The 72,089-nt window shown below is 46.0% G+C and overlaps 1 protein-coding gene across 1 annotated transcript; it reads right to left on the minus strand.

The window, feature by feature from the left end:
* Window positions 1-3,788: 3,788 nt before the first annotated feature.
* Window positions 3,789-35,539, minus strand: aldh8a1 (aldehyde dehydrogenase 8 family, member A1). Its single transcript, XM_064991773.1, has 8 exons — window positions 35,238-35,539; window positions 34,999-35,152; window positions 20,344-20,491; window positions 18,700-18,855; window positions 17,572-17,721; window positions 16,597-16,853; window positions 15,224-15,385; window positions 3,789-5,155 (listed from the first exon to the last, which is right to left on the minus strand). Exons 2-8 carry the CDS (start codon window positions 35,143-35,145, stop codon window positions 4,703-4,705), a joined length of 1,473 nt encoding a protein of 490 aa, XP_064847845.1. The 5' UTR covers window positions 35,146-35,152; window positions 35,238-35,539; the 3' UTR covers window positions 3,789-4,702.
* Window positions 35,540-72,089: the final 36,550 nt, after the last annotated feature.

Genomic DNA, 72,089 nt, shown 5'->3' on the forward strand with positions numbered 1-72,089 from the left:
ATGCTAGGTAAAGCTCCGCCTTATCTCAGTTCACTGGTCACGATGGCAACACCCATCCGTAGCACGCGCTCCAGCAGGTTTATCTCACTGATCATCCCTAAAGCCAACACCTCATTTGGCCGCCTTTCGTTCCAATACTCTGCTGCCTGTGACTGGAACGAATTGCAAAAATCCCTGAAGTTGGAGACTTTTATCTCCCTCACCAACTTCAAACATGTGCTATCTGAGCAGCTAACCGATCGCTGCAGCTGTACATAGTCTATTGATAAATAGCCCACCCATTTTCACCTACCTCATCCCCATACTGTTTTTATTTATTTACTTTTCTGCTCTTTTGCACACCAGTATCTCTACCTGTACATGACCATCTGATCATTTATCACTCCAGTGTTAATCTGTAAAATTGTAATTATTCGCCTACCTCCTCATGCCTTTTGCCCACAATGTATATAGACTCTTTTTTCCTACTGTGTTATTGACTTGTTTATTGTTTACTCCATGTGTAACTCTGTTGTCTGTTCACACTGCTATGCTTTATCTTGGCCAGGTCGCAGTTGCAAATGAGAACTTGTTCTCAACTAGCCTACCTGGTTAAATAAAGGTGAAATAAAATATAAATAAAACCTACCTGTCTCCTTCTACATACCTGTCTCCCTCTACATACCTGTCTCCCTCTACCTACCTGTCTCCCTCTACATACCTGTCTCCCTCTACATACCTGTCTCCCTCTACCTACCTGTCTCCCTCTACCTACCTGTCTCCCTCTACCTACCTGTCTCCCTCTACATACCTGTCTCCCTCTACATACCTGTCTCCCTCTACATACCTGTCTCCCTCTACATACCTGTCTCCCTCTACATACCTGTCTCCCTCTACCTACCTGTCACCTTCTACATACCTGTCTCCCTCTACATACCTGTCTCCCTCTACCTACCTGTCTCCCTCTACCTACCTGTCTCCCTTCCTCTCTGTCTCCCTCTACCTACCTGTCTCCCTCTACCGACCTGTCTCACTCTGCCTACCTGTCTCCCTCTACATACCTGTCTCCCTCTACATACCTGTCTCCCTCTACCTACCTGTCTCCCTCTACCTACCTGTCTCCCTCTACCTACCCGTCTCCCTCTACGTACCTGTCTCCCCCTACATACCTGTCTCCCTCTACATACCTGTCTCCCTCTACCTACCTGTCTCCCTCTACCTGTCTCCTTCTACATACCTGTCTCCCTCTACATACCTGTCTCCCTCTACCGACCTGTCTCCCTCTACCTACCTGTCTCCCTCTACCTACCTGTCTCCCTCTACCTACCTGTCCCCTTCTACATACCTGTCTCCCTCTACCTACCCTTCTCCCTCTACATACCTGTCTCCCTCTACATACCTGTCTCCCTCTACCTACCTGTCTCATTCTACCTACCTGTCTCATTCTACCTACCTGTCTCCCTCTACCTACCTGTCTCCCTCTACCTACCTGTCTCCCTCTACATACCTGTCTCCCTCTACCTACCTGTCTCATTCTACCTACCTTTCTCCCTCTACATACCTGTCTCATTCTACCTACCTTTCTCCCTCTACATACCTGTCTCCCTCTACCTACCTGTCTCATTCTACCTACCTTTCTCCCTCTACATACCTGTCTCATTCTACCTACCTTTCTCCCTCTACCTACCTGTCTCCCTCTACCTACCTGTCTCCCTCTACCTACCTGTCTCCCTCTACCTACCTGTCTCCCTCTCACGCAGAACCAGAAAGAAAAAACAAGTCTAGGTATGATTGAAGATGAAAGTCATCCAGACAGAAAGCTTTATTGCCTCGAAGGGGATTTGTGAGGAATATGATCATAAAACAATTCATGTCATAAAACAAAACAGTCATTTGAGCGAGACACCTAACCTAAACCTCCAACCTCTGACCTCTAACCCTAACCCCTAACGTCTAACCTCTAACCCTAACTCCTAACTCCAACTCCTAACTCCTAACCCTAACCCCTAACCCTATCTCCTAACCCTAACTCCTAACCCTAACTCCTAACCCTAACTCCTAACTCCTAACCTTAACTCCTAACCCTAACTCCTAACTCCTAACCCTAACTCCTAACTCCTAACCCTAACCCCTAACCCAAACCCCTAACCCTAATGCCTAACCCTTACTCCTAACCCCTAACTCCTAACCCTAACCCCAAACTCCTAACCCCTAACTCCTAACCCTAACTCCTAACCCCTAATTCTAACTCCTAATCCTAGTGCCTAACCCTTACTCCTAACCCCTAACCCTTACTCCTAACCCCTAACCCTAACTCCTAACCCTAACCCCTAATCCTAACCTTAATTGTAACTCTAAGCCTAAACCGAACCCCTAACCCTAACTCCTAACCCCTAACCCTAACTCCTAACCCTAACCCTAACCCTAACCCTAACCCTAACCCCATCTCCTAACCCTAACTCCTAACCCTAACTCCTAACCCTAACTCCTAACCCTAACCCTAACTCCTAACCCTAACTCCTAACTCCTAACCCTAACTCCTAACCCTAACTCCTAACTCCTAACTCCTAACCCTAACTCCTAACCCTAACTCTAACTCCTAACCCTAATGCCTAACCCTTACTCCTAACCCCTAACTCCTAACCCTAACCCCAAACTCCTAACCCCTAACTCCTTTTAACTTTAACCCCTAACCCTAACTAACCCTAATCCTAATGCCTAACCCTTAACTCCTAACCCCTAACCTTACTCCTAATTTTAATTTTAACTCCTAATTTTAACCCTAATTTTAATTTTAACCTTAATTTTAACTTTAATTTTAATTTTTTAATTTTAATTTTAACTCCTTTTTTAATTTTAACTTTTAATTTTAATTTTAATTTTAATTTTAATTTTAATTTTAATCTTTAATTTTAATTTTAATTTTAACTTTTAATTTTAACTTTTAATTTTAACTTTTAATTTTAATTTTAACTTTTAACTTTTAATTTTAATTTTAATTTTTAATTTTAACTTTTAATTTTAATTTTAATTTTAATTTTAATTTTAACTTTAATTTAATTTTAACTTTTAACTTTTTAATTTTAATTTTAATTTTAATTTTAATTTTAACTTTTAATTTTAATTTTAATTTTAATTTTAATTTTTTTAACTTTTAATTTTAACTTTAATTTTAATTTTAATTTTAATTTTAATTTTAACTTTTTTTTAATTTTAACTTTTAATTTTAACTTTTAACTTTTAATTTTAACTTTTAATTTTAATTTTAATTTTAATTTTAATTTTAACTTTTAATTTTAATTTTAATTTTAATTTTAATTTTAATTTTAACTTTTAATTTTAATTTTAACTTTTAATTTTAATTTTAATTTTAATTTTAACTTTTAATTTTAACTTTTAATTTTAACTTTAATTTTAACTTTTAATTTTAACTTTTAATTTTAACTCCTAATTTTAATTTTAATCCTAATTTTAATTTTAATTTTACTTTTAACCCCTAATTTAATTTTAACCCCAAACTTTAATTTTAATTTTAATTTTAATTTTTAATTTTAATTTTAACTCCTAATCCTAATTAATTTTAATTTTAACTCCTAATTTTTAATTTTAATTTTAATTTTAATTTTAACTTTTAATTTTTTTAACCCTAATTTTAATTTTAATTTTAACTTTAATTGTTAATTTTTAATTTTAATTTTAACTTTTAATTTTAATTTTAACTCCTAACCCCTAATTTTAACTCCTAATTTTAACCCCATAATTTTAATTTTAACTTTTAACCCTAACTCCTAACCCTAACTCCTAACCCTAACTCCTAACTTCTAACCCTAACTCCTAACTCCTAACCCTAACCCCTAACCCCTAACCCTAACTCCTAACCCTAACTCCTAACCCTAACTCCTAACCCTAACTCCTAACTTCTAACCCTAACTCCTAACTCCTAACCCTAACCCCTAACTCCTAACCCTAACTCCTAACTCCTAACCCTAACCCCTAACTCCTAACCCCTAACTCCTAACCCTAACTCCTAATCCCTAACCCTAACTCCTAACCCCTAACCCTAACTCCTAACCCTAACTCCTAACTCCTAACCCTAACCCCTAACTCCTAACCCTAACTCCTAACTCCTAACCCTAACTCCTAATCCCTAACTCTAACTCCTAACCCCTAACCCTAACTCCTAATCCCTAACTCTAACTCCTAACCCCTAACCCTAACTCCTAACCCCTAACCCTAACTCCTAACCCCTAACCCTAACTCCTAATCCTTAACTCTAACTCCTAATCCCTAACTCTAACCCTAACCCTAACTCCTAATCCCTAACTCTAACTCCTAACCCCTAACCCTAACTCCTAACCCCTAACCCTAACTCCTAATCCCTAACTCTAACTCCTAATCCCTAACCCTAACTCCTAACCCTAACTCCTAATCCCTAACTCTAACTCCTAACCCCTAACCCTAACTCTTAACCCCTAACTCCTAAACCTAACCCCTAACTCCTAACCCTAACTCCTAATCCCTAACTCTAACTCCTAACCCTAACCCTAACCCCTAACCATAACCTTAATTGTAACTCTAACCCTAACTCCTAACTCTAACTCCTAACCCCTAAGCGTAAAATAGCCATTGTCCTCGTGGGGACGTGGCAAATGTTAATTTGGGGATCAAGAGGAAAGAACAACAAGACCACACACACCAACAGAAACATTGTTCCCTCCGTCTCTCAGTGTTTCACAGTGATGGTCTTCACCTCCGTAAAGAAGTGATAGCTATCCCTCCCTCCTTCCCTCCCCACCCCTGAGTTCTTCATGCCTCCGAACGGTAGGTTCAGGTCTCTGACCAGCCAACAGTTGGTCCAGACAAGCCCCGCCTCTAACCTCCTCGCCACCCGGTGCACCCGCCCGACGTCACGCGTCCACACAGTCGCCGCCAGGCCATAGCGTACCCCGTTGCCCTTAGCGACAGCATCGTCTTCACCGTCGAAAGGGTTGACGCAGACGACGGGGCCGAAAATCTCGTCCTGCATCACACGGGACGACTCAGCTACGCCGGCGATGACGGTGGGACTCATGAAGTAGCCGCTGGTGTTACGTTGGGGGAGCACCAGCGGGTCCTCGCCCTCCCCGCACAGCACCGTGGCACCCTCCGACCGAGCCAGGGTCACGAAGCTACGCACCTGGATGGGGGAGGGACAGGTTAGACAGGTGTATATGTTAATATAACCATAACACAGACCAGGGTCACGAAGCTACGCACCTGGATGGGGGAGGGACAGGTTAGACAGGTGTATATGTTAATATAACCATAACACAGACCAGGGTCACGAAGCTACGCACCTGGATGGGGGAGGGACAGGTTAGACAGGTGTATATGTTAATATAACCATAACACAGACCAGGGTCACGAAGCTACGCACCTGGATGGGGGAGGGACAGGTTAGACAGGTGTATATGTTAATATAACCATAACACAGACCAGGGTCAGGAAGCTACACACCTGGATGGGGGAGGGACAGGTTAGACAGGTGTATATGTTAATATAACCATAACACAGACCAGGGTCACGAAGCTACACACCTGGATGGGGGAGGGACAGGTTAGACAGGTGTATATGTTAATATAACCATAACACAGACCAGGGTCAGGAAGCTACACACCTGGATGGGGGAGGGACAGGTTAGACAGGTGTATATGTTAATATAACCATAACACAGACCAGGGTCAGGAAGCTACACACCTGGATGGGGGAGGGACAGGTTAGACAGGTGTATATGTTAATATAACCATAACACAGACCAGGGTCAGGAAGATACACACCTGGATGGGGGAGGGACAGGTTAGACAGGTGTATATGTTAATATAACCATAACACAGACCAGGGTCACGAAGCTACACACCTGGATGGGGGAGGGACAGGTTAGACAGGTGTATATGTTAATATAACCATAACACAGACCAGGGTCACGAAGCTACACACCTGGATGGGGGAGGGACAGGTTAGACAGGTGTATATGTTAATATAACCATAACACAGACCAGGGTCACGAAGCTACACACCTGGATGGGGGAGGGACAGGTTAGACAGGTGTATATGTTAATATAACCATAACACAGACCAGGGTCACGAAGCTACACACCTGCATGGGGGAGGGACAGGTTAGACAGGTGTATATGTTAATATAACCATAACACAGACCAGGGTCACGAAGCTACGCACCTGGATGGGGGAGGGACAGGTTAGACAGGTGTATATGTTAATATAACCATAACACAGACCAGGGTCAGGAAGCTACACACCTGGATGGGGGAGGGACAGGTTAGACAGGTGTATATGTTAATATAACCATAACACAGACCAGGGTCACGAAGCTACACACCTGGATGGGGGAGGGACAGGTTAGACAGGTGTATATGTTAATATAACCATAACACAGAACAGGGTCACGAAGCTACACACCTGGATGGGGGAGGGACAGGTTAGACAGGTGTATATGTTAATATAACCATAACACAGACCAGGGTCACGAAGCTACGCACCTGGATGGGGGAGGGACAGGTTAGACAGGTGTATATGTTAATATAACCATAACACAGACCAGGGTCATGAAGCTACGCACCTGGATGGGGGAGGGACAGGTTAGACAGGTGTATATGTTAATATAACCATAACACAGACCAGGGTCAGGAAGCTACACACCTGGATGGGGGAGGGACAGGTTAGACAGGTGTATATGTTAATATAACCATAACACAGACCAGGGTCACGAAGCTACGCACCTGGATGGGGGAGGGACAGGTTAGACAGGTGTATATGTTAATATAACCATAACACAGACCAGGGTCAGGAAGCTACACACCTGGATGGGGGAGGGACAGGTTAGACAGGTGTATATGTTAATATAACCATAACACAGACCAGGGTCACGAAGCTACACACCTGGATGGGGGAGGGACAGGTTAGACAGGTGTATATGTTAATATAACCATAACACAGACCAGGGTCACGAAGCTACACACCTGGATGGGGGAGGGACAGGTTAGACAGGTGTATATGTTAATATAACCATAACACAGACCAGGGTCAGGAAGCTACACACCTGGATGGGGGAGGGACAGGTTAGACAGGTGTATATGTTAATATAACCATAACACAGACCAGGGTCAGGAAGCTACACACCTGGATGGGGGAGGGACAGGTTAGACAGGTGTATATGTTAATATAACCATAACACAGACCAGGGTCACGAAGCTACACACCTGGATGGGGGAGGGACAGGTTAGACAGGTGTATATGTTAATATAACCATAACACAGACCAGGGTCACGAAGCTACACACCTGGATGGGGAGGGACAGGTTAGACAGGTGTATATGTTAATATAACCATAACACAGACCAGGGTCAGGAAGCTACACACCTGGATGGGGGAGGGACAGGTTAGACAGGTGTATATGTTAATATAACCATAACACAGACCAGGGTCACGAAGCTACACACCTGGATGGGGGAGGGACAGGTTAGACAGGTGTATATGTTAATATAACCATAACACAGACCAGGGTCAGGAAGCTACACACCTGGATGGGGGAGGGACAGGTTAGACAGGTGTATATGTTAATATAACCATAACACAGACCAGGGTCACGAAGCTACGCACCTGGATGGGGGAGGGACAGGTTAGACAGGTGTATATGTTAATATAACCATAACACAGACCAGGGTCAGGAAGCTACACACCTGGATGGGGGAGGGACAGGTTAGACAGGTGTATATGTTAATATAACCATAACACAGACCAGGGTCACGAAGCTACACACCTGGATGGGGGAGGGACAGGTTAGACAGGTGTATATGTTAATATAACCATAACACAGACCAGGGTCAGGAAGCTACACACCTGGATGGGGGAGGGACAGGTTAGACAGGTGTATATGTTAATATAACCATAACACAGACCAGGGTCAGGAAGCTACACACCTGGATGGGTGAGGGACAGGTTAGACAGGTGTATATGTTAATATAACCATAACACAGACCAGGGTCACGAAGCTACACACCTGGATGGGGGAGGGACAGGTTAGACAGGTGTATATGTTAATATAACCATAACACAGACCAGGGTCACGAAGCTACACACCTGGATGGGGGAGGGACAGGTTAGACAGGTGTATATGTTAATATAACCATAACACAGAACAGGGTCACGAAGCTACGCACCTGGATGGGGGAGGGACAGGTTAGACAGGTGTATATGTTAATATAACCATAACACAGACCAGGGTCAGGAAGCTACACACCTGGATGGGGGAGGGACAGGTTAGACAGGTGTATATGTTAATATAACCATAACACAGACCAGGGTCACGAAGCTACACACCTGGATGGGGGAGGGACAGGTTAGACAGGTGTATATGTTAATATAACCATAACACAGACCAGGGTCAGGAAGCTACACACCTGGATGGGGGAGGGACAGGTTAGACAGGTGTATATGTTAATATAACCATAACACAGACCAGGGTCACGAAGCTACACACCTGGATGGGGGAGGGACAGGTTAGACAGGTGTATATGTTAATATAACCATAACACAGACCAGGGTCACGAAGCTACACACCTGGATGGGGGAGGGACAGGTTAGACAGGTGTATATGTTAATATAACCATAACACAGACCAAGGTCAGGAAGCTACACACCTGGATGGGGGAGGGACAGGTTAGACAGGTGTATATGTTAATATAACCATAACACAGACCATGGTCAGGAAGCTACACACCTGGATGGGGGAGGGACAGGTTAGACAGGTGTATATGTTAATATAACCATAACACAGACCAGGGTCAGGAAGCTACACACCTGGATGGGGAGGGACAGGTTAGACAGGTGTATATGTTAATATAACCATAACACAGACCAGGGTCACGAAGCTACACACCTGGATGGGGGAGGGACAGGTTAGACAGGTGTATATGTTAATATAACCATAACACAGACCAGGGTCAGGAAGCTACACACCTGGATGGGGGAGGGACAGGTTAGACAGGTGTATATGTTAATATAACCATAACACAGACCAGGGTCAGGAAGCTACACACCTGGATGGGGGAGGGACAGGTTAGACAGGTGTATATGTTAATATAACCATAACACAGACCAGGGTCACGAAGCTACACACCTGGATGGGGGAGGACAGGTTAGACAGGTGTATATGTTAATATAACCATAACACAGACCAGGGTCACGAAGCTACACACCTGGATGGGGGAGGGACAGGTTAGACAGGTGTATATGTTAATATAACCATAACACAGACCAGGGTCACGAAGCTACACACCTGGATGGGGGAGGGACAGGTTAGACAGGTGTATATGTTAATATAACCATAACACAGACCAGGGTCAGGAAGCTACACACCTGGATGGGGGAGGGACAGGTTAGACAGGTGTATATGTTAATATAACCATAACACAGACCAGGGTCAGGAAGCTACACACCTGGATGGGTGAGGGACAGGTTAGACAGGTGTATATGTTAATATAACCATAACACAGACCAGGGTCACGAAGCTACACACCTGGATGGGGGAGGGACAGGTTAGACAGGTGTATATGTTAATATAACCATAACACAGACCAGGGTCAGGAAGCTACACACCTGGATGGGGAGGGACAGGTTAGACAGGTGTATATGTTAATATAACCATAACACAGAACAGGGTCACGAAGCTACGCACCTGGATGGGGGAGGGACAGGTTAGACAGGTGTATATGTTAATATAACCATAACACAGACCAGGGTCAGGAAGCTACACACCTGGATGGGGGAGGGACAGGTTAGACAGGTGTATATGTTAATATAACCATAACACAGACCAGGGTCACGAAGCTACACACCTGGATGGGGGAGGGACAGGTTAGACAGGTGTATATGTTAATATAACCATAACACAGACCAGGGTCAGGAAGCTACACACCTGGATGGGGAGGGACAGGTTAGACAGGTGTATATGTTAATATAACCATAACACAGACCAGGGTCACGAAGCTACACACCTGGATGGGGCAGGGACAGGTTAGACAGGTGTATATGTTAATATAACCATAACACAGACCAGGGTCACGAAGCTACACACCTGGATGGGGGAGGGACAGGTTAGACAGGTGTATATGTTAATATAACCATAACACAGACCAAGGTCAGGAAGCTACACACCTGGATGGGGGAGGGACAGGTTAGACAGGTGTATATGTTAATATAACCATAACACAGACCATGGTCAGGAAGCTACACACCTGGATGGGGGAGGGACAGGTTAGACAGGTGTATATGTTAATATAACCATAACACAGACCAGGGTCAGGAAGCTACACACCTGGATGGGGGAGGGACAGGTTAGACAGGTGTATATGTTAATATAACCATATCACAGACCAGGGTCACGAAGCTACACACCTGGATGGGGAGGGACAGGTTAGACAGGTGTATATGTTAATATAACCATAACACAGACCAGGGTCAGGAAGCTACACACCTGGATGGGGGAGGGACAGGTTAGACAGGTGTATATGTTAATATAACCATAACACAGACCAGGGTCAGGAAGCTACACACCTGGATGGGGGAGGGACAGGTTAGACAGGTGTATATGTTAATATAACCATAACACAGACCAGGGTCACGAAGCTACACACCTGGATGGGGGAGGGACAGGTTAGACAGGTGTATATGTTAATATAACCATAACACAGACCAGGGTCACGAAGCTACACACCTGGATGGGGGAGGGACAGGTTAGACAGGTGTATATGTTAATATAACCATAACACAGACCAGGGTCACGAAGCTACACACCTGGATGGGGGAGGGACAGATTAGACAGGTGTATATGTTAATATAACCATAACACAGACCAGGGTCACGAAGCTACACACCTGGATGGGGAGGGACAGGTTAGACAGGTGTATATGTTAATATAACCATAACACAGACCAGGGTCAGGAAGCTACACACCTGGATGGGGGAGGGACAGGTTAGACAGGTGTATATGTTAATATAACCATAACACAGACCAGGGTCACGAAGCTACACACCTGGATGGGGGAGGGACAGGTTAGACAGGTGTATATGTTAATATAACCATAACACAGACCAGGGTCACGAAGCTACGCACCTGGATGGGGGAGGGACAGGTTAGACAGGTGTATATGTTAATATAACCATAACACAGACCAGGGTCACGAAGCTACACACCTGGATGGGGGAGGGACAGGTTAGACAGGTGTATATGTTAATATAACCATAACACAGACCAGGGTCACGAAGCTACACACCTGGATGGGGGAGGGACAGGTTAGACAGGTGTATATGTTAATATAACCATAACACAGACCAGGGTCACGAAGCTACACACCTGGATGGGGGAGGGACAGGTTAGACAGGTGTATATGTTAATATAACCATAACACAGACCAGGGTCACGAAGCTACACACCTGGATGGGGAGGGACAGATTAGACAGGTGTATATGTTAATATAACCATAACACAGACCAGGGTCACGAAGCTACACACCTGGATGGGGGAGGGACAGGTTAGACAGGTGTATATGTTAATATAACCATAACACAGACCAGGGTCAGGAAGCTACACACCTGGATGGGGGAGGGACAGGTTAGACAGGTGTATATGTTAATATAACCATAACACAGACCAGGGTCACGAAGCTACACACCTGGATGGGGGAGGGACAGGTTAGACAGGTGTATATGTTAATATAACCATAACACAGACCAGGGTCACGAAGCTACGCACCTGGATGGGGGAGGGACAGGTTAGACAGGTGTATATGTTAATATAACCATAACACAGACCAGGGTCACGAAGCTACACACCTGGATGGGGGAGGGACAGGTTAGACAGGTGTATATGTTAATATAACCATAACACAGACCAGGGTCACGAAGCTACACACCTGGATGGGGGAGGGACAGGTTAGACAGGTGTATATGTTAATATAACCATAACACAGAACAGGGTCAGGAAGCTACACACCTGGATGGGGGAGGGACAGGTTAGACAGGTGTATATGTTAATATAACCATAACACAGACCAGGGTCACGAAGCTACACACCTGGATGGGGAGGGACAGGTTAGACAGGTGTATATGTTAATATAACCATAACACAGACCAGGGTCAGGAAGCTACACACCTGGATGGGGGAGGGACAGATTAGACAGGTGTATATGTTAATATAACCATAACACAGACCAGGGTCACGAAGCTACACACCTGGATGGGGGAGGGACAGGTTAGACAGGTGTATATGTTAATATAACCATAACACAGACCAGGGTCATGAAGCTACACACCTGGATGGGGGAGGGACAGGTTAGACAGGTGTATATGTTAATATAACCATAACACAGAACAGGGTCACGAAGCTACGCACCTGGATGGGGGAGGGACAGGTTAGACAGGTGTATATGTTAATATAACCATAACACAGACCAGGGTCACGAAGCTACACACCTGGATGGGGGAGGGACAGGTTAGACAGGTGTATATGTTAATATAACCATAACACAGACCAGGGTTACGAAGCTACACACCTGGATGGGGGAGGGACAGGTTAGACAGGTGTATATGTTAATATAACCATAACACAGACCAGGGTCACGAAGCTACACACCTGGATGGGGGAGGGACAGGTTAGACAGGTGTATATGTTAATATAACCATAACACAGACCAGGGTCACGAAGCTACACACCTGGATGGGGGAGGGACAGGTTAGACAGGTGTATATGTTAATATAAACATAACACAGACCAGGGTCAGGAAGCTACACACCTGGATGGGGGAGGGACAGATTAGACAGGTGTATATGTTAATATAACCATAACACAGACCAGGGTCACGAAGCTACACACCTGGATGGGGGAGGGACAGGTTAGACAGGTGTATATGTTAATATAACCATAACACAGAACAGGGTCAGGAAGCTACACACCTGGATGGGGGAGGGACAGGTTAGACAGGTGTATATGTTAATATAACCATAACACAGACCAGGGTCACGAAGCTACACACCTGGATGGGGGAGGGACAGGTTAGACAGGTGTATATGTTAATATAACCATATCACAGACCAGGGTCACGAAGCTACACACCTGGATGGGGGAGGGACAGGTTAGACAGGTGTATATGTTAATATAACCATAACACAGACCAGGGTCACGAAGCTACACACCTGGATGGGGGAGGGACAGGTTAGACAGGTGTATATGTTAATATAACCATAACACAGACCAGGGTCACGAAGCTACACACCTGGATGGGGGAGGGACAGGTTAGACAGGTGTATATGTTAATATAACCATAACACAGACCAGGGTCACGAAGCTACACACCTGGATGGGGGAGGGACAGGTTAGACAGGTGTATATGTTAATATAACCATAACACAGACCAGGGTCACGAAGCTACACACCTGGATGGGGGAGGGACAGGTTAGACAGGTGTATATGTTAATATAACCATAACACAGACCAGGGTCACGAAGCTACACACCTGGATGGGGGAGGGACAGGTTAGACAGGTGTATATGTTAATATAACCATAACACAGACCAGGGTCACGAAGCTACACACCTGGATGGGGGAGGGACAGGTTAGACAGGTGTATATGTTAATATAACCATAACACAGACCAGGGTCACGAAGCTACACACCTGGATGGGGGAGGGACAGGTTAGACAGGTGTATATGTTAATATAACCATAACACAGACCAGGGTCATGAAGCTACACACCTGGATGGGGGAGGGACAGGTTAGACAGGTGTATATGTTAATATAACCATAACACAGACCAGGGTCACGAAGCTACACACCTGGATGGGGAGGGACAGGTTAGACAGGTGTATATGTTAATATAACCATAACACAGACCAGGGTCACGAAGCTACACACCTGGATGGGGGAGGGACAGGTTAGACAGGTGTATATGTTAATATAACCATAACACAGACCAGGGTCACGAAGCTACACACCTGGATGGGGGAGGGACAGGTTAGACAGGTGTATATGTTAATATAACCATAACACAGACCAGGGTCACGAAGCTACACACCTGGATGGGGGAGGGACAGGTTAGACAGGTGTATATGTTAATATAACCATAACACAGACCAGGGTCACGAAGCTACACACCTGGATGGGGGAGGGACAGGTTAGACAGGTGTATATGTTAATATAACCATAACACAGACCAGGGTCACGAAGCTACACACCTGGATGGGGGAGGGACAGGTTAGACAGGTGTATATGTTAATATAACCATAACACAGACCAGGGTCACGAAGCTACACACCTGGATGGGGGAGGGACAGGTTAGACAGGTGTATATGTTAATATAACCATAACACAGACCAGGGTCATGAAGCTACACACCTGGATGGGGGAGGGACAGGTTAGACAGGTGTATATGTTAATATAACCATAACACAGACCAGGGTCACGAAGCTACACACCTGGATGGGGGAGGGACAGGTTAGACAGGTGTATATGTTAATATAACCATAACACAGACCAGACCAGTATGCACACATACTAATCATATGCATATACTATATTCCTGGCATGAGTAGCAGGACGTTGAAATGTTGAGCGATTTTTAACAGAATGTTGAAAAAAGTAGCCCGATCTCTAAGAGGTTTTAATTGAGTACCTTGCATGTGAGTTTTAATGAAAGTTTGAGTTGTATCGAGTACAATTAGTTGGCGTCCTGGAATTTCCGCTGATTTGGTTCCTGTACAGGTACTTAATCCTGAAGAAGCTTTAACAGAATATTCACTTTTAAAAGTTACTTTAAAACCACACATTTTCTCTCTGCCCAAGGGGGAAATGTGTGGAATTGCAGGAAATTAGTTTGAAATTAGTTTGAAATTAGTTTGAAATTAGTTTTAAAGTTCCAATGCAGCTGTTTTTTTCCCTTCTCAATGTCAAAACATTTCTGGGTAATAATGAACTACATTACTGTGATTGTTTTCAATTAAAATGGAACAAAGAACAAGGCTTCTGCCAGGACTGTAAACTTAGTGGGGAGAGGAAAAGTAGCTGCTACTGGCAGAGCGGTTTGGTCCTCCATCTTATTGGTGATGTCACGAGGCAGGCCAAAACTCCATCCCACCAGAAACTAAATCCTAGGGGAAACACTGTTAATACCCAGAATATTATGTGACGTCATACCTTCTCCAGGTGTTCCCTGCTGACCAGAGCTCCGTTGTTGTTGTCGGGGTCGGAGGGAGCACCAGTCTTCCATTCCCGCGCAGCCGCCACAAACCTCTTCAGGAACTCTGGGTAAATACTCCTCTCCACGTAGATCCTACTGGTGCACAGACAGATCTCACCCTGGTGAGGAGGAGGAGGGGGGGAGGAGGAGGAAGAAGAGGAAGAGGAGGAAGAGGGGGAGGAAGAGGGGGAGGAAGAGGAGGAGGAAGAGAAGGGAGAGGGGGAGGAAGAGGAGGAAGAGGAGGAGGTAGTAGGTCACCTTACTGTCAGCTAGCAAAAAATGTGAGAAATGTCACCACCATGTGGCCAACACATGAACTTGCAGCATCTGTTATAGAGGGTCATTCAGAAGGGTTTCATGTATAAAACGGTCATGAACACAGCCGATATGATTCCTCATTCTACATGATAGAGAACATGACACTTCTACCAATGCATTTATTTTATCTAAGCATTCTATAATGTTTCATCATCTCACTCAACTGCAAACTCAATGTTCCACTATTGGACAGACTACTATTTTTTTAACCTTTATTTAACTAGGCAAGTCAGTTTTAAGAACAAATTCTGATGATGCTCTCGTACTATTGGCCCATCCATCCTGAGTCCCCCTCTTACCCTATTGGCTCATCCTGAGTCCCCCTCTTACCCTATTGGCTCATCCTGAGTCCCCCTCTTACCCTATTGGCTCATCCTGAGTCCCCCTCTTACCCTATTGGCCCATCCTGAGTACCCCTCTTACCCCATTGGCCCATCCTAAGTACCCCTCTTACCCTATTGGCTCATCCTGAGTCCCCCTCTTACCCTATTGGCTCATCCTAAGTCCCCCTCTTACCCTATTGGCCCATCCTAAGTACCCCTCTTACCCTATTGGCTCATCCTGAGTACCCCTCTTACCCTATTGGCTCATCCTGAGTCCCTCTCTTACCCTATTGGCCCATCCTGAGTCCCTCTCTTACCCTATTGGCCCATCCTGAGTCCCTCTCTTACCCTATTGGCCCATCCTGAGTCCCCCTCATACCCTATTGGCTCATCCTGAGTCCCTCTCTTACCCTATTGGCCCATCCTGAGTCCCTCTCTTACCCTATTGGCTCATCCTGAGTACCCCTCTTACCCTATTGGCTCATCCTGAGTCCCTCTCTTACCCTATTGGCCCATCCTGAGTACCCCTCTTACCCTATTGGCTCATCCTGAGTCTCTCTCTTACCCTATTGGCCCATCCTGAGTAGCCCTCTTACCCTATTGGCTCATCCTGAGTCCCCCTCTTACCCTATTGGCCCATCCTGAGTAGCCCTCTTACCCTATTGGCCCATCCTGAGTCTTACTCTCACCTGATTGGAGAAGGAGGATCGTACGGTGGTGGTGACAGCTTGGTCTAGGTCAGCGTCTGAGAAGACGATGGCGGGGTTCTTCCCGCCCAGCTCCAGGCTCAGCTTCTTACAGAACGGAGCCGAGCGCTCTGTGATCCGCTGGGCCGTCGCCGTGGAGCCCGTGAAACTGACCAATGGGACGTCAGGGTGGCCCACGAGAGCATCGCCCGCCCGCGGGCCGGTGCCGAACACCATGTTGACCACACCCGGAGGAAACCCTGGGGAGAGAGGGAAGGGAGAAGAGGAGAAGAGGAGAAGAGGAGGAGAGGAGAGGAGAAGAGGAGAAGAGGAGAAGAGAAGAGAAGAGAAGAGAAGAGGAGAGGAGAGGAGAGGAGAGGAGAAGAGGTGAAGAGGAGAAGAGGAGAAGAGAAGAGGAAAGGAGAAGAGGAGAAGAGGAGAAGAGAAGAAGAGAAGAGAAGAGAAGAGGAGAGGAGAGGAGAGGAGAAGAGGAGAGGAGAGGAGAAGAGAAGAAGAGAGGAGAAGAGAAGAGGAGAAGAAGAGAGGAGAAGAGGAGAAGAAGAAGAGAAGAGGAGAAGAGGAGAGGAGAAGAGGAGAAGAGAAGAGGAGAAGAGGAGAGAAGAAGAGAGGAGAAGAAAAGAGAAGAGAAGAGAAGAGGAGAGGAGAAGAGGAGAAGAGGAGAAGAGGAGAGGAGGAGAGGAGGAGAGGAGAAGAGGAGAGGAGAAGAGGAGAAGAGGAGAGGAGGAGAGGAGAAGAAGAAGAGAGGAGAAGAGGAGAGGAGAGGAGAGGAGAAGAGGAGAGGAGAAGAGAAGAGGAGAAGAGGAGAAGAGGAGAAGAGGAGAGACGGGATGGAAAAGAGAGAGAGAAATGGGGAGAGAAAAAGGAGTTTGCTTTCACCAGTCTAGTTTTTCACCAGCGTCATTGCTGATTAGTTGTAATGAAGTGAGGTGTGTTGCATTGTGGGTGGCGTAGTCCTACCGGCCTCCTCCAGTAGTTTGCACATCATCCAGGCGGTTACCGAGGTCATCTCGCTGGGCTTAGCAACCACCGTGTTGCCCGTTGCAACAGCCGGAGCGATCTTCCAGGTGAGCAGGTATAGAGGCAGGTTCCAGGGACTGATCAGACCAGCTACACACACACACACACATACACAGACACAGACACAGACACACACACAGACACACACACACACACACACACACACACACACACACACACAGAGAGAATCAGAAAGAGTTGGTCAGTTATTAAAACCACCCCTATATAAACCTAGTAGTAGAGACCTTCACTCTCTCTGTGTCTCAAATGGTACCCTATTCCCTATATAGTGCACTACTGTTGACCAGGGCTCTATGGCACCCTATTCCCTATATAGTGCACTACTGTTGACCAGGGCTCTATGGTGCCCTATTCCCTATATAGTGCACTACTGTTGACCAGGGCTCTATGGTGCCCTATTCCCTATATAGTGCACTACTGTTGACAAGGGCTCTATGGCACCCTATTCCCTATATAGTGCACTACTGTTGACCAGGGCTCTATGGCACCCTATTCCCTATATAGTGCACTACTGTTGACCAGGGCTCTATGGCACCCTATTCCCTATATAGTGCACTACTGTTGACCAGGGCTCTATGGTGCCTGTTGTCTACTGATCGTGCAGCGAGATGACTGACACATTTATTGGCGTGATTCTACAAGTAAAATTGTTTTGCACTCGGTTCACTAAGTTCTCTCAGCAGTCAAACACTATTGGTGTGTCTGAGTGTCTGAGTCAAACACTATTGGTGTGTCTGAGTGTCTGAGTCAAACACTATTGGTGTGTCTGAGTCAAACACTATTGGTGTGTCTGAGTCAAATACTATTGGTGTATCTGAGTCAAACACTATTGGTGTGTCTGAGTCAAACACTATTGGTGTGTCTGAGTCAAACACTATTGGTGTATCTGAGTCAAACACTATTGGTGTGTCTGAGTCAAACACTATTGGTGTATCTGAGTCTGGAGACAACTTTATAACTTTAGTTCATCAAGGCCCGGTCTTACACCCCCCCCCCCACACACACAGAACTCCCCCCCCCCTCCCCCCACAGACAGCTAGGACTCACCCACTCCCACAGGACTACGGACAGTGTAGTTGACACAGCCCAGATGGTCCATGGTAGTACAGTCGGTGGTGTGGTGGAGAACAGAAGAGGCAAAGAACCTGAAGTTATTGACCGCCCGCGGGACATCCACCGTACGGGCGAACATTACGGTTTTACCTGGAACACAGACAGATACACAGGAGGTAACGGGTTTACCTGGAACACAGATACACAGGAGGTAACGGTTTAACCTGGAACACAGATACACAGGAGGTAACGGGTTTACCTGGAACACAGATAAACAGGAGGTAACGGTTTAACCTGGAACACAGATACACAGGAGGTAACGGTTTAACCTGGAACACAGATACACAGGAGGTAACGGGTTTTACCTGGAACACAGACAGATACACAGGAGGTAACGGGTTTACCTGGAACACAGACAGATACACAGGAGGTAACGGTTTAACCTGGAACACAGATACACAGGAGGTAACGGGTTTACCTGGAACACAGACAGATACACAGGAGGAAACGGTTTAACCTGGAACACAGACAGATACACAGGAGGTAACGGGTTTAACCTGGAACACAGATACACAGGAGGTAACGGTTTTACCTGGAACACAGACAGATACACAGGAGGTAATGGGTTTACCTGGAACACAGACAGATACACAGGAGGTAACGGGTTTACCTGGAACACAGACACACAGGAGGTAACGGGTTTACCTGGAACACAGTCAGATACACAGGAGGTAACGGGTTTACCTGGAACAGAGTCACACAGGAGGTAACGGTTTTACCTGGAACACAGTCAGATACACAGGAGGTAATGGGTTTACCTGGAACACAGACAGATACACAGGAGGTAATGGGTTTACCTGGAACACAGACACACAGGAGGTACCGGTTTTACCTGGAACACAGACAGATACACAGGAGGTAATGGGTTTACCTGGAACACAGACAGATACACAGGAGGTAACGGGTTTACCTGGAACACAGACACACAGGAGGTACCGGTTTAACCTGGAACACAGACAGATACACAGGAGGTAACTGTTTTACCTGGAACACAGTCAGACACACCAGGAGGTAACGGTTTTACCTGGAACACAGTAATACAGTCGCAGGAGAAATCTGTTTAACCTGGAACACAGTAATAGTCGCAGGAGGAAACTGTTTTACCTGGAACACAGTAATAGTCGCAGGAGGAAATTGTTTAACCTGGAACACAGTAATACAATCGCAGGAGGAAACTGTTTTACCTGGAACACGGGTAATAGTCGCAGGAGAAAATTGTTTAACCTGGAACACAGTAATACAATCGCAGGAGGAAACTGCTTTACCTGGAACACAGTAATAGTCGCAGGAGGAAACTGTTTTACCTGGAACACGGGTAATAGTCGCAGGAGAAAATTGTTTAACCTGGAACACAGTAATACAATCGCAGGAGGAAACTGCTTTACCTGGAACACAGTAATACAATCGCAGGACAAATCTGTTTAATTTCAGCAAGGTAACAATGTTGTAATGTCAAGCACAATCAAAGGTTATGGTGTCTTTAAGAGTCAGAACGTCTCAATGTATAATCAAATAGTCTTGTTGTGGTCCAAACTTCCCAGCCAAATTTCCATCAGATCAGGGGTTAGGGGTCAGCACCTTGGTCTCGTGACTCTGCCTGGGCCAACTCTTCCAGCTGAGCTTCCATCAGGTCAGCCAGTTTTTTCATCGCTTGACCTCTCTCAGCTGGGCTACGGGCTGACCAATCAGGGAATGCCTCTCTAGCGGCCTGCACCGCAGCCTCCACCTGCAACCAATCAGGACAGGGTTGGCGTGTGTGTCTGTCAAGCCAAACGTCATGTAACTGCAGTCCATAAACAGAGGTGGAAAAAGTAACCAATTGTCATACTTGAGTAAAAGTAATTATACCTTAATAGAAAATGACTCAAGTAAAAGTGAAGGTCACCCAGTAAAATACTACTTGAGTAAAAGTCTAAAAGTATTTGGTTTTAAATGTACTTGAGTATCAAAAGTATAAATATAAATAATTTAAAATGTCTTATATTAAGCAAAGCAGACAACACGATTTTCTTGTTTTTTAAATGTACAGATGGGCACAGTTCAACACTCAGACATAATTTACAAACGAAGCATGTGTGTTTAGTGAGTCCTCCAGATCAGAGGCAGTAGGGATGACCAGGGATGTTCTCTGTTTAGTGAGTCCTCCAGATCAGAGGCAGTAGGGATGACCAGGGATGTTCTCTGTTTAGTGAGTCCTCCAGATCAGAGGCAGTAGGGATGACCAGGGATGTTCTCTGTTTAGTGAGTCCACCAGATCAGAGGCAGTAGGGATGACCATGGATGTTCTCTGTTTAGTGAGTCCACCAGATCAGAGGCAGTAGGGATGACCAGGGATGTTCTCTGTTTAGTGAGTCCTCCAGATCAGAGGCAGTAGGGATGACCAGGGATGTTCTCTGTTTTGTGAGTCCTCCAGATCAGAGGCAGTAGGGATGACCAGGGATATTCTCTGTTTAGTGAGTCCTCCAGATCAGAGGCAGTAGGGATGACCAGGGATGTTCTCTGTTTAGTGAGTCCTCCAGATCAGAGGCAGTAGGGAGGACCAGGGATATTCTCTGTTTAGTGAGTCCTCCAGATCAGAGGCAGTAGGGATGACCAGCTATGTTCTCTGTTTAGTGAGTCCTCCAGATCAGAGGCAGTAGGGATGACCAGGGATGTTCTCTGTTTAGTGAGTCCTCCAGATCAGAGGCAGTAGGGATGACCAGGGATGTTCTCTGTTTAGTGGGTCTGCCAGATCAGAGGCAGTAGGGAGAAGCACCAGACACACCCAACCCAAACTAGACAGTACGAAACACCAGACACACCCATCCCAAACTAGACAGTACAAAACACCAGACACACCCATCCCAAACTAGACAGTATGAAACACCAGACACACCCAACCCAAACTAGACAGTATGAAACACCAGACACACCCATCCCAAACTAGACAGTATGAAACACCAGACACACCCAACCCAAACTAGACAGTATGAAACACCAGACACACCCAACCCAAACTAGACAGTATGAAACACCAGACACACCCAACCCAAACTAGACAGTATGAAACACCAGACACACCCAACCCAAACTAGACAGTACGAAACACCAGACACACCCATCCCAAACTAGACAGTACGAAACACCAGACACACCCATCCCAAACTAGACAGTACGAAACACCAGACACACCCATCCCAAACTAGACAGTACGAAACACCAGACACACCCAACCCAAACTAGACAGTATGAAACACCAGACACACCCAACCCAAACTAGACAGTACGAAACACCAGACACACCCAACCCAAACTAGACAGTACGAAACACCAGACACACCCATCCCAAACTAGACAGTACGAAACACCAGACACACCCATCCCAAACTAGACAGTACGAAACACCAGACACACCCATCCCAAACTAGACAGTACGAAACACCAGACACACCCAACCCAAACTAGACAGTATGAAACACCAAACACACCCAACCCAAACTAGACAGTACGAAACACCAGACACACCCATCCCAAACTAGACAGTACGAAACACCAGACACACCCATCCCAAACTAGACAGTATGAAACACCAGACACACCCATCCCAAACTAGACAGTACGAAACACCAGACACACCCAACCCAAACTAGACAGTACGAAACACCAGACACACCCAACCCAAACTAGACAGTACGAAACACCAGACACACCCATCCCAAACTAGACAGTACGAAACACCAGACACACCCATCCCAAACTAGACAGTACGAAACACCAGACACACCCAACCCAAACTACTATGTTGAGAAACACCAGACACACCCAACCCAAACTAGACAGTATGAAACACCAGACACACCCATCCCAAACTAGACAGTACGAAACACCAGACACACCCATCCCAAACTAGACAGTACGAAACACCAGACACACCCATCCCAAACTAGACAGTATGAAACACCAGACACACCCAACCCAAACTAGACAGTACGAAACACCAGACACACCCATCCCAAACTAGACAGTACGAAACACCAGACACACCCAACCCAAACTAGACAGTACGAAACACCAGACACACCCATCCCAAACTAGACAGTATGAAACACCAGACACACCCATCCCAAACTAGACAGTACGAAACACCAGACACACCCAACCCAAACTAGACAGTACGAAACACCAGACACACCCATCCCAAACTAGACAGTACGAAACACCAGACACACCCATCCCAAACTAGACAGTACGAAACACCAGACACACCCATCCCAAACTAGACAGTATGAAACACCAGACACACCCATCCCAAACTAGACAGTACGAAACACCAGACACACCCAACCCAAACTACTATGTTGAGAAGCACCAGACACACCCATCCCAAACTACTATGTTGAGAAGCACCAGACACACCCAACCCAAACTACTATGTTGAGAAGCACCAGACACACCCAACCCAAACTACTATGTTGAGAAGCACCAGACACACCCATCCCAAACTACTATGTTGAGAAACACCAGACACACCCAACCCAAACTACTATGTTGAGAAGCACCAGACACACCCAACCCAAACTACTATGTTGAGAAACACCAGACACACCCATCCCAAACTACTATGTTGAGAAACACCAGACACACCCAACCCAAACTAGACAGTACGAAACACCAGACACACCCAACCCAAACTAGACAGTACGAAACACCAGACACACCCAACCCAAACTAGACAGTACGAAACACCAGACACACCCAACCCAAACTACTATGTTGAGAAACACCAGACACACCCATCCCAAACTACTATGTTGAGAAGCACCAGACACACCCAACCCAAACTACTATGTTGAGAAGCACCAGACACACCCAACCCAAACTACTATGTTGAGAAGCACCAGACACACCCATCCCAAACTACTATGTTGAGAAACACCAGACACACCCAACCCAAACTACTATGTTGAGAAGCACCAGACACACCCAACCCAAACTACTATGTTGAGAAACACCAGACACACCCATCCCAAACTACTATGTTGAGAAACACCAGACACACCCAACCCAAACTAGACAGTACGAAACACCAGACACACCCAACCCAAACTAGACAGTACGAAACACCAGACACACCCAACCCAAACTAGACAGTACGAAACACCAGACACACCCAACCCAAACTAGACAGTATGAAACACCAGACACACCCATCCCAAACTAGACAGTACGAAGCACCAGACACACCCATCCCAAACTACTATGTTGAGAAACACCAGACACACCCATCCCAAACTAGACAGTATGAAACACCAGACACACCCATCCCAAACTAGACAGTACGAAACACCAGACACACCCATCCCAAACTAGACAGTACGAAACACCAGACACACCCATCCCAAACTAGACAGTATGAAACACCAGACACACCCATCCCAAACTAGACAGTACGAAACACCAGACACACCCAACCCAAACTAGACAGTACGAAACACCAGACACACCCATCCCAAACTAGACAGTATGAAACACCAGACACACCCATCCCAAACTAGACAGTACGAAACACCAGACACACCCAACCCAAACTAGACAGTATGAAACACCAGACACACCCATCCCAAACTAGACAGTACGAAACACCAGACACACCCGTCCCAAACTAGACAGTACGAAGCACCAGACACACCCAACCCAAACTAGACAGTACGAAACACCAGACACACCCATCCCAAACTAGACAGTACGAAGCACCAGACACACCCAACCCAAACTAGACAGTATGAAACACCAGACACACCCAACCCAAACTAGACAGTATGAAACACCAGACACACCCAACCCAAACTAGACAGTACGAAACACCAGACACACCCAACCCAAACTAGACAGTACGAAGCACCAGACACACCCAACCCAAACTACTATGTTGAGAAGCACCAGACACATCCAACCCAAACTAGACAGTACAAAACACCAGACACACCCAACCCAAACTAGACAGTACGAAACACCAGACACACCCAACCCAAACTAGACAGTACAAAACACCAGACACACCCAACCCAAACTAGACAGTATGAAACACCAGACACACCCAACCCAAACTAGACAGTATGAAACACCAGACACACCCATCCCAAACTAGACAGTATGAAACACCAGACACACCCATCCCAAACTAGACAGTATGAAACACCAGACACACCCATCCCAAACTAGACAGTACGAAACACCAGACACACCCAACCCAAACTAGACAGTATGAAACACCAGACACACCCATCCCAAACTAGACAGTATGAAACACCAGACACACCCAACCCAAACTAGACAGTATGAAACACCAGACACACCCAACCCAAACTAGACAGTATGAAACACCAGACACACCCATCCCAAACTAGACAGTATGAAACACCAGACACACCCATCCCAAACTAGACAGTATGAAACACCAGACACACCCATCCCAAACTAGACAGTATGAAACACCAGACACACCCAACCCAAACTAGACAGTATGAAACACCAGACACACCCATCCCAAACTAGACAGTATGAAACACCAGACACACCCATCCCAAACTAGACAGTACGAAACACCAGACACACCCATCCCAAACTAGACAGTATGAAACACCAGACACACCCATCCCAAACTAGACAGTATGAAACACCAGACACACCCATCCCAAACTAGACAGTACAAAACACCAGACACACCCATCCCAAACTAGACAGTATGAAACACCAGACACACCCATCCCAAACTAGACAGTATGAAACACCAGACACACCCATCCCAAACTAGACAGTACAAAACACCAGACACACCCATCCCAAACTAGACAGTATGAAACACCAGACACACCCAACCCAAACTAGACAGTACGAAACACCAGACACACCCATCCCAAACTAGACAGTACAAAACACAAGACACACCCATCCCAAACTAGACAGTACGAAACACCAGACACACCCATCCCAAACTAGACAGTATGAAACACCAGACACACCCAACCCAAACTAGACAGTATGAAACACCAGACACACCCAACCCAAACTAGACAGTACGAAACACCAGACACACCCAACCCAAACTAGACAGTACGAAACACCAGACACACCCATCCCAAACTAGACAGTATGAAACACCAGACACACCCATCCCAAACTAGACAGTATGAAACACCAGACACACCCAACCCAAACTAGACAGTATGAAACACCAGACACACCCAACCCAAACTAGACAGTATGAAACACAAGACACACCCATCCCAAACTAGACAGTATGAAACACCAGACACACCCAACCCAAACTAGACAGTACGAAACACCAGACACACCCATCCCAAACTAGACAGTATGAAACACCAGACACACCCAACCCAAACTAGACAGTATGAAACACCAGACACACCCAACCCAAACTAGACAGTACGAAACACCAGACACACCCATCCCAAACTAGACAGTATGAAACACCAGACACACCCAACCCAAACTAGACAGTACGAAACACCAGACACACCCATCCCAAACTAGACAGTACGAAACACCAGACACACCCATCCCAAACTAGACAGTATGAAACACCAGACACACCCAACCCAAACTACTACAGCGCCTTCGCAAAGTATTCAGACTCCTTGACTTTTTCCACATTTTGTTACATTCCATCCTTATTCTAAAATGGATTAAATTGTTATACAATCAAACACACATAATGACAAAGGAAAAACTGGTTTAATTAAATGTTATATGAAAAGAAAATGTAATATCATGTTTACATAAGTATTACATTGTCAGGTGAGATGCTGCTGGAGAGGAGAAGCAGGTATGGGGAGTCAAACATTGAATTATAACGGACAGAGACAGACAGGAACTGCATCAGAAATACATTCAAAAGACAAAAACAATCAATGCAGCAGCTGGGAACAGACAAATATAGTGGAGGAAATGAACAGGTGATGAGGGAGTCCAGGTGAGTCCAATAACGCTGATGCGAGTGACGAGGGAGGGCAGGTGTGTGATGGAGGGCAGGTGTGAGTGACGAGGGAGGGCAGGTGTGTGATGGAGGGCAGGTGTGAGTGACGAGGGAGGGCAGGTGTGTGATGGAGGGCATGTATGTGATTTAGGGCAGGTGTGAGTGACGAGGGAGGGCAGGTGTGTGATGGAGGGCAGGTGTGAGTGACGAGGGAGGGCAGGTGTGTGATGGAGGGCAGGTGTGAGTGACGAGGGAGGGCAGGTGTGTGATGGAGGGCAGGTGTGAGTGACGAGGGAGGGCAGGTGTGTGATGGAGGGCAGGTGTGAGTGACGAGGGAGGGCAGGTGTGTGATGGAGGGCAGGTGTGAGTGACGAGGGAGGGCAGGGGTGTGATGGAGGGCAGGTGTGAGTGACGAGGGAGGGCAGGTGTGTGATGGAGGGCAGGTGTGAGTGACGAAGGAGGGCAGGTGTGAGTGATGGAGGGCAGGTGTGAGTGATGGAGGGCAGGTGTGAGTGATGGAGGGCAGGTGTGAGTGACGAGGGAGGGCAGGTGTGAGTGACGAGGGAGGGCAGGTGTGTGATGGAGGGCAGGTGTGAGTGATGGAGGGCAGGTGTGTGATGGAGGGCAGGTGTGAGTGACGAGGGAGGGCAGGTGTGAGTGATGGAGGGCAGGTGTGAGTGATGGAGGGCAGGTGTGAGTGATGGAGGGCAGGTGTGAGTGATGGAGGGCAGGTGTGAGTGACGATGGAGGGCAGGTGTGAGTGACGAGGGAGGGCAGGTGTGAGTGACGAGGGAGGGCAGGTGTGAGTGACGAGGGAGGGCAGGTGTGAGTGACGGAGGGCAGGTGTGAGTGATGGAGGGCAGGTGTGAGTGATGGAGGGCAGGAGCGTGTGATGGAGGGCAGGTGTGAGTGACGAGGGAGGGCATGTGTGTGATGGAGGGCAGGTGTGAGTGACGAGGGAGGGCAGGTGTGTGATGGAGGGCAGGTGTGAGTGACGAGGGAGGGCAGGTGTGAGTGATGGAGGGCAGGTGTGAGTGATAGAGGGCAGGTGTGAGTGATGGAGGGCAGGTGTGAGTGATGGAGGGCAGGTGTGAGTGATGGAGGGCAGGTGTGTGTGACGATGGAGGGCAGGTGTGAGTGATGGAGGGCAGGTGTGAGTGACGAGGGAGGGCAGGTGTGAGTGACGAGGGAGGGCAGGTGTGAGTGACGAGGGAGGGCAGGTGTGAGTGACGAGGGAGGGCAGGAGCGTGTGATGCAGGGTAATCTGGCACCCTCTAGTGCCAGGGGAAGGGAAGAGCGGGAGCAGACGTGACATTACATAAGTAAGACCCTTTACTAAGTACTTTGTTGAAGCACCTTTGGCAGCGATTACAGCCTGGAGTCTTCTGGGTATTGACGCTACAAGCTTGGCACACCTGTATTTGGGGAGTTTCTCCCATTCTTCTCTGCAGATCCTCTCAAGCTCTGTCTGGTTGGATAAGGAGCATTGCTGCACAGCTATTTTCAGGTCTCTCCAGAGATGTTTGATCGGGTTCAAGTCCGGGCTCTGGCTGGGCCACTCAAGGACATTCAGAGACTTGTCCCGAAGCCACTCCTGCGTTGTCTAGGCTGTGTGCTTAGGGTTGTTGTCTTGTTGGAAGGTGAACCTTGGCCCCAGTCTGAGGGCCTGAGCTCTGGAGCAGATCAAGGATCTCTCTGTACTTTGCTGCATTTATTCATTTATTATTTTTATTTTATTTCACCTTTTTTTTAACCAGGTAGACTAGTTGAGAACAAGTTCTCATTTACAACTGAGACCTGGCCAAGATAAAGCAAAGCAGTTTAACACATACAACAACACAGAGTTACACATGGAGAAAAACAAACATACAGTCAATAATACAGTAGAAAATAGTATATATACAATGAGTGTAAATGAGGTAAGATAAGGGAGGTAAGGCAATAAATAGGCCATGGTGGTGATGTAATTACAATTTAGCAATTACACATTGGAATGGTAGATGTGCAGAAGATGAATGTACAAGTAGAGATACTGGGGTGCAAAGGAGCAAGATAAATAAATAAATACATTATGGGGATGAGGTAGTTGGATGGGCTGTTTACAGATGGGCTATGTGCAGGTGCAGTGATCTGTGAGCTGCTCTGACAGCTGGTGCTTAATACTAGTGAGGGAGATATGAGTCTCCAGCTTCAGAGATTTTTGCAGTTCGTTCCAGTCATTGGCAGCAGAGAACTGGAAGGAAAGGCGACAAAAGGAGGAATTGACTTTGGGGGTGACCAGTGAGATATACCTGCTGGAGCACGTGCTACAGGTGGGTGCTGCTATGGTGACCAGTGATCTGAGATAAGGTGGGACTTTACCTAGAAAATTCTTGTAGATGGCCTGGAGCCAGAGGGCCAGCCGACTAGAGCACACAGGTCACAGTGGTGGGTAGTATATGGGGCTTTGGTGACAAAACAGATGGCACTTTGATAGACTGCATCCAGTTTGTTGAGTAGAGTGTTGGATGCTATTTTGTAAATGACATCGCCGAAGTTGAGGATCGGTAGGATGGTCAGTTTTATGAGGCTATGTTTGGCAGCATGAGTGAAGGGTGCTTTGTTGCGTTCATATTTCCAGTCCCTGCTGCTGAAAAACATCCCCACAGCATGCTGCTGCCACCACCTGGTGCCAGGTTTCCTCCAGACGTGATGCTTGGCATTCAGGCCAAAGAGTTCAATCTTGGTTTCATCAGATCAGAGAATTTTGCTTCTCATGGTCTGAGTACTTTAAGTGCCTTCTGGCAAACTCCAAGCGGGCTGTCATGTGCCTTTTACTGAGGAGTGGCTTCCATCTGGCCACTCTACCATAAAGGCCTGCTTGGTGGAGTGCTGCAGAGATGAGAGAACCTTCCAGAAGGACAACCATCTCCACAGAGGAAGTCTGGAGCTCTGTCAGAGTGACCATCGGGTTCTTGGTCACCTCCCTGACCAAGGCCCTTCTCCCCCAATTGCTCAGTTAGTCTGTGCGGCCAGCTCAAGGAAGAGTCTTAGTTGTTCCAAACTTCTTCAATTTAAGAATGATGGAGGCCACTGTGTTCTTGGGGACCTTCAATGCTGCAGAAATGTTTTGGTACCCTTCCCCAGATCTGTGCCTCGACACAATCCTGTCTCGGAGCTCTATGGACAATTTCTTCAACCTCATGGCTTGGTTTTTGCTCTGACATGCACCTGTCAACTGTGGGACCTTATATAGACAGGTGTGTGCATTTCCAAATCATGTCCAATCAATTGACCACAGGTGGACTCCATCAAGTTGTAGAAACATCTCAAGGAAGATCAGTGGAAACAGGATGCACTGGAAATACATTTAGTCTCATAGCAAAGGGTCTGAATACTTATGTAAATAAGGTATTTCATTTTTTAAATGTTTTAATAAAACTGCAAACATTTCTAAAAACCTGTTTTCACTTTGTCATTATTGGGTATTGTGATGTCATTATGGGGTATTGTGATGTCATTATGGGGTATTGTGATGTCATTATGGGGTATTGTGATGTCATTATGTATTAGCTAAAGCTAACTCTCTCTCCTCTGCTCTCATCCTTCTAGACCTATCGGCTGCCTTCGATACTGTGAACCATCAGATCCTCCTCTCCACCCTCTCCGAGTTGGGCATCTCCGGCGCGGCCCACGCTTGGATTGCGTCCTACCTGACAGGTCGCTCCTACCAGGTGGCGTGGCGAGAATCTGTCTCCTCGCCACGCGCTCTCACCACTGGTGTCCCCCAGGGCTCTGTTCTAGGCCCTCTCCTATTCTCGCTATACACCAAGTCACTTGGCTCTGTCATAACCTCACATGGTCTCTCCTATCATTGCTATGCAGACGACACACAATTAATCTTCTCCTTTCCCCCTTCTGATGACCAGGTGGCGAATCGCATCTCTGCATGTCTGGCAGACATATCAGTGTGGATGACGGATCACCACCTCAAGCTGAACCTCGGCAAGACGGAGCTGCTCTTCCTCCCGGGAAGGACTGCCCGTTCCATGATCTCGCCATCACGGTTGACAACTCCAGTGTGTCCTCCTCCCAGAGCGCTAAGAACCTTGGCGTGATCCTGGACAACACCCTGTCGTTCTCAACCAACATCATGGCGGTGGCCCGTTCCTGTAGGTTCATGCTCTACAACATCCGCAGAGTACGACCCTGCCTCACCCAGGAAGCGGCGCAGGTCCTAATCCAGGCACTTGTCATCTCCCGTCTGGATTACTGCAACTCGCTGTTGGCTGGGCTCCCTGCCTGTGCCATTAAACCCCTACAACTCATCCAGAACGCCGCAGCCCGTCTGGTGTTCAACCTTCCCAAGTTCTCTCACGTCACCCCGCTCCTCCGCTCTCTCCACTGGCTTCCAGTTGAAGCTCGCATCCGCTACAAGACCATGGTGCTTGCCTACGGAGCTGTGAGGGGAACGGCACCGCAGTACCTCCAGGCTCTGATCAGGCCCTACACCCAAGCAAGGGCACTGCGTTCATCCTCCTCTGGCCTGCTCGCCTCCCTACCATTGAGGAAGTACAGTTCCCGCTCAGCCCAGTCAAAACTGTTCGCTGCTCTGGCCCCCAATGGTGGAACAAACTCCCTCACGACGCCAGGACAGCGGAGTCAATCACCACCTTCCGGAGACACCTGAAACCCCACCTCTTCAAGGAATACCTAGGATAGGATAAGTAATCCTTCTCACCCCCCCCCTTAATGACTTAGATGCACTATTGTAAAGTGGCTGTTCCACTGGATGTCAGAAGGTGAATTCACCAATTTGTAAGTCGCTCTGGATAAGAGCGTCTGCTAAATGACTTAAATGTAAATGTAAATTATGGGGTATTGTGATGTCCTTATGGGGTATTGTGATGTCATTATGGGGTATTGTGGTGTCCTTATGGGGTATTGTGATGTCATTATGGGGTATTGTGATGTCATTATTGGGTATTGTGATGTCATTATGGGGTATTGTGATGTCCTTATGGGGTATTGTGATGTCCTTATGGGGTATTGTGATGTCATTATGGGGTATTGTGGTGTCCTTATGGGGTATTGTGATGTCCTTATGGGGTATTGTGATGTCCTTATGGGGTATTGTGATGTCATTATGGGGTATTGTGGTGTCCTTATGGGGTATTGTGATGTCCTTATGGGGTATTGTGATGTCATTATGGGGTATTGTGGTGTCCTTATGGGGTATTGTGATGTCCTTATGGGGTATTGTGATGTCCTTATGGGGTACTGTGTGTAGATTGATGAAGAAACAAATATATTTGAACATTTTTAAAATAAGGCTGTAACGTAACAAAATGTGGAAAAAGTCAGGGGGTCTGAATACTTTCTGAATGCACTGTGTGTTGAGAAACACCAGACACTCCAACCCAAACTAGACAGTACAAAACACCAGACACTCCAACCCAAACTAGACAGTACAAAACACCAGACACTCCAACCCAAACTAGACAGTACAAAGCACCAGACACTCCAACCCAAACTAGACAGTACAAAACACCAGACACTCCAACCCAAACTAGACAGTACAAAACACCAGACACTCCAACCCAAACTAGACAGTACAAAACACCAGACAGACACTCCAACCCAAACTAGACAGTACAAAACACCAGACACTCCAACCCAAACTAGACAGTACAAAACACCAGACACTCCAACCCAAACTAGACAGTGAGAAAACACCAGATACTCCAACCCAAACTAGACAGTACAAAACACCAGACACTCCAACCCAAACTAGACAGTGAGAAAACACCAGATACTCCAACCCAAACTAGACAGTACGAAACACCAGACACTCCAACCCAAACTAGACAGTACAAAACACCAGACACTCCAACCCAAACTAGACAGTACAAAACACCAGACACTCCAACCCAAACTAGACAGTGAGAAAACACAACCCAAACTAGACAGTGAAAAACAACAAAGGTATTTTAACTGCGTCTTGGCTTTCCAGCATTTAACCAACCTAATTTCTTACTTGAACATGTTGTGTGAGTTTAATAGAACGACTAGACCCGGGTCCATTGAACGAGCAGTTGTTTAATCATTAGCTGTCCGTCTGTTGACTTTGCACAGAGCAAAGGTACATCTCTGTGACTCAGCAGGAGGACATAGACAGAATCATTTAAGGTATACACTTGTCAGAATATCAGAATATCATGCATTACGTCAGCTCATATGAATCATTATGTCAGCTCATATCATACATTATGTCAGCTCATACCATACATTATGTCAGCTCATATCATGCATTATGTCAGCTCATACCATACATTATGTCAGCTCATACCATACATTACGTCAGCTCATACCATACATTATGTCAGCTCATACCATACATTACGTCAGCTCATACCATACATTATGTCAGCTCATACCATACATTATGTCAGCTCATACCATACATTATGTCAGCTCATACCATACATTATGTCAGCTCATATCATGCATTACGTCAGCTCATACCATACATTATGTCAGCTCATACCATACATTATGTCAGCTCATACCATACATTATGTCAGCTCATACCATACATTACGTCAGCTCATACCATACATTATGTCAGCTCATACCATACATTACGTCAGCTCATACCATACATTATGTCAGCTCATACCATACATTATGTCAGCTCATATCATGCATTACGTCAGCTCATACCATACATTATGTCAGCTCATACCATACATTATGTCAGCTCATACCATACATTATGTCAGCTCATATCATGCATTATGTCAGCTCATATCATGCATTATGTCAGCTCATACCATACATTATGTCAGCTCATATCATGCATTACGTCAGCTCATACCATACATTATGTCAGCTCATATCATGCATTATGTCAGCTCATACCATACATTATGTCAGCTCATATCATGCATTATGTCAGCTCATATCATGCATTACGTCAGCTCATACCATACATTATGTCAGCTCATATCATGCATTATGTCAGCTCATATCATGCATTACGTCAGCTCATACCATACATTATGTCAGCTCATATCATGCATTACGTCAGCTCATATCATGCATTACGTCAGCTCATATCATGCATTACGTCAGCTCATATCATGCATTATGTCAACTCATATCATGCATTATGTCAGCTCATATCATGCATTATGTCAACTCATATCATGCATTATGTCAGCTCATACCATGCATTACGTCAGCTCATACCATGCATTACATCAGCTCATATGAAGCATTATGTCAGCTCATACCATGCATTATGTCAGCTCATACCATGCATTATGTCAGCTCATATCATGCATTATGTCAGCTCATATCATGCATTATGTCAGCTCATACCATGCATTATGTCAGCTCATATGAAGCATTATGTCAGCTTATATCATGCATTACGTCAGCTCATACCATGCATTATGTCAGCTCATATCATGCATTATGTCAGCTCATACCATGCATTATGTCAGCTCATACCATGCATTATGTCAGCTCATACCATGCATTATGTCAACTCATACCATGCATTATGTCAACTCATATCATGCATTACGTCAGCTCATATCATGCATTACGTCAGCTCATACCATGCATTATGTCAGCTCATATCATGCATTATGTCAGCTCATATCATGCATTATGTCAGCTCATATCATGCATTACGTCAGCTCTTACCATGCATTATGTCAGCTCATATCATGCATTATGTCAGCTCATATCATGCATTATGTCAGCTCATATCATGCATTATGTCAGCTCATATCATACATTATGTCAGCTCATATCATGCATTACGTCAGCTCATACCATGCATTATGTCAGCTCATATCATGCATTACGTCAGCTCATATCATGCATTATGTCAGCTCATATCATACATTACGTCAGCTCATATCATGCTGTCTTGTACTTTCTCCAGTATGTATGGGGTTGCCTATAGGCCTTCAGTATTTAGTGTGTCAAATCACACAACGTGATAGATTGTCCCACTTCGTGTAAGTACATGATAGATACATTGTATCGTAATATCATTACTACTACACTACATTGTAGCGACACTTGAACACGTAGGCTATCGGGGTTAACTACTGCTAAATGACTTAAATGTAAATGTAAATGTACACGCCCAATACACAGCTAAGGGATAAATTAACATTTAATGTCTGTAGCAACGAAATGCAAAACGACAGACAGATTCATCTGAGGACGACCATAGGATCACGCGTCGCTCCTAACCTCACCTCATCCGTTCCGCTGTCGGGCACTTTGCAGTAGACCTCCCCGGTGGAAGGGTCGTAGGAGTCGATGTGTCGGGAGCACGGGACGAACTTTCCTCCGATGTAGTTCTCAAGAACGAGGTGTGTTCGGTGGTCAGCGGTCTTCGACATGGCTCGGCTGGCAAATAGTGTTATTATGAAGATTATACTGTTAAAATAATGGCGAGTTGAGGTAGAGACCAGGATGAGAAAATATAAATCACCTGTGGAGACACTCGGCTCGCAGGTACAGATGTTCTCACTTCTCACCGATCAATTAAAACGCGTGAAGTAACGGGTCCCTGGAGTCCCTCCCACTTTACAACCAGTGTCGGGTCGCCGTCCCAAAAGACAGCCTACTTTATCACTACTTGATGCACAACATTAGAACAGAACTCATAGGGCTCTGGTCCAAAAATAGGGAACTATAAAGGGAAAAAGGGAGGTCTTTAGGAATTGTTGTCAGTGTTGTCATTCGGGTCATCTGGTCCAAAGGTATTGTAGTTATTGCCATGGACCAATAGAAACTTCTAAAATTGTTATTGACGGGACAAGGCACCAATCGTTGTGGAGTGGAGGCGGGACGTTGATAGTATACGATTTTCAATAACTTGCATAGCATACATAAAATAAACTCGATCCACTTTTCTAGATCCCCTACAATACAGTCCCACAGTGGAGGTGTCATAACACCCATAAAACCTAGCAGTCAAATAGGGAAATGGTTCCAATCATTTTTCCACCATTCATTTCTCTCATAGGGGCCCTAAAATTTGTCAAAGACTCCAGCCACCCCAGTCATAGACTGTCCTCTCTGCTACCAGAGCTCCAAGTCTAGGTCCAAAACGCTTCTTAACAGCTTCCACCCCCAAGCCATAAGACTCCTGAACAGCTAATGAATTGGCTTCCCAGACATGCCCCCCCCCCACATCTCACTTTAACTCTACCTGCATGTACACTACCGTTCAAAAGTTTTGGGTCACTTAGACATGTCCTTATTTTTTAAAGAAAAGCACAGTTTTTGTCCATTAAAATAGTATCACAAATTGATCAGAAATACAGTGTAGACATTGTTAATGTTGTAAATTACTATTGTACCTGGGAACGGAAAATGTTTAATGAAATATCTACATAGGCGAACAGAGGCCCATTATCAGCAACCATCACTCCTGTGTTCCAATGGCACGTTGTGTTAGCTAATCCTAGTGTATCATTTTAAAAGGCTAATTGATGATTAGAAAACCCCTTCTGCTGTTATGCTTGTGTAGCGTGGTTCGTTCTGTGTTGTGTACTTTTAATTAGGATGCTGCCACAACTGGAGGTCTGCTGTTTGAATTATTTTTATTTTCCCTGAACACGAAGAGACAACACACATTATGTTAGCCCTTGGCGCGGTCATAGCTCTCAGGCACCTTGCTAGCCGAAGAGACAACACACATTATGTTAGCCCTTGGCGCGGTCATAGCTCTCAGGCACCTTGCTAGCCGAAGAGACAACACACATTATGTTAGCCCTTGGCGCGGTCATAGCTCTCAGGCAGCTTGCTAGCCGAAGAGACAACACACATTATGTTAGCCCTTGGCGCGGTCATAGCTCTCAGGCACCTTGCTAGCCGAAGAGACAACACACATTATGTTAGCCCTTGGCGCGGTCATAGCTCTCAGGCACCATGCTAGCCGAAGAGACAACACACATTATGTTAGCCCTTGGCGCGGTCATAGCTCTCAGGCACCTTGCTAGCCGAAGAGACAACACACATTATGTTAGCCCTTGGCGCGGTCATAGCTCTCAGGCACCTTGCTAGCCGAAGAGACAACACACATTATGTTAGCCCTTGGCACAGTCCAAGCTCTCAGGCACCATGCTAGCCGAAGAGACAACACACATTATGTTAGCCCTTGGCGCGGTCCGAGCTCTCAGGCACCTTGCTAGCCGAAGAGACAACTCACATTATGTTAGCCCTTGGCGCGGTCATAGCTCTCAGGCACCTTGCTAGCCGAAGAGACAACACACATTATGTTAGCCCTTGGCGCGGTCATAGCTCTCAGGCACCTTGCTAGCTGAAGAGACAACACACATTATGTTAGCCCTTGGCGCGGTCATAGCTCTCAGGCACCTTGCTAGCTGAAGAGACAACACACATTATGTTAGCCCTTGGCGCGGTCATAGCTCTCAGGCACCTTGCTAGCCGAAGAGACAACTCACATTATGTTAGCCCTTGGCACGGTCATAGCTCTCAGGCACCTTGCTAGCCGAAGAGACAACACACATTATGTTAGCCCTTGGCGCGGTCATAGCTCTCAGGCACCTTGCTAGCTGAAGAGACAACACACATTATGTTAGCCCTTGGCGCGGTCATAGCTCTCAGGCACGTTGCTAGCCGAAGAGACAACACACATTAGGCAAAAGTATGGAGATACGGAAATACAGAAAACCCGCGATGGACCAAACCAAAATATACAAAACTTTACAATCACATGTATGTATCATATTGATATGAAAAAGTGTTTGTACACCAAAGAAGAACATTAGCTATGCAGCTGTAATTAAATTTTAAAAACAAACTGAATTATTATTATTATTATCAAATGATTAACATCCCCTCTTGACCTGGCCTATTTGAATTGGTCCTTGTGTGCAACTTGGTGCATAATCTAGGGGAACATCACACTGCTACATTAGCACAGCTGAAAACTGTTGTTCTGATTAAAGAAGCAATAAAACTGCCCTTCTTTAGACTAGTTGAGTATCTGGAGCATCAGCATTTGTGGGTTTACAGGCTCAAAATGGCCAGAAACAAAGACCTTGATTACGAAACTCGTCAGTCTGCGTACTACTCCCTTCACAGAACAGCGCAAACTGGCGCTAACCGTGGACCATCTCTGAAGGTTCTGGACCGTGGACCGTCTCAGGAGGTTCTGGACCGTGGACCGTCTCTGGAGGTTCCAGACCGTGGACCATCTCTGGAGGTTCTGGACCGTGGACCGTCTCTGGAGGTTCTGGACTGGGAACTATCGCCGGAAGCCTGGTGCGTGTGGCCGGCACTGATGGTACCGGACTGGTGACACACACCTCAGGGAGAGTGCTGGAGAAGCGCACTTGAGGCCAGAAGTGTGGACCCGGCACAGGTTGCAACAGACTGCTAACCGGATCCTCTAATCAGATGTTGAGCAGAACAAACTTGCACAACATCTCTCTCATCTCACTCTCTCCCAACCTCGCCATTGCCTCCCAGACAGTCTCTGGCTCTTCCCCCTTCCCCCCAAAAGAATCTTGGGGTTTCTGTGGACGTGGTCTGACAACACGCTCCTCCAGAGTTTGCCATTCGGGCTCTGGCACTCTCCTCGTCCGGCCACCCCTTTTGCCTCCACCCCCCAAAAAATCTTGGGGTAGTCCTTGGGCTTTCTTTGGCCGCGAACCCGCGAATCGTCGTCGCCGTCCTCCATTATCTCCTTCCATCTGTCTCCAAGGAAGGCGATCCTGTCCTGACAGGGTTTCCTCCCAAGTCCAGGATATTTTCTCCTTAATCTCGTCCTGGACACGCTGCTTGGTCCTTTGTAGATGGAATATTCTGTCACGTTCGCTGGAATAATGGTCGGACCAAGGCGCAGCGTATGTAGAGTTACACATTATTTATTAGAAAGTGAAACTTAGCAAAGACAAAAATAAATAAACAAACTAACAACGAACCGTGACAACAGAGATGCTACGTGCACTAACTCAAAACAAATATCCCACAAACACAGGCGGGAAAAACACTACCTAAATATGATCCCCAATTAGAGACAACGAATACCAGCTGCCTCTAATTGGGAATCGTACTAAAACACCAACATAGAAAAAAAACAACTAGAACCCCACATAGAAAATATAAACTAGACTAAACCCCTAGTCATGCCCTGACCTACTCTACCATAGAATATAAATGCTTTCTATGGTCAGGACGTGACAAGAAGACAGGCTATGTGCTCACTGCCCACAAAATGAGGTGGAAACTGAGCTGTACTTCCTAACCTCCTGCCCAATGTATGTCCATATTAGAGATACATAATTCCCTCAGATTACACAGATACACAAAGAATTCAAAAAACAAACCCAATTTTGATAAACTCCCATATCTACTGGGTGAAATACCACAGTGTGACATCACAGTAGTAATATTTGTGACCTGTTGCCACAAGAAAAGGGCAACCAGTGAAGAACAAACACCATTGTAAATACAACCCATATTTATGTTTATTTAGTTTCCCTTAACTATTTGCACATCATTACAACACTGTATAAAGACATAATATGACATTTGAAATGTATTTATTATTGAGTGTTATATTTACTGTTCATTTTTATTGTTTATTTCACTTTTGTTTATCTATTTCACTTGCTTTGGCAATGTTAACATATGTTTCCCATGCCAATAAAGCCCTTTTGAATTGAAAATGAATTGAGAGAGAGAGAGAGAGAGGAGAGAGAGAGAGAGAGAGAGAGAGAGAGAGAGAGAGAGAGGAGTGAGAGAGGAGGGAGAGAGAGAGAGAGAGAGAGAGAGAGAGAGAGAGAGAGAGAGAGGAGGAGAGGAGAGAGAGAGAGAGAGAGAGAGAGAGAGAGAGAGAGAGAGAGAGAATATTTTGTATTCTTTCAATAACACAAGGTGTCAGTGTTGTACCATTAAAACACAGTACCTTTGAACAGTGCATGTCTTGTTGGGCTGGGGGGGGCAGTCTAAGATAGCACAAAGCCCTGTGTGGTGGGGACTTTTATATTGAAAAGCATAAATCTGGCCCTGAAGCGGGAACACAATCTGATTGGCTCCTTGATATCACAGAACACACAACCCACACTAGAGGGGACTCATTAACATCACAGTACAGGGTTAATACAGACACTAGAGGAGACTCATTAACATCACAGTACAGGGTTAATACAGACACTAGAGGGGACTCATTAACATCACAGTACAGGGTTAATACAGACACTAGAGGAGACTCATTAACATTAATACAGACACTAGAGGAGACTCATTAACATCACAGTACAGGGTTAATACAGACACTAGAGGAGACTCATTAACATTAATACAGACACTAGAGGAGACTCATTAACATCACAGTACAGGGTTAATACAGACACTGGAGGAGACTCATTAACATCACAGTACAGGGTTAATACAGACACTAGAGGAGACTCATTAGCATCACAGTACAGGGTTAATACAGACACTAGAGGAGACTCATTAACATTAATACAGACACTAGAGGAGACTCATTAACATCACAGTACAGGGTTAATACAGACACTAGAGGAGACTCATTAACATTAATACAGACACTAGAGGAGACTCATTAACATTAATACAGACACTGGAGGAGACTCATTAACATCACAGTACAGGGTTAATACAGACACTAGAGGAGACTCATTAACATTAATACAGACACTGGAGGAGACTCATTAACATTAATACAGACACTAGAGGAGACTCATTAACATCACAGTACAGGGTTAATATAGACACTAGAGGAGACTCATTAACATTAATACAGACACTAGAGGAGACTCATTAACATTAATACAGACACTAGAGGGGACTCATTAACATCACAGTACAGGGTTAATACAGACACTAGAGGAGACTCATTAACATTAATACAGACACTAGAGGAGACTCATTAACATTAATACAGACACTAGAGGGGACTCATTAACATCACAGTACAGGGTTAATACAGACACTAGAGGAAACTCATTAACATTAATACAGACACTAGAGGAGACTCATTAACATCACAGTACAGGGTTAATATAGACACTAGAGGAGACTCATTAACATCACAGTACAGGGTTAATACAGACACTAGAGGAGACTCATTAACATTAATACAGACACTAGAGGAGACTCATTAACATCACAGTACAGGGTTAATACAGACACTAGAGGAGACTCATTAACATTAATACAGACACTAGAGGAGACTCATTAACATCACAGTACAGGGTTAATACAGACACTAGAGGGGACTCATTAACATCACAGTACAGGGTTAATACAGACACTAGAGGAGACTCATTAACATTAATACAGACACTAGAGGAGACTCATTAACATTAATACAGACACTAGAGGGGACTCATTAACATCACAGTACAGGGTTAATATAGACACTAGAGGAGACTCATTAACATTAATACAGACACTAGAGGAGACTCATTAACATCACAGTACAGGGTTAATATAGACACTAGAGGAGACTCATTAACATTAATACAGACACTAGAGGAGACTCATTAACATTAATACAGACACTAGAGGGGACTCATTAACATCACAGTACAGGGTTAATACAGACACTAGAGGAGACTCATTAACATTAATACAGACACTAGAGGAGACTCATTAACATTAATACAGACACTAGAGGGGACTCATTAACATCACAGTACAGGGTTAATACAGACACTAGAGGAAACTCATTAACATTAATACAGACACTAGAGGAGACTCATTAACATCACAGTACAGGGTTAATATAGACACTAGAGGAGACTCATTAACATCACAGTACAGGGTTAATACAGACACTAGAGGAGACTCATTAACATTAATACAGACACTAGAGGAGACTCATTAACATCACAGTACAGGGTTAATACAGACACTAGAGGAGACTCATTAACATTAATACAGACACTAGAGGAGACTCATTAACATCACAGTACAGGGTTAATACAGACACTAGAGGGGACTCATTAACATCACAGTACAGGGTTAATACAGACACTAGAGGAGACTCATTAACATTAATACAGACACTAGAGGAGACTCATTAACATTAATACAGACACTAGAGGGGACTCATTAACATCACAGTACAGGGTTAATATAGACACTAGAGGAGACTCATTAACATTAATACAGACACTAGAGGAGACTCATTAACATCACAGTACAGGGTTAATACAGACACTAGAGGAGACTCATTAACATCACAGTACAGGGTTAATACAGACACTAGGGGAGACTCATTCACATTAATACAGACACTAGAGGAGACTCATTAACATCACAGTACAGGGTTAATACAGACACTAGAGGAGACTCATTAACATTAATACAGACACTGGAGGAGACTCATTAACATCACAGTACAGGGTTAATACAGACACTAGAGGAGACTCATTAACATTAATACAGACACTAGAGGAGACTCATTAACATTAATACAGACAAAGGAGGAGACTCATTAACATTAATACAGACACTAGAGGAGACTCATTAACATTAATACAGACACTAGAGGAGACTCATTAACATTAATACAGACACTGGAGGAGACTCATTAACATTAATACAGACACTAGAGGAGACTCATTAACATTAATACAGACACTGGAGGAGACTCATTAACATTAATACAGACACTAGAGGAGACTCATTAACATTAATACAGACACTGGAGGAGACTCATTAACATTAATACAGACACTAGAGGAGACTCATTAACATTAATACAGACACTAGAGGAGACTCATTAACATTAATACAGACACTAGAGGAGACTCATTAACATTAATACAGACACTAGAGGAGACTCATTAACATTAATACAGACACTAGAGGAGACTCATTAACATTAATACAGACACTAGAGGAGACTCATTAACATCACAGTACAGGGTTAATACAGACACTAGAGGAGACTCATTAACATTAATACAGACACTAGAGGAGACTCATTAACATTAATACAGACACTAGAGGAGACTCATTAACATCACAGTACAGGGTTAATACAGACACTAGAGGAGACTCATTCAACACAGACCAGACATTACAGGGATAGAAACACAGTTACAGAATTAAATATTCACTTGATCTTGATGATGTTCAGTGGGGTGGGGTTAGAGGTCAGAGGTCAGGGGTTAGTTTGATAACATTGGTGATTGTTAATGGGACAATTGATGACTACAACCATCGTATTAGTAACACTAGTTTAAAGGATAATTTATGTTTTAAACTGAGATCCACATTCATGTAATTAACTGAGATCCACATTCATGTTATTAACTGAGATCCACATTCACGTTATTAACTGAGATCCACATTCATGTTATTAACTGAGATCCACATTCATGTTATTAACTGAGATCCACATTCATGTTATTAACTGGGGTCTACATTAACTGCGATATATTGAATTAATCTTGATGATGTCCATGCCAGTGACGGGCAGAACAGATCCTGCTGCTGTCCCATCTAGAGGCTCATCGTGGAGAGTGATGCCGACACAGAGGGAGAAACACCAAATAACTCAAGCAGAGCAGAATCAGGCCGATGCCCACTAACTATCAAAATCCAGACAAGAGCCGTTAAATTCTACAACCACCTAAAAGGAAGCGATTCCCAAACCTTCCACAACAAAGCCATCACCTACAGAGAGATGAACCTGGAGAAGAGTCCCCTAAGCAAGCTGGTCCTGGGGCTCTGTTCACAAACACAAACACACCCTACAGAGCCCCAGGACAGCAGCACAATTAGACCCAACCAAATCATGAGAAAACAAAAAGATAATTACTTGACACATTGGAAAGAATTAACAAAAAACAGAGCAAACTAGAATGCTATTTGGCCCTACACAGAGAGTACACAGCGGCAGAATACCTGACCACTGTGACTGACCCAAAATGAAGGAAAGCTTTGACTATGTACAGACTCAGCGAGCATAGCCTTGCTATTGAGAAAGGCCGCCGTAGGCAGACATGGCTCTCAAGAGAAGACAGGCTATGTGCCCACTGCCCACAAAATGAGGTGGAAACTGAGCTGCACTTCCTAACCTCCTGCCCAATGTATGACCATATTAGAGAGACATATTTCCCTCAGATTACACAGATACACAAAGAATTCGAAAACAAATCCAATTTTGATAAACTCCCATATCTACTGGGTGAAATACCACAGTGATTCATCACAGCAGCATGATGTGTGACCTGTTGCCACGAGAAAAGGGCAACCAGTGAAGAACAAACACCATTGTAAATACAACCCATATTTATGCTTATTTATTTTATCTTGTGTCCTTTAACCATTTGTACATTGTTAAAACACTGTATATATATAATATGACATTTGTAATGTCTTTATTGTTTTGAAACTTCTGTATGTGTAATGTTTACTGTTAATTTTTATTGTTTATTTCACTTTATATATTATCTACCTCACTTGCTACCTCACTTGCTATATTATCTACCTATCTGCCTAATGTTAACACGTTTCCCATGCCAATAAAGCCCTTGAATTGAATTGAATTGAGAGAGACAGAGAGAGAGACAGAGACAGAGAGACAGAGAGAGAGAGAGACAGAGAGAGACAGAGAGAGACAGAGAGAGAGAGAAAGAAAGGTAGAGGCCGAGTGAGAAAGAGAGCGTGAGAAACAACATTGAAATGGTAACTTTAATTTAGGCTGTGCACTGAGTCACTATGTCGCCATGCTGACTAATACCGTAGCAACATCACCATGGTTATCAGCCACACTCGGCACTTTCACTACTGTCAGTCACAACACGACTCAGATACACGTACACTTCAGATCCGAAGAGAGAAGATACACATAAAAGACATGGTATCAGTCAATCTCTCTCAGCTACTTCTCATTTCTCTGTGTTCTTGAAGCATCTTTACGGCGATAATAATTATCCAACGGGCCATGTACACAATGGACGTTCTTTTGTTTTGCAAATAGAAAATTGTATAAAATTGTTGAATTGTAACATTATCTTATTTTATTTTTTTTAAGCGTTGTAGACTTGAATAAGAGAATGTGAGCGTACCGATCTCGGACAATAAAGATTTGTGGAATCGAATACGAAAGCGTGTGTCAGTTCAGTTCTGGTCCAAAAGACAGGGTCCAGAGTACCAGGATGTTAGCTCTGGAGCAGAACACTTAGTGGTCAGGTTCTCTCCTGATATACCACTGGTCGGGACATAGAACACATCAGATTCTTGGGAGAGAACATAGAACAGCTATAACCCTACGTAGAACACTGATATAGAACTCTTAGTGGTCGGGACGTAGAACACTGTTATAGAACTCTTAGTGGTCGGGACGTAGAACACTGATATAGAACTCTTAGTGGTCGGGACGTAGAACACTGAAATAGAACTCTTAGTGGTCGGGACGAAGAACACTGTGATAGAACTCTTAGTGGTCGGGACGTAGAACACTGTGATAGAACTCTTAGTGGTCGGGACGTAGAACACTGTGATAGAACTCTTAGTGGTCGGGATGTAGAACACTGTGATAGAACTCTTAGTGGTTGGGACGTAGAACACTGTGATAGAACTCTTAGTGGTCGGGACATAGAACACTGATATAGAACTCTTAGTGGTCGGGACGTAGAACACTGTGATAGAACTCTTAGTGGTCGGGATGTAGAACACTGTGATAGAACTCTTAGTGGTCGGGACGTAGAACACTGTGGTAGAACTCTTAGTGGTCGGGACGTAGAACACTGTGATAGAACTCTTAGTGGTCGGGACGTAGAACACTATGGTAGAACTCTTAGTGGTCGGGACGTAGAACACTGTGATAGAACTCTTAGTGGTCGGGATGTAGAACACTGTTATAGAACTCTTAGTGGCCGGGACGAAGAACACTGTGATAGAACTCTTAGTGGTCGGGACGTAGAACACTGTGATAGAACTCTTAGTGGTCGGGATGTAGAACACTGTGATAGAACTCTTAGTGGTCGGGACGTAGAACACTGTGATAGAACTCTTAGTGGTCGGGATGTAGAACACTGTGGTAGAACTCTTAGTGGTCGGGATGTAGAACACTGATATAGAACTCTTAGTGGTCGGGACGTAGACAACTGTGATAGAACTCTTAGTGGTCGGGATGTAGAACACTGTGATAGAACTCTTAGTGGTCGGGATGTAGAACACTGTGATATGACTCTTAGTGGTCGGGACGTAGAACACTGTGATAGAACTCTTAAATGGTCGGGACGTAGAACACTGTGATAGAACTCTTAAATGGTCGGGACGTAGAACACTGTGATATGACTCTTCGTGTTCGGGATGTAGAACACTGTGGTAGAACTCTTAGTGGTCGGGACGTAGAACACTGTGATAGAACTCTTAGTGGTCGGGATGTAGAACACTGTTATAGAACTCTTAGTGGTCGGGACGAAGAACACTGTGATAGAACTCTTAGTGGTCGGGACGTAGAACACTGTGATAGAACTCTTAGTGGTCGGGATGTAGAACACTGTGATAGAACTCTTAGTGGTCGGGACGTAGAACACTGTGATAGAACTCTTAGTGGTCGGGATGTAGAACACTGTGGTAGAACTCTTAGTGGTCGGGATGTAGAACACTGTGATAGAACTCTTAGTGGTCGGGATGTAGAACACTGTTATAGAACTCTTAGTGGTCGGGACGAAGAACACTGTGATAGAACTCTTAGTGGTCGTGACGTAGAACACTGTGGTAGAACTCTTAGTGGTCGGGACGTAGAACACTGTGATAGAACTCTTAGTGGTCGGGATGTAGAACACTGTTATAGAACTCTTAGTGGTCGGGACGAAGAACACTGTTATAGAACTCTTAGTGGTCGGGACGTAGAACACTGTGATAGAACTCTTAGTGGTCGGGATGTAGAACACTGTGATAGAACTCTTAGTGGTCGGGACGTAGAACACTGGCATAGAACTCTTAGTGGTCGGGATGTAGAACACTGTGGTAGAACTCTTAGTGGTCGGGATGTAGAACACTGTGGTAGAACTCTTAGTGGTCGGGATGTAGAACACTGATATAGAACTCTTAGTGGTCGGGACGTAGAACACTGATATAGAACTCTTAGTGGTCGGGACATAGAACACTGTGATAGAACTCTTAGTGGTCGGGATGTAGAACACTGTGATATGACTCTTAGTGGTCGGGACGTAGAACACTGTGATAGAACTCTTAAATGGTCGGGACGTAGAACACTGTGATATGACTCTTCGTGTTCGGGATGTAGAACACTGTGATATGACTCTTAGTGGTCGGGATGTAGAACACTGTGATATGACTCTTAGTGGTCGGGACGTAGAACACTGTGATATGACTCTTCGTGTTCGGGACGTAGAACACTGTGATAGAACTCTTAGTGGTCGGGACATAGAACACTGTTATAGGTTATACACAAGCATTTTGTACACACACATTTGAAGGATCAGCTGAGGACACACTGCATTGAGCTTTACTCTGTTAGACCTGAAGCTCGATGTTCGTGGCTGTAAAGATTTTATCCACAAGTTACAACAGAGTCTGTGTGGTCGTTTTTACCAAAACCATATTGGTTCTCAAATAGAATATAGTGTTGATTTAAATGCTTCATCATTGTCTTCTACACCAAATTTTCTAGGATTTTAGAATAACATGGTAGTACAGATTTTGGCTGATAAGTTGTAAATGATCTTGGATCCCCAGATTTATAGATGGGGATAACTTTTGGCAATTTAAAATCTTTAGGAACAATACCAATTTGCATAGATTTGGTGAAGACTGCAACATGTCGAAAGGGTTGCATGGAGATGCTGGCCCATGTTGACTCCAATGCTTCCCACAGTTGTGTCAAGTTGGCTAGATGTCCTTTGGGTGATGGACCGTTTGTGATACACACTGGAAACTGTTGTGCGTGAAAAACCCAGCAGCGTTGCAGTTCTTGACACTCAAACCGTTGCGCCCGGCACCTACCATGATACTCCGTTCAAAGGCACTTAAATATTTTGTCTTACCCATTCACCCTCTGAATGGCACACAAACACAATCAATGTCTCACTTGTGTTGAGGCTTAAAAATCCTTCTTTAACCTGTCTCCTCCCCTTCATCTACACTGATTGAAGTGGATTTAACAGGTGACATCAATAAGGGATCATATCTTTCACCCGGATTCACCTGGTCAGTCTGGCATGGAAAGAGCAGGTGTTCCTTATGTTTTGTACACTCCATTGTTTTTGTCCAAATTGCTTAAGCGCTGTAATTTCATGGAAAGAGCAGGTACAGACCCTAAGCAGACCCTAGCACCCTAAGAACCTAAGCAGACCCTAGCACCCTAAGAACCTAAGCAGACCCTAGCACCCTAAGAACCTAAGCAGACCCTAGCACCCTAAGAACCTAAGCAGACCCTAGCACCCTAAGAACCTAAGCAGACCCTAGCACCCTAAGAACCTAAGCAGACCCTAGCACCCTAAGAACCTAAGCAGACCCTAGCACCCTAAGACCCTAAGCAGACCCTAGCACCCTAAGAAGACCCTAGCACCCTAAGAACCTAAGCAGACCCTAGCACCCTAAGAACCTAAGCAGACCCTAGCACCCTAAGACCCAAAGCAGACCCTAGCACCCTAAGACCCAAAGCAGACACTAGCACCCTAAGACCCTAAGCAGACCCTAGCACCCTAAGACCCAAAGCAGACCCTAGCACCCTAAGACCCTAAGCAGACCCTAGCACACTAAGAAGACCCTAGCACCCTAAGACCCTAAGCAGACCCTAGCACCCTAAGACCCTAAGCAGACCCTAGCACACTAAGAAGACCCTAGCACCCTAAGACCCAAAGCAGACCCTAGCACCCTAAGACCCTAAGCAGACCCTAGCACCCTAAGAAGACCCTAGCACCCTAAGACCCTAAGCAGACCCTAGCACCCTAAGACCCTAAGCAGACCCTAAGACCCTAAGCAGACCCTAGCACCCTAAGACCCTAGGCAGACCCTAGCACCCTAAGACCCTAAGCAGACCCAAAGACCCTAAGCAGACCCTAAGACCCTAAGCAGACCCTAGCACCCTAAGACCCTAAGCAGACCCTAGCACCCTAAGACCCTAAGCAGACCCTAGCACCCTAAGACCCTAAGCAGACCCTAGCACCCTAAGACCCTAAGCAGACCCTAAGACCCTAAGACCCTAAGCAGACCCTAGCACCCTAAGACCCTAAGCAGACCCTAAGACCCTAAGCAGACCCTAGCACCCTAAGACCCTAAGCAGACCCTAAGACCCTAAGCAGACCCTAAGACCCTAAGCAGACCCTAAGACCCTAAGCAGACCCTAGCACCCAAAGACCCTAAGCAGACCCTAAGACCCTAAGCAGACCCTAGCACCCTAAGATGGCACCGAAAAACATGGCTGATGTTTTACATTCTCCCAACCAATTGTGCAACTTATTTTTTAACTTATTTTGTACGTAATGTTGCTGCTACCGTCTCTTATGACTTCTGGACATCTGAAAAGTGATTACTCACCACGGACTGGAAGAAACGTTTTCCTTTTAACGAGTCCAACGAGAAGGATATCCTGCTCTCACTGGAACAGGCCCAGATCCATACCTTTCACTAAAACAGGCCCAGAGCCACGCCTTTCACTGGAACAGGCCCAGATCCATGCCTTTCACTAAAACAGGCCCAGAGCCACGCCTTTCACTGGAACAGGCCCAGATCCATACCTTTCACTAAAACAGGCCCAGAGCCACGCCTTTCACTGGAACAGGCCCAGAGCCACGCCTTTCACTGGAACAGGCCCAGATCCACTCCTTTCACTGGAACAGGCCCAGATCCATACCTCTCACTGGAACAGACCCAGATCCACACCTTTCACTGGAACAGGCCCAGATCCACTCCTTTCACTGGGACAGGCCCAGATCCACTCCTTTCACTGGAACAGGCCCAGATCCACGTCTTTCACTGGAACAGGCCCAGATCCACGTCTTTCACTGGAACAGGCCCAGAGCCACTCCTTTCACTGGAACAGGCCCAGATCCACACCTTTCACTGGAACAGGCCCAGATCCACACCTTTCACTGGAACAGGCCCAGATTCATGCCTTTCACTGGAACAGGCCCAGATCCCTGCCTTTCACTGGAACAGGCCCAGATCCATACCTTTCACTGGAACAGGCCCAGATCCACGCCTTTCACTGGAACAGGCCCAGATCCATGCCTTTCACTGGAACAGGTCCAGATCCCCCCCCCCCACAATCATGCTCATGAGTCTATAACGTAGTTTAACCTGTGGAACCATGCTGAGTCTATAACGTAGTTTAACCTGTGGAACCATGCTGAGTCTATAACATAGTTTAACATGTGGAACCATGCTGAGTCTATAACGTAGTTTAACATGTGGAACCATGCTGAGTCTATAACGTAGTTTAACCTGTGGAACCATGCTGAGTCTATAACGTAGTTTAACCTGTGGAACCATGCTGAGTCTATAACGTAGTTTAACATGTGGAACCATGCTGAGAGTCCAGTCTATAACGTAGTTTAACCTGTGGAACCATGCTGAGTCTATAACGTAGTTTAACCTGTGGAACCATGCTGAGTCTATAACGTAGTTTAACATGTGGAACCATGCTGAGAGTCCAGTCTATAACGTAGTTTAACATGTGGAACCATGCTGAGTCTATAACGTAGTTTAACTTGTGGAACCATGCTGAGTCTATAACGTAGTTTAACCTGTGGAACCATGCTGAGTCTATAACGTAGTTTAACCTGTGGAACCATGCTGAGTCTATAACGTAGTTTAACCTGTGGAACCATGCTGAGTCTATAACGTAGTTTAACCTGTGGAACCATGCTGAGTCTATAACGTAGTTTAACCTGTGGAACCATGCTGAGTCTATAACGTAGTTTAACATGTGGAACCATGCTGAGTCTATAACGTAGTTTAACATGTGGAACCATGCTGAGTCTATAACGTAGTTTAACCTGTGGAACCATGCTGAGTCTATAACGTAGTTTAACCTGTGGAACCATGCTGAGTCTATAACGTAGTTTAACCTGTGGAACCATGCTGAGAGTCCAGTCTATAACGTAGTTTAACCTGTGGAACCATGCTGAGTCTATAACGTAGTTTAACCTGTGGAACCATGCTGAGTCTATAACGTAGTTTAACATGTGGAACCATGCTGAGAGTCCAGTCTATAACGTAGTTTAACCTGTGGAACCATGCTGAGTCTATAACGTAGTTTAACCTGTGGAACCATGCTGAGTCTATAACGTAGTTTAACATGTGGAACCATGCTGAGTCTATAACGTAGTTTAACATGTGGAACCATGCTGAGTCTATAACGTAGTTTAACATGTGGAACCATGCTGAGAGTCCAGTCTATAACGTAGTTTAACCTGTGGAACCATGCTGAGTCAATAACGTAGTTTAACCTGTGGAACCATGCTGAGAGTCCAGTCTATAACGTAGTTTAACATGTGGAACCATGCTGAGTCTATAACGTAGTTTAACATGTGGAACCATGCTGAGTCTATAACGTAGTTTAACCTGTGGAACCATGCTGAGTCTATAACGTAGTTTAACCTGTGGAACCATGCTGAGAGTCCAGTCTATAACGTAGTTTAACCTGTGGAACCATGCTGAGTCAATAACGTAGTTTAACATGTGGAACCATGCTGAGTCTATAACGTAGTTTAACCTGTGGAACCATGCTGAGTCTATAACGTAGTTTAACCTGTGGAACCATGCTGAGTCTATAACGTAGTTTAACCTGTGGAACCATGCTGAGTCTATAACGTAGTTTAACATGTGGAACCATGCTGAGAGTCCAGTCTATAACGTAGTTTAACCTGTGGAACCATGCTGAGTCTATAACGTAGTTTATCCTGTGGAACCATGCTGAGTCTATAACGTAGTTTAACCTGTGGAACCATGCTGAGAGTCCAGTCTATAACGTAGTTTAACCTGTGGAACCATGCTGAGTCTATAACGTAGTTTAACCTGTGGAACCATGCTGAGAGTCCAGTCTATAACGTAGTTTAACCTGTGGAACCATGCTGAGTCTATAACGTAGTTTAACATGTGGAACCATGCTGAGTCTATAACGTAGTTTAACATGTGGAACCATGCTGAGTCAATAACGTAGTTTAACCTGTGGAACCATGCTGAGTCAATAACGTAGTTTAACATGTGGAACCATGCTGAGAGTCCAGTCTATAACGTAGTTTAACTTGTGGAACCATGCTGAGTCTATAACGTAGTTTAACCTGTGGAACCATGCTGAGTCTATAACGTAGTTTAACCTGTGGAACCATGCTGAGAGTCCAGTCTATAACGTAGTTTAACATGTGGAACCATGCTGAGAGTCCAGTCTATAACGTAGTTTAACATGTGGAACCATGCTGAGTCTATAACGTAGTTTAACCTGTGGAACCATGCTGAGTCTATAACGTAGTTTAACCTGTGGAACCATGCTGAGTCTATAACGTAGTTTAACCTGTGGAACCATGCTGAGTCTATAACGTAGTTTAACATGTGGAACCATGCTGAGTCTATAACGTAGTTTAACTTGTGGAACCATGCTGAGTCTATAACGTAGTTTAACATGTGGAACCATGCTGAGTCAATAACGTAGTTTAACATGTGGAACCATGCTGAGTCTATAACGTAGTTTAACCTGTGGAACCATGCTGAGAGTCCAGTCTATAACGTAGTTTAACATGTGGAACCATGCTGAGTCTATAACGTAGTTTAACATGTGGAACCATGCTGAGTCTATAACGTAGTTTAACCTGTGGAACCATGCTGAGTCTATAACGTAGTTTAACTTGTGGAAACATGCTGAGTCTATAACGTAGTTTAACATGTGGAACCATGCTGAGTCTATAACGTAGTTTAACTTGTGGAACCATGCTGAGTCTATAACGTAGTTTAACATGTGGAACCATGCTGAGTCTATAACGTAGTTTAACCTGTGGAACCATGCTGAGTCTATAACGTAGTTTAACATGTGGAACCATGCTGAGTCTATAACGTAGTTTAACATGTGGAACCATGCTGAGTCTATAACGTAGTTTAACCTGTGGAACCATGCTGAGTCTATAACGTAGTTTAACATGTGGAACCATGCTGAGTCTATAACGTAGTTTAACATGTGGAACCATGCTGAGTCTATAACGTAGTTTAACCTGTGGAACCATGCTGAGAGTCCAGTCTATAACGTAGTTTAACTTGTGGAACCATGCTGAGTCTATAACGTAGTTTAACCTGTGGAACCATGCTGAGTCTATAACGTAGTTTAACATGTGGAACCATGCTGAGTCTATAACGTAGTTTAACTTGTGGAACCATGCTGAGTCTATAACGTAGTTTAACATGTGGAACCATGCTGAGTCTATAACGTAGTTTAACATGTGGAACCATGCTGAGTCTATAACGTAGTTTAACCTGTGGAACCATGCTGAGTCTATAACGTAGTTTAACATGTGGAACCATGCTGAGAGTCCAGTCTATAATGTAGTTTAACATGTGGAACCATGCTGAGTCTATAACGTAGTTTAACATGTGGAACCATGCTGAGTCAATAACGTAGTTTAACATGTGGAACCATGCTGAGAGTCCAGTCTATAATGTAGTTTAACCTGTGGAACCATGCTGAGTCTATAACGTAGTTTAACATGTGGAACCATGCTGAGTCTATAACGTAGTTTAACCTGTGGAACCATGCTGAGTCTATAACGTAGTTTAACCTGTGGAACCATGCTGAGTCTATAACGTAGTTTAACCTGTGGAACCATGCTGAGAGTCCAGTCTATAACGTAGTTTAACTTGTGGAACCATGCTGAGTCTATAACGTAGTTTAACATGTGGAACCATGCTGAGTCTATAACATAGTTTAACCTGTGGAACCATGCTGAGTCTATAACGTAGTTTAACTTGTGGAACCATGCTGAGTCTATAACGTAGTTTAACCTGTGGAACCATGCTGAGAGTCCAGTCTATAACGTAGTTTAACCTGTGGAACCATGCTGAGTCTATAACGTGGAACCAGTTTAACATGTGGAACCATGCTGAGTCTATAACTGAGTCTATAGTTTAACATGTGGAACCATGCTGAGTCTATAACGTAGTTTAACTTGTGGAACCATGCTGAGTCTATAACGTAGTTTAACATGTGGAACCATGCTGAGAGTCCAGTCTATAACGTAGTATAACCTGTGGAACCATGCTGAGTCTATAACGTAGTTTAACATGTGGAACCATGCTGAGTCTATAACGTAGTTTAACTTGTGGAACCATGCTGAGTCTATAACGTAGTTTAACATGTGGAACCATGCTGAGTCTATAACGTAGTTTAACCTGTGGAACCATGCTGAGTCTATAACGTAGTTTAACATGTGGAACCATGCTGAGTCTATAACGTAGTTTAACCTGTGGAACCATGCTGAGTCTATAACGTAGTTTAACCTGTGGAACCATGCTGAGTCTATAACGTAGTTTAACATGTGGAACCATGCTGAGAGTCCAGTCTATAACGTAGTTTAACCTGTGGAACCATGCTGAGCCATGCCCCCCCCCCCTTGTCTCTTCTCCAGCTCTGCCCTGACATTGAGATGTTGCTTGGCCTTCCTTAGGGTGCAACCTTGGGTGGTAGGGGACGTGGGTTCGTCTCCCACACCGGCTCATTCAGAGGGGGTCTCTGGCCTCTTGGAAGGGGTGTTTGGGCTGGTCGTCGGGGCTACCTCCCCCTCCCCGATTCTCCTCTGCACTGGATAGGAGATAAGATAGTCAACACCAGGACCCCTGTTCTATCACACCAGGACCCCTGTTCTACCACACCAGGACCCCTGTTCTACCTCACCAGGACCCCTGTTCTACCTCACCAGGACCCCTGTTCTACCTCACCAGGACCCCTGTTCTACCACACCAGGACCCCTGTTCTACCTCACCAGGACCCCTGTTCTACCTCACCAGGACCCCTGTTCTACCTCACCAGGACCCCTGTTCTACCACACCAGGACCCCTGTTCTACCTCACCAGGACCCCTGTTCTACCTCACCAGGACCCCTGTTCTACCTCACCAGGACCCCTGTTCTACCTCACCAGGACCCCTGTTCTATCACACCAGGACCCCTGTTCTACCTCACCAGGACCCCTGTTCTATCACACCAGGACCCCTGTTCTACCTCACCAGGACCCCTGTTCTACCTCACCAGGACCCCTGTTCTACCTCACCAGGACCCCTGTTCTACCTCACCAGGACCCCTGTTCTACCTCACCAGGACCCCTGTTCTATCACACCAGGACCCCTGTTCTACCTCACCAGGACCCCTGTTCTATCACACCAGGACCCCTGTTCTACCTCACCAGGACCCCTGTTCTACCTCACCAGGACCCCTGTTCTACCTCACCAGGACCCCTGTTCTACCTCACCAGGACCCCTGTTCTATCACACCAAGACCCCTGTTCTACCTCACCAGGACCCCTGTTCTACCTCACCAGGACCCCTGTTCTATCACACCAGGACCCCTGTTCTATCACACCAAGACCCCTGTTCTACCTCACCAGGACCCCTGTTCTACCTCACCAGGACCCCTGTTCTACCTCACCAGGACCCCTGTTCTACCACACCAGGACCCCTGTTCTACCTCACCAGGACCCCTGTTCTACCTCACCAGGACCCCTGTTCTACCTCACCAGGACCCCTGTTCTACCTCACCAGGACCCCTGTTCTACCTCACCAGGACCCCTGTTCTACCTCACCAGGACCCCTGTTCTATCACACCAGGACCCCTGTTCTACCTCACCAGGACCCCTGTTCTACCTCACCAGGACCCCTGTTCTACCTCACCAGGACCCCTGTTCTACCACACCAGGACCCCTGTTCTACCTCACCAGGACCCCTGTTCTACCTCACCAGGACCCCTGTTCTACCTCACCAGGACCCCTGTTCTACCACACCAGGACCCCTGTTCTACCTCACCAGGACCCCTGTTCTACCTCACCAGGACCCCTGTTCTATCACACCAGGACCCCTGTTCTACCTCACCAAGACCCCTGTTCTAACACACCAGGACCCCTGTTCTACCTCACCAGGACCCTGTTCTATCACACCAGGACCCCTGTTCTACCTCACCAGGACCCCTGTTCTACCTCACCAGGACCCCTGTTCTACCTCACCAGGACCCCTGTTCTACCTCACCAGGACCCCTGTTCTACCTCACCAGGACCCCTGTTCTACCTCACCAGGACCCCTGTTCTATCACACCAGGACCCCTGTTCTACCTCACCAGGACCCCTGTTCTATCACACCAGGACCCCTGTTCTACCTCACCAGGACCCCTGTTCTACCTCACCAGGACCCCTGTTCTACCTCACCAGGACCCCTGTTCTACCTCACCAGGACCCCTGTTCTATCACACCAGGACCCCTGTTCTACCTCACCAGGACCCCTGTTCTATCACACCAGGACCCCTGTTCTACCTCACCAGGACCCCTGTTCTACCTCACCAGGACCCCTGTTCTACCTCACCAGGACCCCTGTTCTACCTCACCAGGACCCCTGTTCTATCACACCAGGACCCCTGTTCTACCTCACCAGGACCCCTGTTCTACCTCACCAGGACCCCTGTTCTACCTCACCAGGACCCCTGTTCTACCTCACCAGGACCCCTGTTCTATCACACCAGGATCCCTGGTACGCATAAAGATCCCAGGAAGGCAGCTGTTTCTGAGATGCTGGAATCACCATGTGTGGCATCAACAATCATACCACGGTGAAAGTTGCTTAGATTACTCATCTTACCTGTTCTAATGTTAGGTCGAACAACAACTAAAGCTCTCTACTCGAATACTCTATACATTGAGTTGCAGGCAGCCACATGATTCGCTGTTCGAATGTAACCTTCCCTGATGAGCTAAATCAGGTCTGTAGAGCTGATGGCGTGACCTATGTCACTGTGTGGGATAATGTCAGGTTCCACCAGGCTCAAATGGTGCAAGCCTGGTTTCAGGCCCATCCACAATTTACCACCCTGTACTCACCCCCGTACTCTCCTTTCCTTAACCCAATTGAGGAATTGGTGGGAGGTATATGATAGGCGCCCTCACGAACAAGCCGCCCTTCTCCAGGCCATGGATGACGCATGCAATGACATCACCGCAGACCAGTGTCAGGCCTGGATTCGCCCGAAGATTCTTCCCAAGATGTTTGGCCAATGAAAACATCCATTGTGATGTGGATGAGTACCTGTGGCCAAATCCACAAGACAGAGTTGATGGAGATATAGAAGTACAGTAATCAATCCTTTGTTTTGCTTTTTACAGTAATACAGGTGAGGAACACTGCAGTGATGTTTTACAGTAAGCCAGGTGAGGGAGACTGCAGTGATGTTTTACAGTAAGCCAGGTGAGGAACACTGCAGTGATGTTTTACAGTAAGCCAGGTGAGGAACACTGCAGTGTTGTTTTACAGTAAGCCAGGTGAGGGAGACTGCAGTGATGTTTTACAGTAAGCCAGGTGAGGAACACTGCAGTGATGTTTTACAGTAAGCCAGGTGAGGAACACTGCAGTGATGTTTTACAGTAAGCCAGGTGAGGGAGACTGCAGTGATGTTTTACAGTAAGCCAGGTGAGGAACACTGCAGTGATGTTTTACAGTAAGCCAGGTGAGGAACACTGCAGTGATGTTTTACAGTAAGCCAGGTGAGGAACACTGCAGTGATGTTTTACAGTAAGCCAGGTGAGGAACACTGCAGTGATGTTTTACAGTAAGCCAGGTGAGGAACACTGCAGTGTTGTTTTACAGTAAGCCAGGTGAGGAACACTGCAGTGATGTTTTACAGTAAGCCAGGTGAGGAACACTGCAGTGATGTTTTACAGTAAGCCAGGTGAGTAGCATAATGAAACATCTATCACATATTTTCTACTACAATATTTAATGATTGAAAGAACAACTACACAGTGAAACTATCGGTATCTTGTGTGTGTGTGATCTAAATGAATGTTCCTATGGTATTTCATGATAAATGAGTTATTTGAACCAATGATTCTGCAAGTGTAAGGTTTCTTTAAATATATGAATATACAATGCAATGTTTTGAACATTGGACAGCCTGTGTTACAAGTGATGACTGTTTTGAGTTTTGTGTCTCGAGTTTTTAAAAAGGACCACAAGGTTCTGAAATTAGTGCCGAAGGGATTGGAAAAAAAACTGTGTGTGTGGTGTGTGTGTCCATGTGGTGTGTGTCCGTGTGTGGTATGTGTGTGGTGTGTGTGTGTCCGTGTGGTGTGTGTCTGTGTGTGTGTGTGTGTGTGTGTGTGTGTGTGTGTGTGTGGGGTGTGTGTCCGTGTGGTGTGTGTGTGTGTGGGGTGTGTGGTGTGTGTCCGTGTGGTGTGTGTATGTGTCCGTGTGGTGTGTGTCCGTGTGGTGTGTGTCCGTGTGTGTCCGTGTGTGTGTGTGTGTGTGTGTCCATGTGGTGTGTGTTCGTGTGTGGTATGTGTGTGGGGTGTGTGTCCGTGTGGTGTGTGTGTGTGTGCGTGTGGTGTGTGTCTGTGTGCGTGTGGTGTGTGTCTGTGTGGTGTGTGTGTGTGTGTGTGTGTGTCTGTGTGCGTGTGGTGTGTGTCTGTGTGGTGTGTGTGTGTGTGTGTGTGTGTGTGTGTGTGTGTGTGTGTGTGTGTGTGTGTGTGTGTGTGTGTGTGTGTGTGTGTGTGTGTGTGTGTGTGTGTGTGGTGTGTGTATGTGTCTGTGTGGTGTGTGACCGTGTGGTGTGTGTCCGTGTGTGTGTGTGTGTGTGTGTGTCCATGTGGTGTGTGTTCGTGTGTGGTATGTGTGTGGGGTGTGTGTCCGTGTGGTGTGTGTGTGTGTGTGGTGTGTGTGTGGGGTGTGTGTCCGTGTGGTGTGTGTCCGTGTGGTGTGTGTGTGTGTGGGGTGTGTGTCCGTGTGGTGTGTGTGTGTGTGTGGTGTGTGTCCGTGTGGTGTGTGTCTGTGTGGTGTGTGTCCGTGTGGTGTGTGTCTGTGTGGTGTGTGTCTGTGTGGTGTGTGTCCGTGTGGTGTGTGTCCGTGTGGTGTGTGTCTGTGTGGGGTGTGTCTGTGTGGTGTGTGTCTGTGTGGGGTGTGTCCGTGTGGTGTGTGTCCGTGTGGTGTGTGTGTGTCCGTGTGGTGTGTGTCCGTGTGGTGTGTGTCCGTGTGGTGTGTGTCCGTTTGGGGTGTGTGTGTGTGTGTGTCTGTGTGGGGTGTGTCCGTGTGGTGTGTGTCCGTGTGGTGTGTGTGTGTCCGTGTGGTGTGTGTCCGTGTGGTGTGTGTCCGTGTGGTGTGTGTCCGTTTGGGGTGTGTGTGTGTGTGTGTCCGTGTGGTGTGTGTCCGTGTGGTGTGTGTCCGTGTGGAGTGTGTGTGTCCGTGTGGTGTGTGTCTGTGTGTGTGTGTGTGTGTGTGTCCGTGTGGTGTGTGTCCGTGTGGTGTGTGTCCGTGTGGTGTGTGTCCGTGTGGTGTGTCCGTGTGGGATGTGTGTGTGTGGTGTGTGGTGTGTGTCCGTGTGGTGTGTGTCCGTGTGGTGTGTGTCCGTGTGGTGTGTGTCCGTGTGGTGTGTGTCCGTGTGTATGTGTATGTGTATGTGTGTGTGTGTGTGTGTGTGTGTGTGTGTGTGTGTGTGTCCGTGTGGTGTGTGTCCGTGTGGTGTGTGTCCGTGTGGTGTGTGTCCGTTTGGGGTGTGTGTGTGTGTGTGTCCGTGTGGTGTGTGTCCGTGTGGTGTGTGTCCGTGTGGAGTGTGTCCGTGTGGAGTGTGTGTGTCCGTGTGGTGTGTGTCTGTGTGTGTGTGTGTGTGTGTGTCCGTGTGGTGTGTGTCCGTGTGGTGTGTGTCCGTGTGGTGTGTCCGTGTGGGATGTGTGTGTGGTGTGTGGTGTGTGTCCGTGTGGTGTGTGTCCGTGTGGTGTGTGTCCGTGTGGTGTGTGTCCGTGTGGTGTGTGTCCGTGTGTATGTGTATGTGTATGTGTGTGTGTGTGTGTGTGTGTGTGTGTGTGTGTGTGTGTGTGTGTGTGTCCGTGTGGTGTGTGTCCGTGTGTGTGTGTTCTACCTCGGTACCTCAAAGCCCATGGTCTGGCAGAACTTCTTAATCCAGTTTACTCTGCGGCGCCGCCTCACTTTGCTGAGACACAGTAATACACACACTTCATCACATTTACGAGGGAATATATGGGGACTGTGAACCAGTAAAAAACTAGGTGTACAGTACCATTATGAAATAAAACTAATTCAAGGTGCGTGCCAATGTTTTGATTCCACAGCCCATTTCCAGTAGTCTGAGGTTGGTGCTGCGTCATTCCTCTCTGAAATCAACCTGTTCCTGACTAGGCTGCTGCAGGATGTGACACCAGGGGGGCCGCCACCCCAGTCATAACAGCTCACCACTGATTCATCTAGCCCAGTCCAGCCCCTGGCCCAGCCCTCGGCACAGCCCCTGGCCCAGCCTAGTCAGGAAAGGGTTAATTTCAAAACTGGCGGTTGCCGTGGAAATAGATCAGTGATACAGCGTTTCTCGGAATGATTTTCAGGGGTGCGAACCGAACTAATGATTTACCTTGTCATGAATGCAGATTGACAAGTACACACACACACACACACACACACACACACACACACACACACAGCTTGACGAATACAACACACACAACTCACTCTCTCACACTTACACACATAAACAGCACATGGGAGAGAGATGTTTCAGAGAGGAGAGGAGAGGAGAGGGGGACAGAGAGAGAGAGAGAGAGAGAGAGAGAGAGAGAGAGAGGGAAACAGACAGAGAGACAAGGGAGAGAGGGAGAGAGAGACAGAGACAGAGAGAGAGAGAGAGAGAGAGAGAGAGAGAGAGAGAGAGAGAGAGAGAGAAAGGGAGAGAGACAGGGAGAGAGACAGAGAGGGAGAGAGACAGGGAGAGAGACAGAGAGAGAGAGAGACAGAGAGAGAGGGAGAGAGAGGAGAGGAGATGTGTAGAGAGAGAGAGGGAGAGAGATGGTAGAGAGGAGAGGGGTATAGATGGTAGAGAGTAGAGGGGTATAGATGGTAGAGAGGAGAGGGGTAGAGAGATGGTAGCGAGGAGAGGGGTAGAGAGATGGTAGCGAGGAGAGGGGTAGAGAGAGGTAGAGGGCTAGAGAGGTGGAGATGGGTAGAGAGAGGAGGAGAAGGGTAGGGAGAGGAGGAGAGGGGTAGAGAGAGGAGGAGGTGGTAGGGAGAGGAGGAGAGGGGTAGAGAGAGGAGAAGGGTAGAGGGAGGAGAAGGGTAGAGAGGAGGAGAAGGGTAGGGAGAGGAGGAGAAGGGTAGAGAGAGGAGGAGAAGGGTAGAGAGAGGAGGAGAAGTGTAGGGAGAGGAGGAGATGGGTAGAGAGGAGGAGTAGGTTAGGGAGAGGAGGAGATGGGTAGAGAGAGGAGGAGAAGGGTAGAGGGAGGAGAAGGGTAGAGAGGAGGAGAAGGGTAGGGAGAGGAGGAGAAGGGTAGAGAGAGGAGGAGAAGGGTAGAGAGAGGAGGAGAAGTGTAGGGAGAGGAGGAGATGGGTAGAGAGGAGGAGTAGGTTAGGGAGAGGAGGAGATGGGTAGAGAGAGGAGGAGAAGGGTAGAGAGAGGAGGAGAAGGGTAGGGAGAGGAGGAGATGGGTAGAGAGGAGGAGATGGGTAGAGAGGAGGAGATGGATAGAGAGGAGGAGATGGGTAGAGAGGAGGAGAATGGGTAGAGAGGAGGAGAAGGGTAGAGAGAGGAGGAGAAGGGTAGGGAGAGGAGGAGATGGGAAGAGGGGAGGAGAAGGGTAGAGGGCGGAGGAGAGGGGTAGAGAGAGGAGGAGAAGGGTAGGGAGAGGAGGAGAAGGGTAGGGAGAGGAGGAGAAGGGTAGAGAGAGGAGGAGAAGGGTAGAGAGAGGAGGAGAAGGGTAGGGAGAGGAGGAGATGGGTAGAGAGGAGGAGATGGATAGAGAGGAGGAGATGGGTAGAGAGGAGGAGAAGGGTAGGGAGAAGACGAGAGGGGTAGAGAGAGGAGGAGGGGTAGGGAGAGGAGGAGAGGGGTAGAGAGCGGAGGAGAGGGGTAGAGAGAGGAGGAGAAGGATAGAGAGGAGGAGAAGGGTAGGGAGAGGAGGAGAAGGGTAGAGAGAGGAGGAGAAGGGTAGAGAGAGGAGGAGAAGGGTAGAGAGAGGAGGAGAAGGGTAGAGAGAGGAGGAGACGGGAAGAGAGGAGGAGATGGGTAGAGAGGAGGAGATGGGTAGAGAGGAGGAGAAGGGTAGAGAGAGGAGAAGGGTAGGGAGAGGAGGAGATGGGTAGGGAGAGGAGGAGATGGGAAGAGAGGAGGAGATGGGTAGAGAGGAGGAGAAGGGAAGAGAGGAGGAGATGGGTAGAGAGGAGGAGAAGGGTAGAGAGGAGGAGATGGGTAGAGAGGAGGAGATGGGTAGAGAGGAGGAGAAGGGTAGAGAGGAGGAGAAGGGTAGAGAGGAGGAGAGAGGTGGTATGATCCAGAGGTTTGAGCTGAGAATTAGGTTTCTCTGAATGAGTCTCTCTGAAGAACAGAAAACCCCCCCTTTGCTAGACGACTGATTCACAAAACCACCACCCAGTAACCACTGATTCACCCAACTTAGCCCCGCCCTTGTCAGACTGCAGCAGCGTAGTCAGGAAAGGGTTCATTTCAGAACTGGCGGTTGCCGTGGAAATAGAACAGTGACAGCGTTTCGCAGAAGCATTATCGCGGGGCGCGAACCGAAGGAACGAGTCACCTCGCCAGAGATCTGGGAGAAAAGAGAAGGAACACACACATACGAAGATACATAAAGACAGACACACACACACACGCATGTTTGATAAATGGACTTTCTCTGACCAAGATTTCTCTGAATGAGTCAACAGGAAAAACTCCCCTGCTGGTAGAAGACTGATTGATAAAAACACACAAGAGAGTTTGGTTTCTCCTCTGGGTTTCCCCCTTGACAGGCTCAGTGGTGGGCCGCTAGGTGGTCTCACACACTACTAACCTTCTCTCAATATTCTACTTTTGTCTTTGATGTGTGTGTGTGTGTGTGTGTGTGTGTATTATTGTGTGTGTGTGTGTTATTGTGTGTGTGTGTGTGTGTGTGTGTGTGTGTGTGTGTGTGTGTGTGTGTGTGTGTGTGTGTGTGTGTGTGTGTGTGTGTTCCTCTACTGAATGAGCTTCAAACTATGAAATAACACATATGGAAACATGTAGTAACCAAAATATGTTAAACACATCAAAATGTATTTTAGATTTTAGATTCTTCAAAGTAGCCACCCTTTGCCTTGATGATAGCTTTGCACACTCTTGGCATTCTCTCAACCAGCTTCATCAGCTGTCACCTGGAATGCATTTCGGTTAACAGGTGTGACTTGGTAAATGTTCATTTGTGGAATTTATTTCCTTCTTAATGCATTGAGCCAATCAGTTGTGTTGTGACAAGGTAGGGCTGGTATAAAAAAGATAGTCCTATTTGGTAAAAGACCAAGTCCATATTATGTCAAGAACAGTTCAAATAAGCAACGAGAAATGACAGTCCATCATTACTTTAAGACATGAAGGTAATTTAATATGGAAAATGTCAAGAACTTTGAAACCTTCTTCAAGTGCTGTCGTACAAACCATCAAGAGCACTATTATGAAACTCTCTCTCATGAGGACCACCACAGGACAGGAAGACCCAGAGTTACCTCTGCTGCAGAGGATCAGTTCATTAGAGTTAACTGTCTCTCATGAGGACCGCCACAGGAAAGGAAGACCCAGAGTTACCTCTGCTGCAGAGGATACATTTATTAGAGTTAACTGTCTCTCATGAGGACCGCCACAGGAAAGGAAGACCCAGAGTTACCTCTGCTGCAGAGGATAAGTTCATCAGAGTTACCAGCCTCAGAAACTGCAGCCCAAATAAATGCTTCAGAGTTCAAGTAACAGACTCATCTCAACATCAACTGTTCAGAGGAGACCACGTGAATCAGACCTTCATGGAGGAATTGCTGCAAAGGAACCACGACTAAAGGACACCAATAAGAAGAAAAGACTAGCAATGGACATTCGAACAGGTGGAAGTGTGTCCTTTGGTCTAGTCTAAATAGGAGACTTTTGGTTCCAACCACCGTTGTAAGATGCTGTGGGTGAACGGTTGATCAAACCAGGGAACATCTAAAGTCGTATAAATTCACAGACGACACAAAGATTCCTTGATGTCCTTCCAGATTCCCTCTGTCTACCCAAGGACGCCAGAGGACAAAAATCAGTTAACCACCTAACTGAGGAACTCAATTTAACCTTGCGCAATACCCTAGATGCAGTTGCACCCCTAAAAACTAAAAACATTTCTCATAAGAAACTAGCTCCATGGTACACAGAAAATACCCGAGCTCTGAAGCAAGCTTCCAGAAAATTGGAACGGAAATGGCGCCACACCAAACTGGAAGTCTTCTGACTAGCTTGGAAAGACAGTACCGTGCAGTATCGAAGAGCCCTCACTGCTGCTCGATCATCCTCCTCGATCATCCTTTTTCCAACTTCATTGAGGAAAATTAGAACAATCCGAAATTCCTTTTTGATACTGTCGCAAAGCTAACTAAAAAAAAAGCTGCATACTGGACCCTATTCCAACTAAACTACTGAAAGAGCTGCTTCCTGTGCTTGGCCCTCCTATGTTGAACATAATAAACGGCTCTCTATCCAACAGATGTGTACCAAACTCACTAAAAGTGGCAGTAATAAAGCCTCTCTTGAAAAAGCCAAACCTTGACCCTAAAAATATTTAAAAAAACTAATCGGCTTATATCGAATCTTCCATTCCTCTCAAAAATGTTAGAAAAGGCTGTTGCGCAGCAACTCACTGCCTTCCTGAAGACAAACAATGTATATGAAATGCTTCAGTCTGGTTTTAGACCCCATCAGAGCACTGAGACTGCACTTGTGAAGGTGGTAAATTACATTTTAATGGCGTCAGACCGAGGCTATGCATCTGTCCTCGTGCTCCTAGACCTTAGTGCTGTTTTTGATACCATCGATCACCACATTCTTTTGGAGAGATTGGAAACCCCAATTGGTCTACAAGATTTCAGTTTGTCTCTGTGAATGGTTTGTCCTCTGACAAATCAACTGTACATTTCGGTGTTCCTCAAGGTTCCGTTTTAGGACCACTATTGTTTTCACTATATATTTTACCTCTTGGGGATGTCATTCGAAAACATAATGTTAACTTTCCCTGCTATGCGGATGACACACAGCTGTACATTTCAATGAAACATGGTGAAGCCCCAAAATTGCCCTTGCTAGAAGCATGTGTTTCAGACATAAGGAAGTGGATGGATGCAAACGTTCTACTTTTAAACTCGGACAAAACAGAGAAGCTTGTTCTAGGTCCCAAGAAACAAAGAGATCTTCTGTTGATTCTGACAATTAATCTTAATGGTTGTACAGTCGTCTCAAATAAAACTGTGAAGGACCTCGACGTTACTCTGGACCCTGATCTCTCTTTTGACGAACATATCAAGACTGTTTCAAGGACAGCTTTTTTCCATCTACGTAACATTGCAAAAATCAGAAACTTTCTGTCCAAAAATGATGCAGAAAAATTAATCCATGCTTTTGTCACTTCTAGGTTAGACTACTGCAATGCTCTACTTTCCGGCTACCCGGATAAAGCACTAAATAAACTTCAGTTAGTGCTAAATATGGCTGCTAGAATCCTGACTGATCATATTACTCCAGTGCTAGCCTCCCTACACTGGCTTCCTGTTTAAGGCAAGGGCTGATTTCAAGGTTTTACTGCTAACCTACAAAGCATTACATGGGCTTGCTCCTACCTATCTCTCTGATTTGGTCCTGCCGTACATACCTACACGTACGCTACGGTCACAAGAAGCAGGCCTCCTTACTGTTCCTAGAATTTCTAAGCAAACAGCTGGAGGCAGGGATTTCTCCTATAGAGCTCCATTTTTATGGAATGGTCTGCCTTCCCATGTGAGAGACGCAAACTCGATCTCAACCTTTACTGAAGACTCATCTCTTCAGTGGGTCATATGATTGAGTGTAGTCTGGCCCAGGAGTGTGAAGGTGAACGGAAAGGCTCTGGAGCAACAAACCGCCCTTGCAGTCTCTGCCTGGCCGGTTCCCCTCTTTCCACTGGGATTCTCTGCCTCTAACCCTATTACAGGGGCTGAGTCACTGGCTTACTAGGGCTCTTTCATACCGTCCCTAGGAGGGGTGCGTCACTTGAGTGGGTTGAGTCACTGATGTGATCTTCCTGTCCGGGTTGGCGTCCCCCCCCCTTGGGTTGTGCCGTGGCAGAGATCTTTGTGGGCTATACTCGACCTTGTCTCAGGATGGTAAGTTGGTGGTTGAAGATATCTCTCTAGTGGTGTGGGGGCTGTGCTTTGGCAAAGTGGGCGGGTTATATCCTTCCTGTTTGGCCCTGTCCGGGGGTGTCCTCGGATGGGGCCACAGTGTCTCCTGACCCCTCCTGTTTCAGCCTCCAGTATTTATGCTGCAGTAGTTTATGTGTCGGAGGGCTAGGGTCAGTTTGTTATATCTGGAGTACTTCTCCTGTCCTATCCGGTGTCCTATGTGAATTTAAGTATGCTCTCTCTAATTCTCTTTCTTTCTTTCTCTCGGAAGACCTGAGCCCTAGGACCATGCCTCAGGACTACCTGACATGATGACTCCTTGCTGTCCCCAGTCCACCTGGCCGTGCTGCAGCTCCAGTTTCAACTGTTCTGCCTGTGATTATTATTATTTGACCATGCTGGTCATTTTTTTGGTTACCGCATGATTCCATATGTGTTATTCCATAGTTTAGATGTGTTCAATATTAGAAAGAAAAACACTTGAATGAGTAAGTGTGTCCAAACTTTTGACTGGTGCTGTATATCTGGCCTCTATTCTGTATATCTGGCAATAAGTTTTAAAACCCTGTGAGGTCTACTACACCTGTAGTATTCAGCATTTCACTGTAAGGTCTACTACACCTGTTGTATTCAGCATTTCACTGTAAGGTCTACTACACCTGTTGTATTCAGCATTTCACTGTAAGGTCTACTACACCTGTTGTATTCAGCATTTCACTGTGAGGTCTACTACACCTGTTGTATTCAGCATTTCACTGTAAAATCTACGACACTTGTTGTATTCGGCGCATGTGACAAATTAACTTTGATTTGATTTTATGCAAATTCTGACTGTTATGAGTATTCGCTGGGAAAAGTGGAGTCTGTCAGAGTGACCAAGAGGTCTCATTAAATTGTAAGTCTGAATAACAGAGGAAGATTGCAGTGATATTCAAAAGAAATCTGGACAGCAGAAGTTGTGTGTTTTGAACTTCGGAGTAGAGACACCCATCAAAGGAGTCATCTCAGGGGTGACGAGGAAAATAAGAACGGTTGAAATCCCGGTTGGAGTCTGACCTGCTGGGTTAGCGGAGGAAAATAAGAACGGTTGAAATCCCGGTTGGAGCCTGACCTGCTGGGTTAGCAGAGGAAAATAAGAACGTCTGTAGGTCCGGTTGGTTTCTGATAAAGAGCAAATAACTACGCATGTGAAGCTTGGTTATGTAAAATACGTTGTAAGAGCTGTCATCCCTAAACCACTAAAGCGTAAAAATAAAAGTAAATGATTTGGGACATGTTTCAAGTGTGTGTGTGTGTGTGTGCGCGCGCGCAGACGGACGGAGTACACTGAAGTGCGGTGTGTGGAAGGACTATAGCGTTGTAATTGTGGTGGAGTTCATGACCCCAGAGTTCCTGGAGTGCCCTGCAAAACAGTAAAGGAGATTTGAGGCAAAAAGTTAGAGCAGTCAAATCGAATCTCCTACGCAGAAGCGATTTAACATAATTGAGAAAACAAGTGATGCTCGTGAAGATATGGTAGTGGATGCTGTAGTAAATGTGAAGATATGGTAGTGGATGCTGTAGTAAATGTGAAGATATGGTAGTGGATGCTGTAGTAAATGTGAAGATATGGTAGTGGATGCTGTAGTAAATGTGAAGATATGGTAGTGGATGCTGTAGTAAATGTGAAGATATGGTAGTGGATGCTGTAGTAAATGTGAAGATATGGTAGTGGATGCTGTAGTAAATGTGAAGATATGGTAGTGGATGCTGTAGTAAATGTGAAGATATGGTAGTGGATGGTAGAATGCACAGGGAGATGTAGAATGCACAGGGAGATGTAGAATGCACAGGGAGATGTAGAATGCACAGGGAGATGTAGAATGCACAGGGAGATGCAGAATGCACAGGGAGATGTAGAATGCACAGGGAGATGTAGAATGCACAGGGAGATGTAGAATGCACAGGGAGATGGTAGAATGCACAGGGAGATGTGGAATGCACAGGGAGATGTAGAATGCACAGGGAGATGTAGAATGCACAGGGAGATGTAGAATGCACAGGGAGATGTGGAATGCACAGGGAGATGTAGAATGCACAGGGAGACGTAGAATGCACAGGGAGACGTAGAATGCACAGGGAGACGTAGAATGCACAGGGAGATGTAGAATGCACAGGGAGATGTAGAATGCACAGGGAGATGTAGAATGCACAGGGAGATGTAGAATGCACAGGGAGATGTAGAATGCACAGGGAGATGTAGAATGCACAGGGAGACGTAGAATGCACAGGGAGATGTAGAATGCACAGGGAGACGTAGAATGCACAGGGAGACGTAGAATGCACAGGGAGATGTAGAATGCACAGGGAGACGTAGAATGCACAGGGAGATGTAGAATGCACAGGGAGATGTAGAATGCACAGGGAGATGTAGAATGCACAGGGAGATGTAGAATGGAACAGTAAATTAAAGAAGTACCATCAGGTGAGATTGATCCTGTTGATTGGATTTTTGTGGCAAACAATATTTTTGCATTTTGAAGTGATTTGCACATTATTGTTTTTTATTGTATTATTTTGGGACAATTTTGATGAGATTCTATTTGGACTCTTCCCTGCCTTCTCCTCTCTTCCCTGCCCTTCTCTCTCCCCCACCCTCCCCTCTCTCCCCTGCCTTCTCCTCTCTTCCCTGCCTTCTCCTCTCTCCCCCACCCTCCCCTCTCTCCCCCGCCCTCCCCTCTCTCCCCCGCCCTCCTCTCTCCCCTCCCAGTTAGTCCCCAGGGCAGGGTGGGATTGACTAGGACTCTCTCCCTGAGTCAGTGTAACCCCAGGGCCACCTAGAGAACACTACTACTGTTTACCCTGCCCTGCCTATCTAAACACAATAAAGTCTCCATATCCTGGTCGTAAGCCCTGGGCCTGAGCCTGGAGGTCGACATCGTGGGACAAACGGATGCTAGACATTCTAACCCTAACGGATTTAGTTAATGACCTGAATACATCAACAAGTCAACTGTGTTTACCCAGCTAGCGTTTAACCTGGTGTCTTAACACGCTAAGCAAATAACAGTAAGTTAAGCACATACAGGACCTGGTGAACACCTACACACACCTTGCAGTTGTTACATTTTTTACTGCCTGAAATACGCATCTAAAATGACGTTCAATTCAAAAAAAAAATTCTCCTACTGATCTACCTGTTCCACATTTTCAAAGTGAAAGAAAACGTACCATAAAAATTTTGTACATTAATTTAAAAACAAAAAGATGTCGCGACGGCGTAGGTCAGAGGTCATGCTTGGTGGAAGCAACTCAAAGCCATTACAGCTGTAAATCGTTTCCATCATTGTTTTGTTTTGGGGTCTTTTTTGACAAAATTGCTCAAGTTCAGTAAATTTGGTTGGGAATGATTGATCTACAGCAATATTCAAACTTTTGTTTCAGATCTTCAAGCAGATTTAAGTCAGGACTGCGACTGGACTCCTGGAAAGCCAGTCTGGTGCATCTTAGTCATTAACATGTTTGTAATTGTCCAGCTGAAAAATACATTTAAAAAAAAACTGTGTCCCAGGGTTGGTATTCGGAAGACAGACATGTTTTCCTCTATTTTTTTTTTACTTGGGCTTATCTCCTTTCCATATTTGTTTTTGAATCTGACAAATTTCCCGTCCCTGCCGGTGACAAGCATACCCATGACATGATGCTGGCGCCACAATACTTGAAAATACAGACAGTTTCACTCTGTGAGGTGTTGGATTTGACTAATTTTTTACAATCAAATCTCTTTTGCTTTTTTTTTGCGTAAATGGCTATGAACACAACACACTCCAGAAACACCTAAACGCATCCTTTTAGAAATAGAAAACCTCACAGCATAGTGATACAGGTCTTTACATATTTGATGACATGAAATTGTGTCATTCCGCAACGTCCATTTTGATGAGACTTGAGTGTTTCCTCTCTGTCCGTTCCTTTAGGTAACTGGCAAAATAAAGGAAACGCTTGAGTAAACGAGGGCTACCGAGTATATTGAAAGAAAGTTCCAGACACGTGTAGAATGTATGCCGATGCGCATTGAAGCCGTTTGGCGTATCGTAGTGGCCCAACGCCCTATTTTATTTTACTAGGCAAGTCAGTTAAGAACAAATCCTTATTTTCTAGGAACAGTGGGTTAACTTCCTGTTCAGGGGCAGAACGACAGATTTGTACCTTGTCAGCTCGGGGGGTTTGAACTTGCAACCTTCCGGTTACGAGTCCAACTCTCTTACCACTAGGCTACCCTTCCTCCTCTACACTCAAGTGGGGGCGGGCCTCCGTCCACCCAGTGGGGGCGGGCCTCCGTCCACCCAGTGGGGGAGGGCCTCCGTCCACCCAGTGGGGGCGGGCCTCCGTCCACCCAGTGGGGGCGGGCCTCCGTCCACCCAGGCCATCCATGTCTATGCCCCTGATGCAAACAGGCATCATAAATAGACTACTACTTTGGAATAAACCTTTTCAATTCCTGTTGCTTTAGTTAGAGCAGAACATTTGAGCCCATACGTAGCTTGTGTAGAGCAGAGCATTGAGCCCATACGTAGCTTGTGTAGAGCAGAGCATTGAGCCCATACGTAGCTTGTGTAGAGCAGAGCATTGAGCCCATACGTAGCTTGTGTAGAGCAGAGCATTGAGCCCATACGTAGCTTGTGTAGAGCAGAGCATTGAGCCCATACGTAGCTTGTGTAGAGCAGAGCATTGAGCCCATACGTAGCTTGTGTAGAGCAGAGCATTGAGCCCATACGTAGCTTGTGTAGAGCAGAGCATTGAGCCCATACGTAGCTTGTGTAGAGCAGAGCATTGAGCCCATACGTAGCTTGTGTAGAGCAGAGCATTGAGCCCATACGTAGCTTGTGTAGAGCAGAGCATTGAGCCCATACGTAGCTTGTGTAGAGCAGAGCATTGAGCCCATACGTAGCTTGTGTAGAGCAGAGCATTGAGCCCATACGTAGCTTGTGTAGAGCAGAGCATTGAGCCCATACGTAGCTTGTATAGAGCAGAGCATTGACACCATATGTAGCTTGTATAGAGCAGAGCATTGAACCCATATGTAGTTTGTGATGTCATTTTAAGGCAGAAATGGGGGCTGTAGACTTTCATTAGGCCCTGAACAGTTCACCTAGTAATACTGCAGATTCAATTCAAACTGGATGTAACTGCCCTGTAACCGCCCGGAGAGCAAATGGAGGGGAGGAGAGAGAGGAGAGAGACAGAGAGAGAGAGACAGAGAGAGAGAGACAGAGAGAGAGAGACAGAGAGAGAGAGACAGAGAGAGAGAGAGAGAGAGACAGAGAGACAGAGAGAGAGACAGAGACAGAGACATAGAGACAGAGAGAGACAGAGAGTGAGACAGAGAGAGAGACATAGACAGAGAGAGAGAGACATAGAAACAGAGAGCGAGACAGAGACAGAGAGAGACAGACAGAGAGAGACAGAGAAACAGAGAGACAGAGAGAGAGACAGAGAGAGAGAGAGAGACACAGAGAGAGACAGAGACAGAGAGAGACAGAGAGAGAGAGACAGAGACAGAGAGAGAGACATAGACAGAGAGAGACAGAGACAGAGAGAGAGACAGAGAGAGAGAGACAGAGAGAGAGAGACAGAGAGACATAGAGAGAGACATAGACAGAGAGAGAGAGAGACATAGAAAAAGAGATCGAGACAGAGAGAGACAGAGACAGAGAGAGAGACATAGAAACAGAGAGACAGAGAGAGAGAGACAGAGAGAGACATAGAGACAGAGAGAGAGACAGAGAGAGAGACAGAGAGAGAGAGACAGAGACAGACAGAGAGAGAGAGACATAGAAACAGAGAGACAGAGAGACAGAGAGAGAGACAGAGATAGAGAGAGAGAGACAGAGAGAGACAGAGAGACATAGAGAGAGAGACAGAGAGAGAGACAGAGAGAGAGACAGAGAGAGACAGAGAGAGACAGAGAGCTTATTTATTTTATCTTGTGTC

The sequence above is a fragment of the Oncorhynchus masou genome, chromosome 16 (assembly GCF_036934945.1).
Source record: "Oncorhynchus masou masou isolate Uvic2021 chromosome 16, UVic_Omas_1.1, whole genome shotgun sequence".
Lineage (NCBI taxonomy): Eukaryota > Metazoa > Chordata > Actinopteri > Salmoniformes > Salmonidae > Oncorhynchus > Oncorhynchus masou.

What these genes read in the sequence shown, in the direction of transcription:
- aldh8a1 (XM_064991773.1), bottom strand. Translation starts at nt 35,145, where the DNA reads ATGTCGAAGACCGCTGACCACCGAACACACCTCGTTCTTGAGAACTAC. An exon ending in CCGACAGCGGAACGGATGAG is followed by an intron (nt 20,492 to 34,998) that starts GTGAGGTTAGGA and finishes GATTGGTTGCAG; the next exon opens with GTGGAGGCTGCGGTGCAGGC. An exon ending in GGCAGAGTCACGAGACCAAG is followed by an intron (nt 18,856 to 20,343) that starts GTGCTGACCCCT and finishes TCTGTGTTCCAG; the next exon opens with GTAAAACCGTAATGTTCGCC.